Consider the following 70734-nt stretch of genomic DNA (forward strand, 5'->3'; position numbering starts at 1 on the left):
GGGCTGCTTTTTACACAAACCTGAGGCTCTTTCAGCTCTAAAGAGGCCAAGAGCGTGGGCGATTGTTAAGAGAGAAAAAAGATTTCTTGAAACAACCCCAGTCACTCATCTTGAGTGTCTGGGGGAACAGCAAAGCTATCGCTCTCTTTCTAGTGAAATCTACCGCGCTGTCAGTGGAAGTCACTCACAGCTTTTTCATGCAGCAGACGTGTGATCAGTGCTCTGAGCCCAGCCCTGTGTTAGACACAGCAAGCAGCTGGAGCTGTCCCCTGGGAAATTACAAATTAGTTGTAGATAGTAGTAGGTTGTAGAGGAAGAGTGAAATTACTTTAAAAAGGGAGTCACAAATGTCTCCTTCATTGTTTTAAAGAGAATAATGAGTAATCTCTTCAGATACTAGGCTGTTATAATTCTGATGGTATGCTACAACTTAGGCCTGCACTAGATATTAGCATTGCATAACTAGTGAAAACACTCTTACTAGACGTCATTCTGTGGGAAACAAAATTGGAGGGGGACAGAAGAAAAAGCAGTCACTTAGTTATTGTGTGAAGTATGCTACCACGGTGCTTATGTAAGCCAGTAATGTGCTGTGATGGTAGGTGCTGGACCTTCTCTGGGGGCAGCTCTTCTAATCCAAACGCTACTTGCCCCAATGTGGGTGTTCATTATATATTAATTATAGATTAATCATTAATATTAATCATGTTAGTGAGTGCATGTTCTACTTGAGTTTGAATGCCAACTCTGCCACTTTTCTGGGTAAGCCGGGCACGTTCCTTAAGCTCTCTGTGCTTTGATGCTTTCATTTCCAGCGCTGGTTATTCCTACCTCCAGGCACTGGGCTGGGCAGTGGGGCCAGAGTGATAAGACATCGCCTTTGCCTTCGTAGGTTTTCTAATCTAGTAGGGGAAGAAAGACGTGTAAATAAGGAATGAGGTGTTAATATACATAAGAACTGGAAAAACACACACCAAACTAAAAACTAGAATTGTGGATGGTGCTCACTCTTAATTTATCCATAATGGTTGAGTCTCCCCTTTAAAAAAATTTTTTTAATGTTTTTTTTTTTTTTTTGAGAGAGAGAGAGAGAGAGAGAGAGAGAGTAGGAGAGGGACAGAGAGAGAGGGAGACACAGAATCTGAAACAGGGTCCAGGCTCTGAGCTGTCAGCACAGAGCCCGATGTGCCGCTTGAACACATGAACTGTGAGATCATGACCTGAGCCAAAGTTGGTGCTCAACCGACAGACTGACCTGACTGAGCCACCCAGGCGCCCCGAGTCTCCCCTTTTTACAATGGAAAAGCATTCACGTATTTGTTACATAAATGTAAACATTCTAACTGCATAAAGAAGTAAAAAGATATGTAGTTCATTCTGATTGTGAAGGGAAGTCTTTGTGGAGGGAGAGATGCTTAAGCTATACTGTGAAAGAGTAGATGTTCATCGAGTCAACTGAGCTAGGGGTAAGAAGGGGATGTATGTGGAAAAAAGAAGGCGGAAGCAGAAAGACAAAAGCCACAGAGAGTGGAGACAACTGGGCATGGTCTGGAGGATTGCAAGCAGGCATACTGCATGAGCATAAGGGGTGATGTGGCTCTAGAAGCAAGAGAAGTTCAGAGAGATGGAGGGAACCATGGAAGCCCAGAGGAGTAGCGCTTCATCCTGGTGACAAAGGACATCCTGGTGACAAGGAAAGGTTTTAAAAGCAAGAGTCACGCGGCAAACTTGCACTTTTAGATGGTCTGGAGGCCCACAAGAGCAGAAGAAGGAAGGCCTTTTATAGGGCACCTGGGTGGTTCAGTGGGTTAAGCGTCCAACTCCGTATTTTGGCTCAGGTCATGGTCTCATGGTTTGTGAGTTTGAGCCCCGAATTGGCTGCTGCTGCACTGACAGTGTGAAGCCTGCTTGGGGTTCTCTCTCTCCCTCTTTCTCTGCCCCTCCCCTGCTCGCATGCCAGCATTCTCTCTCCCTCTCTCTCTCTCTCTCTCTCTCTCTCTCTAAGTAAATAAATAAACACTTAGGAAAAAAAGAAAAACGAGGCAGAGATGGATTTACTTTGAAGCCAGTGAAGTGTGAGCCCATCACGTAGACCTGTCCAAGGCCCGGGAAGGGGTCATGGCACTATGTTCACTTGGTTACATATTTTCATAAAATCGGCAAAAGAAAGAGATTTTAGCTGCGATTAATCAAGACTGTGGTTTCTTTCCACTCCAGCTTTCTCTCTGACATATTTCCTCTCCGGTCGGGCGGCACCGGGATGACGGTGTGCATTTTTGAGAGACAGCAAAGGGGGGTTGGGGTGGTATACATTTACGTTGGGAGTAGAGTTTTTACTGATAGGAGACTGGTATAGGAATGGTTTCCAGGATACTCTTAACGCCCACTGTGCCAACTCGCGTGATGTGGCCTGCGAAAGCGCAGGGCAGGTGTTATTGCGATGTGAGCGTATCCTATGGTGTTGGCACCAGAAGTAAGCAGGCAGTGGAAGTTTGAAATATACTCAGCCCAACCTAGTGGGGGGCTGAGTCTTCCAGTTACCAGCCGTGTAACAGTGGAAGATTCGGTTCTCATGGATGCCTAGTCAAAGAGGAAGTCCTCACTGTCCCGGGTTTTACCTGATGATGCAGCTGACACAATTATATACACATAAACTTTTTGGTGAGAATCATAGGAAACAGAATTGACCAGAGCTCCTGTATTTTGAGGATGTGAGCCGCAAGCACACCACGCTATAGAATCACGTGATTGGTGTAGCTCAGCTGTCAATAACATAGTGCCCATCAAAGAAAAGACGCAGTGATCTTTCTATTCTCTTCTGGACAAGTGACTTCCAAAAGCATCGTTATATATTGTGATAAGAAGGGGTGGTCGAGGAGTACACGGCCGAAAAACCTATGTCATAAAAGCATAAGGAGCGGGTTAGCTATTCGTGAGAAAGACCCCGAACGAGAGAAGTAGGGCCGAGGACGGAGGACGGAGCTCAGGGCAGCACTGGCTAGGAGGCGGGCAGAACTGCCGAGATGAGAGAGACAGAGGGACAGAACAAGGATGATGAGCCAGTCATTTAAATTTCCCAGCCTCTTTTCCAGAATCTTCTAGGGTCACTCACTGGCATCCCACATAAGTATTATCCTCCTTTTCCTGTCTCCTTTTTCCTCCTTTTTCGCCTTTGGCCTTTTTCTTTTTCCCTCCCTCCGTTTTCAGGGCCAATTCTACACAAAGGAGTAAGACGGTAATAACCTAACACAGTGTGATTAAATCACTGTCTCCCAGTCTCTTTCCACTCGTAAAGCCAGGGAGCCTAAAATTCCACTATTTGAAATCCGTCCTTTGCGTGAATGCATTATCAATGCTTTTTTCCTTTTAAAATGTAAACACCTTCAGTAGAGGTAACTCGAACGCCCAGGTTTGGCTGGCTGTCTTTGTCTTTTTCCTCTCTGAGAGCTGCAGGGGAGAAAAGCCTGCCGGGTGGGAAGTTTGGCTGGAGGAAATGTCGTGAAACATCGTGCTGTGTTTTGGATTCTACAGAGTCCAGAACTTCACCTTGGGTTGCACACCTTTTGGGCAATCCCAGGCACCTGAGAGACAGCTTCAGGGAGTGGATGTTTCTAGAAGGGGCTATGAAAGGGAAGTTGCTAAAAACAACCCTTGACCTGTTGTTTGGGGCATGTCTTCATCTTATATTTATCTGTTCCTGTTTTTTTGTTTTCTTCTTTACCAGGAATCCAACAAGTGACCCGAGAAACAAGCAGTCAACTGTAGTCCACCTAAAAGAGTTCCCTAATTAGCTAGTAGGATTTTCAGACACAGCTGGCAGGACTATTGATTGTAAGGTCATTTTGCAATATATGTCAAATACCTTGAAAATACGTATATTCCTTTTGATTAGCAATTCCATTCCTACAAATTAAACCTAAGGCCATAATCAGAGAGGTGCAAAAATATGTGAGTGTAAGGATTGATATGGACTGTGTTGTGTCCCTCCCTAAATTCATAGGTCAAAGCCCTGGCCCCAAATGTGACTGGAGCTGGAGATTGGGTCTTTAAGAGGGCGTTAAGGTTAAATGAAGTCATAAGGGTGGGGCCCCCATCTAATAAGCCTGTGGCCTTAATAAGAAGAGGAAGAGATGGGCGCCTGGGTGGCTCAGTCGGCTAAGCGTCAGACTTCAGTTTGGGTCGTGATCTCACAGTTTGTGGGTTTGAGCCCCACGTTGGACTCTGTGCTGACAACGTGGAGCCTGGAGCCTGCTTCAGATTCTGTGTGTGTCTCTCTCTCCCTCTCCCCCACTCACGCTCTGTCTCTCTCTGTCTTTCAAAAATAAATAAATATTAAAAAAAATTAAAAAAAGAAAAAGAAGAGAAAGAGAGAGACATCTCTCTTTTCTCTCCCTGCCATGGGAGGACACAGTGAGAAAACAGCCATCTACAAGCTGGGAAGAGGGTCTTTACCAGAAACCCAACTGACCAGCACCTGTTCTTGGATTTTCTAGGCTCTAGAACCGTGGAGAAATACATTGTTTACATCACCCAGTCTGTGGTATTTTGTTATGGCAGGCAGGCTAAGACAATGATTTTTATAACAATGTTGTTTGCACATATGGAAAAATTGGAAACAACAGAGTAATAGATATCTAGAGCAGCTATGGTATATCTCTACAATGGAGTTTTATGCACGTTTAAAATGATGATGTAGACGCATATTTCTTGTCACGGAAAGAGGTATAATAAGACGGGATTTATTATAGGAATTGGCTCAGATGGTTATGGAGGCCGAGAAGTCCCATAACCTGCCATCTACAAGCCGGCAAGATCAGGAAGGCTGGTGGTATAATTCAGTCAGAGTTCAGAGGCCTGAGAACCGGGGGTAGGGGGTGGTGTGAAAAGCTGCTAGTATAAGTGGTCCCAGAGTCAGAAGGACCAAAAACACAGAGCTCAGGAGCTCTGATGTCCAATGGCAGGAGAAGAGGGATGGACGCCTCAGCTCAAAAAAAGAAAGGGAATTCACCTTTTTGTTCCGTTTGGGCCCTCAGTGGTTTAGACAGTCCCCATATTGGTGAAGGAGGATCTTGTTTCCTCAGTCTACTGAGTCAAAGGCCAATCTCTTCTAGAAACACCCAGAAATAATGTTTTACCAGCTATCTGGGTGTCCCTTTGCCCAGTAAAGTTGCCACATAAAACCATCACAATAATGCCAAAATACTAACAGAATGATCTCTGTATGGGTGCTTGGATAACACGAAGTATGTTTCTTCTGTATGTTTTTTAATCAATTCTAGATTTTACTGTCATATAGGGCCTATAATCATAAAAATATCAAAGGTTAGGGTTAGGGTTAGGGTTAGGGTTAGCTGGCATTAAGAAAGCAATTTTGTCATTCTAAAAAAATGTACAACAAACTACAAATTTTAAAAATCTGACAAATACCAAAAACAGCAGAGAAATACCATATTTTTATTAATTACCTCCCTGACATACCTCTCTAATACTCCTTTCTTACAATTTGAAGCTGTGTAATCTTTGTTCTCCTCTTCATGAGACAATGATCCTGTAATGTAGTTTTTCTATAACTAGAGTAGAAAGATAATCCAGTGTTTCCAGGGGAGCGGGGGGGGGAGATGAAAATTTGACTTAAAAAATATTCAGATAACTTCTTTCACGACACATTGTCATTTTTTTAAAAAGAATTTTCATATTTGGAAAAACCTCTAAGTTTTTAAATGTGTGAGTTGTAATATTTCAGGGCAGTTCCTTTTCTTTTCCACTGATTCATTCTAAATATTCCTAGAACTGATGTCACTTGTTAACCAATCATCACCCCTGTAATGGCACATCATCCTCATCAATGTGAGTAGTTCAGATGAGAACAGCAAGAATTATAAATGTTAATTCCATCGTGTGTTTGGTCCGCTCTACTCCATCACTGCATAATCAGACCCTGCAAAGAGTCTGTTCTTGCTTCCATCTGACGCTGTTCTTCTGATGTCTTTGCTTCTAGTATTCTCTGAAATCCGTGTTTACGGTTTGCTTCCTGATGTCAGAAAGTTTTCTATTGATCTTAATTGCTTACCTTTTCCCCTTTAGTTTACATTTCATGAATTTTATATATTTTTTTCTCTCAGTTCTTTAATACATAAATACATTTAGAAATGATAAACGACGGTGCCCTTCATACATGAACAGCTCAGGAGTCTGGACTTTTCTCACTTTTATTGAAAATATTATAGAACATATTTCCAAACAGCAATTAAAATTATAACCAAGCTTTTTTTTAAAAAAAATTTTTTTTTCAACGTTTATTTATTTTTTTTTTTTGGGGGGACAGAGAGAGACAGAGCATGAACGGGTGAGGGGCAGAGAGAGAGGGAGACACAGAATCGGAAGCAGGCTCCGAGCCATCAGCTCAGAGCCCGACGCGGGGCTCGAACTCACGGACCGCGAGATCGTGACCTGGTTGAAGTCGGACGCTTAACCGACTGCACCACCCAGGCGCCCCTAACCAAGCTTTATCAAGTATACTACCTAGCAAAGAAAAAGACCCTAAGGTATATTTTATAATCCTCTAAGCTGTACGGTTGATTTCGTTCCCAACAGGAGAGGATGCTGGTTTGACAAGACATGCAAGAACTCAGTCCCCTGCTTACAATTTTGCATGTGTGCTGATCTGAAGAATTTTCCTAGATTCACTTCTGAGGCCATACATTTCAAACCTTTCTCCACCATCCACATTGGTCTGGTGCCGGGCAGTGTGAAAATGTTCATTTCTCAGTACAAAGAACCTTCTCAGGTGAGTTAGCATGGTGGGCAGTAGGGATATTCCTGGAAGCCTATAGCTAGTGAGAGTATGACTCTAGACAGAAATGACTGCAGAACACATACATATATCCCAATATAGAAATACAGCTCTGGTGAACCTTTCTTGGCAACCCCCCCACCCCCCAGATGCCCACACAGCTAGTTCAACATCACCAGACATGAAGGGAGCGAGGGGAAGTTGGGGCGAAAAGAGATAGTGGTCTTAACCATTTGTACTTAAAATATCCCACTTTTACAAATTTTATTGCAGCCTATTACCGTATGAACACATTGCTAGGGCCCCTTCTGGGTCTTGAAAGAGGCCTGTCCAAGTGAGGAACCTTAAAGCCTAAGTACAATGACTTCCTGGCAAATGTACCTTGGCCTCCATTGCTCTCAGCATCTTCCTAGCCCTCATCCCCTCTCTCCTGGATTATTGCCATCACCTCCTGTTTCTTCCCTACCCCTTTTGGACTGTTCTTAATGCCACGCTCAAGGAAAACCTTAAGTCAGATCATATCACACCTCTGTTAATAGTCCCATGTTTTCTCGTCTCACTTCAAGAAAAAGGCAATAGTCCAGAGAGCCCTGTATCACCAGGCCCTTTGCCTTTCTGACCTCATCTCCTGGTATGCAGTCCTTCCTCACTGCACTCCAGTCTCCTACAGTTTCTGGAATGGTCAGGCATGCTCCCAAGAGGCTCTTGAATTTGCTGTTCATGCAGCCTGAACCATCCCACCCACATACTCACATGCCCCCCTCTCTCACCTCCTTCAGGAAAACCTCGCTTGGCCTTTCTTCACAACTCTCTATTTCTCATCCCTCCTTTGTATTTCTCTGTAGGACATACCACCATCTAAATACCCCACTTGGCTTTTTCTTTGTCTCCCTCCTCTACAACGTGCACTCCCTGAGTTTACTTTGTCCAGTGCCATATCCCAGTGCCTAGAACGCAGCCTGACACAATGACTGATTTCTGGTAAACACAGGGGGCTCTGCCTTAAACTTTCCTTTGTCTAGCCCCACAGGAAGCCCACAAGACCACCTTCTGAGAAAGAGCAGGGAAAATACAGTTACTGGAAAGCCAGTTTCCCTAAAAGAGAAGAACAGAGGTGAAGTAGTGACAGGGTTTTCTAGCATGCGAGCAACTTGTTTCTACAAAGAACTGTCATCTTGTGAAGTGAATCACCAGAGGATTTGATCAATGAGCTAGAAATCTCCTGCACCTCCTCCCCCTGCCGCTAAAGATGTGATCCAGGGTCACTGGGGCAGTAACGGGAAAATACCAAACCATATCATTTCTCTTCATGGTTCAAAGGAAAAACTACATAGGAAAAGGAAAGGCAGAAGAAGAAAAGGAGACACTTGAAATGTCTATTCTTGCTTATCTTTCCTTCATTTTCATTGTTCTTTCTCCTTCTGACCTAGAATAAAATGAACCAGAAAATATTACAGAAAATAGGCTGTTCCTAGAGCATCGCATTTGGCCAAACAGGTGTTGGCATTCTGATGTGACAAATGAGCTTAGTGTCAAGGAAGGCAGTAGTTAGTGCTTGTAAATATAAAATGTTTTAAGATGTTAACATAATAAAGTGTTCTCCAAAAGGTAAATAAAGGAAAAGGAAAAGGAAAATTACTTATAATCCCACCACCACAGCAGAAAAGCTAGTAGTCTTGTATATTGTCTTTCAATGTTTTCTCATAGGCGTATACTTTGTCATTGTGGTATAAAAACCCCACAGCATGAAATTTACCATCTGAACCTCTTTTTAATATATTTTAAAAAATCTTTATTGCTTATTATTTTCGGGAGAGAGAGAGAGGGAGGCTGAGAGCAAGCAGGGAAGGGGCAGAGAGAGAGACACAGAATTGGAAGCAGGCTCCAGGCTCTGAGCACTCAGGACAGGCCCTATATGGGGCTCGAACTCACAGACCGCGAGATCATGACCTGAGCTATAGTCGGCTGCCCAACCGACTGAGCCACCCAGGTGTTCCTCATCTGAACCATTTTTAACAATAGTGTTATACTCACATTTTTGTATACATGATATACTTGCACTTTTTGTTATCTGACTTTTTTTTCTTACGCTACCTATGTCCAATAAATCTTCCATGTGGCAAACTGGTCCACGTGCTTGTAATTTTTTTTTCACATGCTTGTAATTTTTAAAATTTTTTTTCAACGTTTATTTATTTTTGGGGGGACAGAGAGAGACAGAGCATGAACAGGGGAGGGGCAGAGAGAGAGGGAGACACAGAATCGGAAGCAGGCTCCGAGCCATCAGCTCAGAGCCCGACGCGGGGCTCGAACTCACAGACCGCGAGATCGTGACCTGGCTGAAGTCGGATGCTTAACCGACTGCGCCACCCAGGCGCCCCCATGCTTGTAATTTTAAAGATGCATCCTGTTCTGTCCCATGACTAAAACGTATTTTAGTCGGCCATTCTCCAATAATTGGACATTTATGTTGCTTACAATTTTTTTACTTTAAAAAAATATGATGAGCTTTCAGTGCATATAGTATTTTTCCCTTTAGTCATTTACAATCATCTTCCTATGATGATTTTCTAGAAGTTTTCTGAGGAAAATGAAGTCACAGGTGATGATTATTGCATGGTTTCTTTAAAAATTACAATAAATTTGTTTTGCGAGTGAAATATGAGGGCACCAATTTCAGCACACTCTCACCAACATTTGATACTTCTAATTTTGCTAATTTAATATTTTTAAATGTTTCTTTTTCTAACGTATATTTTTTCCTATATCTGTTTTCCTTGAGCATTTCCTCTGATGGGAAATGCCAGTTCATGCCTCTTGTGTAGGTCGGTTTTGAGAGACTGTCTCAGTATTTTTCTTATTCCTTTTCAAGGGCTGTGTATGTAGTAGAGATTTTAACCCTTTATCATAACTGTAGTGAACATTTCCCCCCATCTGTTTGTAATTTATTGTCATGCTCTCATCTATAGCAATTTAGCATTCTTGTACAGTTCAGATCTTTCCAGTGTGATTTCTCCTGTCGCGTTGTCTCAGAAAATTCTCTCCATGTTGTCTCATCCCAGGGCTTTACTAAAGAATTTAATTCTCTGAAACCGACCTGTTCCTTAAATGCTCACTGGTTAACCAAGATCCCTCCTTTATATTTGAGTAACGTAGGCTAGTAGGCCTATGCCTATAGGAAGAGTTCTGGTGTGCTGGGACCCGGATCCAGGCGCCGTGGGGAGCGAGGTGGAGGGCACAGCCGCCGCTGACCCAGGCTGCGGTGTGACTCCGCGGGAACACAAGAGTGGCAATACCCAGAATGAAGGATGGGACTGCACCTAAATGTCCGTGCTTTCGCCTTACCCTTTCCCTTCCTAAACAGCATTGGGGAATGAAAGCACTTCTGAAAATTAAAGATCACATGGCCGGTAGGTTTTCCTATCTTGTTAGAGTCCTTGTCCTCGGTGTGCGGAGCCCTGTCCTAGGAACATTGTGTGTATCCGTGTGGTTTGCAAGTAATAATAGCTCCGGGGCAGCCACGAGTTATGTGGCACGGTGGAAAGGATAAACGGGAGATGAGAAGATAAATCTAGGCGGATAACCGAATGTAGAGATGGCTCCGTTGTGGATTCTTGATGGTATGAGGGATACGGCACGGTCCCGTTGCACCCACCCTCAGTCCTCCCCGCTGCCTTGCACCTCAGCCCTGTGTCCAGTTGGTCGAAGCCCCTGATCCCACAGACAAGATCGTCCTGCCCCCAGCCAGGCAGTCAAGTTCACTCAAGGTGCGTCTCAAAGCTGTTGCCAGGGTCTTAAATCCTGGCGGAGAGCCACGTGCGCGGGACTGCGAGTCAGAAGTGCCCGCCCCCCATCCCTGCTGCTGCCCACGAGCCTGAAGACTTAGGCGACCGCAGTGGAAGGCACATCTGACCTCTTGGTCCTGGTTCCCACCCGCCCACCTAGGTTCGCAGTTATCTTTCTTTCTCGGTGCAGACCACAAACCCGAAACCGCTTGTTTTGTTCTTTGCTGGGACCAAGAACAGCACTGCTTGACTCTGTATCTTTTCCCTGGCAGGCAGGTGGAGGGGGACGCGCCACACCTCCACCCCGTCCCCAGTTGGGCACTAATCCACTCATGTTAACTTGTAGGCAGAGCATCTGCCACTTTCATCTTGAAAAAGAAAGCATCAGAGGTTCAGATCCCCGAACCTGTCAATAGTGAGGTCCACCGCGGCAGATTCGCTCTCAGTCGCTCTCAGGACAACCTCCTCCCTCCCATCCCACACTGAGGGAATTCACCCTCCGGGCCGCCCGGCCTCGCGCTCTCCCCCAGCCCGGCGGCGCGGGTGAAAAGGGACGCAAATGCCCCCCGCAGACAGGCCCTGGGGTGCCCGCGGCTCTCAGGGCGCGCAGCGGGACCCGGCAAAGCCGGCAGTCCCTCCCCTGGGCTGCGCCTCGCAGGTGGGTGAACGGTGGGTTGAGGAAGGAGTGAGAGTGGCGCCCGCGCGACCGGTCGCCGCGAAGAAAGTCCCGGAGACCGTGACCCCCGCGCGAGGGGGAGGCGGGGCCGGTGCGCAGGAAAATACCGAGATGGGACCGCTTAACAACCCCGCGCAAGGCCACCCCCTTGTGTTTCGCAGCCCGCGAGGTCCCCGAGAGCGGCCGGAGGACCCCAAAGGCTGCGCTGCGTCTCCCCGACCCCTGCGCGCCGCAGCGTCGCCCCTCGTGGGTGGGCTTCGCGTTCCCTCCCGGGTTTCCAAGCTACCACGTGACTTCCACGAAGTGCCGGGGCCCAGCGGAAAGCCGCCGCAGGGGTGGGATTTGGGACCCCGAGGTGCGGCGAGAGGGCGGGGAGAGGAGGAAACGGGGCGGGGGTGGGAGCGGGAGGGGCGGGCAGACTCGGCGACGCGCAGGCCAGCGGCCCGGGCCGGGGGCGGGGAAACCCTGGCGGCGCGCGGCGGCCGCACGCGCCGGGAGAGCGGGAAGCCCGAGGGGGCGGGGCGGAGGGCGGCGGCCGGCAGGTGCGGGGGCGCGCGGATGCGGGCGGCCGGAGAGTGCCGCTAGGCAGCGCCCCGCGTGCAGGGGGCGGCGGGCCGCGCGGCCGCACCTCCGCGAGGCTGCGCGGCGGGGCGGGGCGGGCCGGAGGAGCGCCCGGCATGTCGCAAGTGCTCCCGGCGGCCGGCAGCGTCCTGCAGAGGAGCGTCTCGGCGCCCGGGAACCAGCCGCAGCCGCAGGTAGTTGAAGGAGGCTCAGGGAGGTCCGCGGGCCTGCGGGGATGGGGGCGCCGAGGGGCACGCGGAGGTGGGTGGGTCTGGGGTTCTGGAGTGGTGACCGCTGAGTGTCGGGGTGGAAGGCGCTGCGGGAGCCAGCGACCGGCAGGAGTGGGGGCGTGGGGTGGGTCCAGGGCCCCCCGGCGTGCGCCTCTGTCCGGCGGTCCTCCGCTCACGCACGGTGCCCGCGGCGTCCGGAATGGTGACCCGTCTCTTGTGGCCCGGGAAGCGGAGAGACTGGAGGGCGCGGGGACCCAGGCACGGTCCACGTTTCCCCGCACGTGGGATCCGCGCTGTCCCGGTGTCGCCATCCTTGCGCTGGCGCCCGCTGCCACCCCACCGCCGGCGCGCGTGGCCCTTCCCGGGCGCCAGGGTGCGCAGAGGGGAAATTCAGCCCGAAGGGGCAGCTCGTGTCCAGGCACTTCCAACATCTACGGTCCGAATGGGGAACTCAAGACCCGTGCCTGAGGGTGCGGGGTGGGGGCCCGCGGTGGGCGGACTCCAGCCCCAGCGCTGGTGGAAACCCCTCGGCCCCCATCCAGTCCTCTGTGCTGTCCTGGGCCACATTTACAACTGTGTACTTAGGAATCTGAGACGAGGTTGCCCGCGGGGATGGCCATCAGAGAACTTCCCACTCATTGGTATGCTCCCCTTCCCAATTTGATGCCTGGTACACGGTGTCATCAGGTGGCTCTCAAGAGTCACACATTTCTGAGTTTGGACCTCGGTTTTACCGCACGCACGCTGAGTAGCCTCGGGCATTTTGCTTAACATCTTCGAGCCTCAGTTTCCCCCCCTGTAAAATGAATATAATAATAACCTCTCGTGATTTTTATGAGGATTAATTAAGATATGGTTAATAGTTGATGGCTGTCTCAACACTTTGCTCTCCTTTCTGTTTTGATTAAATGTTACTGCTGGGTTGTCAGGTGTGAGCATATGGATAGGTATAGAGTGTCCCCTCCCAGAGGGCAGGACACAGGCTGCTTCCCTGTGCCCTGTGACTTTTTGATGGCGGACAAAGAGGCGTGATTTGGTGACAAGCACTATGGGGAATTCAAAAATAGCAGCGACCTCTACAGAGGTTGCTGAGGGCATACCATGTGCTGGGAGCTTTAGGATAAAATCTCATTTTGTCCTATGCTCGTTCCAGGCGTTAGGCTGTTAGAATGATTGCTGCAGTGATTACCCATCAGTTGTTCAGGGCATGTCTCTCTAGTGCCTAAAACAGTGCCTGGCACATGGTAGGTACTCATTTAATACTTAGTGAAACAATGAATGACTCACACTTACAATAAATGAGAAAACTGAACATTCAGAGAATGTAAGCCCTTTCCCCCAGGCTATAATGACAGCAAGAGTCAAAACCGGGAGCCACGTATTTCTAAGCTGAAAGTCTGTCCTGTACACCACATTTTGCCCATGTGGTGTTCTGGTTATGTTTACCAAGACTTCTTTGCCTCTAAAAAACTATGCTTTGACCCCTTGTGCCTGTTCCCTTAAGCACTACCTTCAGACCGCGTCCATTTGTTATATTATTTATGTATGCTGTTTGTGTCCTTCTGTAGACTTAGATTCTTCCATATACTGGAAATTCTTTACCCACTGGAACTTGGGGGGAAACATATGTCTCTCATATTGGAATACAAGACCATATAAAATGATAACTGCAGTTACCCATTATTTTATATTAATGTTTGCTTCCCAATAATATTAATAATTGAGTAGCTTTCCTGTGTTTGTATCCTACTAACTAACCTCTTAGCTTTTAAACTGTTTAAAGGTAGCATACTCCCCCCCCCCCGCTCCCCCCGCTTGGTACCTTCTCACAGGGTTCTGGAAGGCAAAGAGTCTCTACTTCTCCATGTTTTTTCTATAACTGAGATGTTTTTACCTTGGTAGGTGCATTTTGTGAGCCTGCCTGTTTCAGGATAACTCTTAAAGGATTTGACTCGGTTTGGTTAAATCTCATACAGAGCGCTAAGAGCTCTCAAGACACATCATCAGTCTGCTTTCTGATTCACTCTGACCCGTGGAACAAAATGGCCATCAAGCATTGTTCAAATGAGCATATTGTCTGTGGTGTTTAAGATCATCTGGTGTGTTGGCAGAGTTGTGTGGTTGCAAGTAGTTACAAGCGTGATGTGATTTGCACGCATCGAAGTACCTGTTTGTGTGGTGGCGTCAGACCTCGCACGTGGCAGTTTCCAGACAGATGCCTTCTGCCTTTCCTGTCCTCAGATGGACAACGTTGACACCACACCTCTTCCAGGCACACACCCTGTGGGGTAGAGGTTTATGAACGTTGGTTTGGAGTCCAACAGACCTGAGTTCCACTTCCCACTTACCCGCTTACTAGCTGTTATACCTGGAGCAAGTTCCTTAACCTCTCTGAGTTTCTTATTCCTCGTCTGTTAAATGGCGGTCACACCACACATTTGTCAGGGTGGTCACGGGGGTTGGCAGCTAAGCTCAGCCACGGCACGCGGTGAGCAGCAGGTCCTCTGCTGTGACTGCAGGTAAAACGGGGAAGCTCCATGAGCCATGCAGAGGAAAGAGGCAAGGCTGAGGAGGGTGAGGCAAGGGGCCTGGACAGCGCACCTGACCAGACATTTCCCCCCAGAGTCCGGAGGACGATGACCGGAAGGTCCGAAGGAGAGAAAAAAACCGAGTTGCTGCTCAGAGAAGTCGGAAGAAGCAGACCCAGAAGGCTGACAAACTCCATGAGGTGAGCCTGTGATTGGGGCAGAGCCACATTAAGGCCACGGAGAGGAGCCACCTTCTGCCCTTGCCCTGTGGTGGCGGCCCCAAGGTCATGTCCTGGTCATCACCGATTTGGACACACAAGTCTAATTCCGCTGCGTCCTTCAGCCCAGTGTTCTGATTCTTCACTCGCCGACATCTTGCTTTCTCCCTCGTCCACTGGTTGTTCCTCACTCTCGATTTCTTTCATTATAAATCAAAACAAAATAAAACAAAACTTCCTCTTGATCCCAATTCCTTTTCAAGCTACCACCCCACTTCATTTCTTTCCTTCCTCACTTCCCTGCTCCTTAAAGAGAGACCTGCTCTCTCCACGTCTTCAGTTCTATTTATTCTCCAGTCCCATGTGATATTGTTTCTACTGCTCCCTCCCCACCCAAGGTACCTGCACGCATACACACACACACACACACACACACACACACACACACACACGCACCCTTCCTATGGAAGCTGCTCCCACTGAGGCGACTAGTGCCCTGGCACTGCCTGATCCAGAGGCCTGTTTCTAGTCTCATCAACCATGACCTTGCTGGAACATTTGACACCATTGACTCTGTCCTTTTTTTAAAATAGATTTTTAAATGTTTATTTTTGAGAGAGAGAAAGAGTGCACGCAAGCGGGGGAGGAACAGAGAGAGAGGGAGACACAGAATCCGAAGCTGGCTCCAGGCTCTGAGCTGACAGCAGACAGCCCGATGTGGGGCTCGAACCCATGAACCATGAGATCGTGACCTAAGCCGAAGTCAGATGCTTAGCCGACTGAGAGCCACCCAGGCTCCCTAACCCTTCCCTCCTTGAGACCTTCCTCAAGGTCTTTAGCTTCCAAAAGACCACACTTCCCACTTGACCCTCTTAACCACCTTTCTTCTCAGTTTCTTCACTACCTTTTCTCCCTCTGCCTGTTTTCTTAAATGTTGGTGTTGACTGGGCTTTCAGACTCTGCCCTTTTTCCTTCCCATCCTGGAAGATTTGATCTATTAATCTGTTCTCTCAGCATCAGCTCCCCACATTGATTGCTCCAGGCAAGACCTCAGTCGCAGGACCTCGACCCCATATCTCGAAAGTCTGCTTAGATGTCTCCAAGTGGGTCTGCTGTAGGCTACTTGGATGCAACATGGCTGTGACAGTGTGTGTTCACCCTGAGACTCTCTTCTCACTGTCTTCAATTGCAGTTAATAGAGCTAACCACCTTTCTCATCACCCACATCAGGAACCTGGGACTTATCCTAAACTCTTCCATTGCTCTCCACTCTCTATCCCACATAATCTCATAGCCAGGATTGGGAACTGCCCCATATCAGGAACTGGCCTCGCAAGCATCCGAGGGCCTGTGCAAAGAATTGGTGACAGTTCTGAACTCTCGTCTATACACAGAGTTGGTGCAAGTAATTGGGGATTTTAGTTTAATGTTTCCCCGCCTGCTCTCTTGCCACAGCTTGTCTCCACAAGGCGAGTCTAGGGGCACTGACGGCATAGCTGACCGAGGTATATTGGGGGGGGGGGGGAGGACAGCAATCTCTGGAAACCCTTTCACAGTGAACCAAGAATAGATTGAGGATGCACGTACTCCAGGGAGAGGTGACCCACTGGCATAAATTCACAGTGGGCATAAATGACACGTTAGACTCTTTCCCGGGAGCAGGAAGGCTGGGCCCTAAAAGAGAGAGGGTCTTCAGATGAGGGTCAGGGAAGGTCCTTCCCAGCCTGTATTAATCCTGGAAACTTCCCCCAGAAGAGTTGGAATGTCCTTTGAGTGCTTTCTTCCTTCCCCTTTGCTGCCGAAGCAGTCTTGGGTCTAGCGTCGTGTTACCAGATAACCCCAGAGGGCACTTTCGGCTCAGTTAGTGCATGGTCCTGTGTTCAGACCGCATGTGCCAGCCAAACAGCGAGGGTTCTTCCCCTCAAGAAGCTTCTCGTCCAAGCCAGGTGCATTCACTTAAGAAAACACTAGGGGACACTCTGTTGTAAGTCCCAAGTAACTATGTGTGTGGTTGTGAGTGAGCGACTTGGACAGGACCTTCCCCAAATATTTGTGAAGCTCTACCATGGCCAAGGCGTTGCTGCTGGGTCACAAGGAGAGGAGTAAGATCTCATTCCTGTTTTGGGAAGTACAGGAGTTTTCAAGGAAAGTAGCTCATTTCCGGTGGCCTCGGTAACAAATTATGACAAATTCGGTTGCCTTACCACAACACAGGTTTATTATCTTACAATTTTGGACGTCATCTGTCTGGAATGGGTCTCACGGGGCTCAAATCAAGGTGTCCAGAGGTGCTGTATTCTTTCCGGAGGCTGCAGGGAAGAATCCATTTCCTTGCCCTTGCTGGCTTCTAGAGGCTTCTGTGTTCTCTTGCTTGTGGTCCCTTCCACCTTCAAAGCCAGCACTGGCTAGTTAAGCTTCTTTCATGCTATATTACTCTGATACTGTTTCCATTGTCATCTGACTCATGACTTCTTCTTTCACTTATAAGGACCCTTATGATTACATTGGGTCCACCTGCATAATCCAGGATCATCTCCTCATGTTCAGATTCTTTTTGTTCTTAATGTTTATTTCTTTTGAGAGAGAGAGAGAGAGAGAGAGAGAGAAAGAGAGAGGGCGTATGTACGCATGAGTTGGGGAGGGGCAGAGAACAAGGGAGACAGAGAATCCCAAGCAGGCTCCATGCTGTCAATGTAGAGCCTGACGCAGGGTTTGAACTCATGAACTGTGAGATCATGACCTGAGCGGAAATCAAGAGTCGAATGCTTAACTGACTGAGCCACCCAGACGCCCCTCCCCAAGTTCAGATTCTTAATCACACCTCCAAAGTCCTTTTTGTCATGTAAGGTAACATATTCACAGGCTCCAGGGGATGGATGTCGACCTCTTTGGGAGGCCCTTATACTGTGGAGGGCCTTTCTGTTCACCTAGCCTCTTCTGCTGTCCCTATACTGTGTCACATGACCAATTGTGCCAGGTGCTCTTTTGGGAAATGGGCATAAATGATATGAAACCCAGCCCTTCCATGGGAGAGCACTCCCTTCTCTGTCTCTGTGGAGCCAAAGAGTAGTTCCGGTTTAAGTACCACTAGCAGATCACCTCATCAAGGACAGTCTTTCTGAGAAACACAGTGTCAAGGAGGCCAGGACAGTGGCTCCACCCATGCACAGATCCCCAAGCTGTAGCCCTTAACTTTACTGTCACTAGCTACACACAAGTGTTATTGGTCACAAGAGGGTGTGTGGGGGAGCAGGTGGCTGGCTCAGGAAAATGGAAATACATCCCAGTCTCACTGTAGAAGAGGAATGTCGTCTTTGGACCGAAGGGTAGCACATGAATTCTGTCTCCGCTGTTAATTCCTCCCATGGAGGGCAGCACAGCTGTGTGCAGGGGTCTATGTTCTGCAGGGCAAACATAGCAAAACAAAATAAAATAAAACAAGACAAAAAAACAAAAGTAAATATAGTAAAAAAAAAAAAGTACTTTTTTAAACTTTGAAAAAAGTCTACATATTGAGGGTGGGATATCTGGTTAAAAACTGCGGTAAAGAATAGCTTTGTTGTGCTCCGGTGAGTGAGCTGAGGGCAGAGCACCTAGCGGGCTGCTCTGGGTTGTGGCAGAAGAGCCCTTCAGGCCCCCTCGGGCTCCAGGCCACGTGAAGGACAGGAAAGTGAGAGCCGGACACGTTTCTCAGAAGCCTCTTCAAACCTGGGACCAGGCCCCTCTCTAGGAGACACTAAGGGGTGCAGAAAGCAGCACTTGGTAGCCGTGGCTGCCTGTCACTCCCTGGGGAGATTAGCCCATGAAAAGGGCTTTACTCGGTCCTTCCTCTGTCCCATACTGTGGGGTAGCATTGCTGCGTATCTCAAAGTCACTCGAGATCTTTATTTGCCTTTCTTGAATACCACGAAGGGGAGTATTTAGAGCTCGTCTAAAATTCCCACCTTTCTCTCCTGCCCACCTTGTTCACTCACTGGAGTCTCTTACCTCCAACACCTGAGAAACCTCCTCCAGTCCCAGCTCCCAGGAGCCTCTGGGCCACCTCCCACCTCTCCCGGCTCTTCGTCTGCAAAGCTGGAGGACAGTCCGTCAAGGCTGGGCCTCCCTGGAGGGCAGGGCTGGGAGAGCTGGAGCAGGCCATGCCAGGGACAGGCTCAAGTCACTCTTCAGTCTGAATTTTCCCCTCAGCGAGGTGGTTGCTGGAAGCCCGACTGTGGTGACGAGAAGCTGTTCCTAACGTGTGTCTGTGTGCCTCAGCGCTCACTGTGGCTTTTCAAATCATCTCGTCAAGGCGCTTACACCTCTCATGGGGATTTCAGCCTCTATTCATCTCTGAACATTAGGCACACGCCTGAGTCCACATTCACAAATAGGGACCCAAGTGAACGGTCCAGCTTTCTACGACGAGCCAAAAGTGTCTCAGAAGTGGGTCAGACTGGTTCGAGCCAGGCATCCGAAGGTGTAAGACTGAGAAAGAACGTTGAGTCAGAAAAGGAAGGCAGACGATGCCATCCTCAGGAACCCCAAATGTCACCAACTGACGGATTTCTTAGGCAATTTGGTTGTGGTCTGTGTTGCCACGGTTTTTTCAGATATTGCATATTCAAAGAGAATGCTTCATGTCAGTCCCTCCTTGGTTTAGAAACTGATGATGACACTAATTTGTACGGCCCTCCCTGATGACACTAACTTTCTTCTGGGAAGGAGATCAACCTAGGGCTTGGGAATAGGCTCATTGTAAAATCCTGAGCCCTCACAGCCCTTTACTGCCAGTAACCACCACGGGGAAATTTGGGGCCAGTCACTGCCAAGTGAAAGCACAATTGCTGTCCTTGCTTGAGGATTGCATTTGACCTTGAAATCAGGTTCCAAGTCTGCATGACCTTGGAAAAGTCACTGCGCCTCTCAGAGTTTCACTTTCCTCGCTTGTGAAATGGGGTCTGTGTGTGGCTGTGCCCTCCTGACGGCCTTTTCCTCCCCCTCATCTACTTCCTGCCTCTGTTTTCCTCTCTGGTTCCTGGTACCCACAGTAGCTTGTCAGTTGTTGTTTTTTTTTAATCCTGGACCCTGGATGCCCCCAGACAGCCCCTCGCTCCCCAGCCAACCTCTCTTAGATGCCCAGACCAGGGTTCCTCAGCCTTGGCACTACTGACATTTGGGGCTGGATACGTCCTTGTCTGGGGGCGTGCTGTCCTGGGCACTGTAGGCTGTCGAGTGGCACCCCTGGCCTCTACCCACTGGATGCAGTAGCGCCCTCTGGTCCAGTTGTGACAACCCAGCTGTCTCCAGACATGCCGCCTGTCCCCCGGGGACCACCGCGATTGCTCTGGTTGAGGATGGCTGCCTCAGACAGTCTCGTTTCTGAGGCAGAACTGGGATTTGCAGAGATTTCGCCGCCGGGAATGTTTAGGTCTCTGCTTTGCGACTGTGTCCTGCGAAACGCCAGGGAAGGCAGCGCAGTGACCTCCAACCCTCCTGCGCAAAAGTCTCGAAAGTCAGCAAGATTTGAGCTAAACTGATCTTTTGGAAATAACAAATGGGCTAATGTTCCTGCTTATTTTCACGTATGTCAAGTCCAAGTACTTTCTTCTCCATGTAAAGTGGGTGTTACTCTTTCCCCTTTGTTCTCTGCATTCTCATACCTCCTCTCCACCTGCTCAATATTTATTTATTGATTTATTAAATATTTATTTATTTATTAATTTATGAGTAACACCCACTTTTATTCTTCTTGAGCTGGCCTCACCTGGAGATCTTGACTTCTTCTCTTTTTATTCTCTCAGCTCCATGAAAGTCCCTCAGCAGGTTTAGAAGTAAAAGTCAAATCCCAGAAGAGAAAGTCCCTGCAGAGAAGGCGGATGAGGGGGCTGCTGGGCTGGGGTTTAGAGGAGGCAGCTGTACCTTGGGAAGACTTTAGGCAGCATGGCCCTTCATGGCTTCTGGAGCTAAAACTCAGAAGCTCACAGCATCCTGCCACAATACAAAAGGACACTTTGGAATGTTCTCCCACAGCAAGTGATCTTCCTATGTTTTGGAATCTAGTTAAAACGTTAGCTCATTAGGGGCGCCTGGGTGGCTCAGTCGGTTGAGCGTCTGACTTCGGCTCAGGTCATGTTCTCACTGTTCATGAGTTCAAGCCCCGCATCCGGCTCTGTGCTGACAGCTCAGAGCTTGGAGCCTGCTTCAGATTCTGTGTCTCCCTCTCTCTCTGCCCCTCCTCCTCTCACACTCTGTCTGTCTCTCTCTCTCTCAAAACTAAACATTAAAAAAATTCTTTTAAATGTTAGCTCATTGGAACCATTCGCATCTATTCTCCATTTTACTTGGAGGTGAAGAGCATTTCCAGTTGCAGGGTGGAGCACGTGAGCGTGTATGTGTGTGTGTGTGTGTGTCTGTGTGTGCGTGCATGTGTATGCATGTGTGCATGCGTGCATCTGTGCTGCATGTGCATGCGTGCGTGTGCGTGCACATGTGTGCCTGTGTGCACGTGTGTACGTGTGCCTCACAGAGCTGCAGCCAGTCACCCTGCTGCTGCAGGCAGGCTTCCCACGATGACTGTCCTGTCTTCCCTCCCCTTGCCCACAGAGGGCTTGTTGCTGCTTTGTAGACTGAATTCAGGCTCCAGGACTAGAGTTTGTCAGAGGCCAGAGGGGAGCTGACAGGCATGGAGGAGGGCTGAGGGCAGAATGGGGCCCGTGCGCTAGTGAAACCAGACTGACCCAGGATAACCTGTGAGAGGAAGGGGTGCAGCTGGTGGCCTTGGAGAGTATTCCAGACTATCCTGAGGGCTTGCCTGGGGAAGGCTCAGATGGCCTCTGTGTGTGCAGCCCCTCTGGCACCTAGAGGGGGGAAGGAAGCAGGTGAGAGAAGGAGGCAGAGGACTGGGGCTGAGTCGTCACTGGGCACTGTGGCCCATCAGGTGGGGCTACTGCAGAGGGTAGCAGAGGCTCTTACATTTCTGATCTTTGGGGAGAGACCTTATTTAGTATAAGTAAGATTGAATATGATACAAAATTGAATAGAACACATAATAATGAGGGATGTGGTTCCATTAGGTGCTGTGCTCAGGGAAGCCTTCCTGGAGGTGTTAGGCTTGAGCTGGGCCCACACAGAAAAGGAGGTAGGTAGTCTAGTCGAGGAGAACAGCATTAGCAAAGGGGCAGAGTTGAGAATTTGTGTGTGCTTTAGGGAACTGTAAGAAGAACAGACATTTTTAGTGACATTTTAAAAAAGTTACTAGTACAAGAAGAGATGTGATGGTTGGGAAGGTTGGGTCCCCACCCCGGGAAATGCATGGTAAACAACATTGCAGCAAGATTTAAATAAGATTGTCAACTTTGAGATGGTCTCTACTGGCGTGCCCTAGGGTTCTACCATTGGTTGAGAATTATACTATAGAACATACTAATGACTTGGATGGAGATAAGGAAGACCTGCTCATCAAGCTAATGGACAGCTTATAGCTGTGTGGCATCGTGATCCCTGAGCTGACACGTTAAGATTCAGAAAGACTTTGCTAACCTGGAAGATGCCAAGTGAACAGGGTGAAAGTCAGGAGAAGTGGATATAGAGCCCACACCTTTCATCTCCAGAACACCAGTCATCATCCAGATGTAGACAGAGGAGCAGTAGATGCAGACAAAGCCTGCACCTCTCCGCAAACTCAGGGAGAATCCCCAGAGTGAGGGGGCTGCAGGCTTGGGCCCAGCCCCAGGGTGGGCCACCTCCAAGCATCTGCCCTCTGCATGCGCAGGCCACCTGCAGAATCATGCACTGTTTTGGGTATGGCGTTTTTCTCCGAGATCCTGGCAAATTGCAGTGTGTGTTGGGATGACCTCCAGGAGGGCAGAAGGACCAGAAGCCCTAAAACCCAAGGAGCTCAGGGGACCTGAGACAGTTGAGCTGAGAGAATACCTAAGGGGAAGTGGTATGGGGCTGTCTCCTAATATTTCAAGAACTGTGATGTTGAAAAAGTATTGAATTTACTCTGTGTGGTTCCATAAGGTGGAACCAAGCCCAATAGGTGGGTCTGAAGGAGAGAGAGAGATTTTGGATCGGCACAAAGACGAGCTTTCTAATAGACCAGCATGGAAATGGCAGGGACTGCCCTTTGAAGAAGAGAAGGCCCAGCACAAGTTGCATGTCCGGTTTCTGCATTGTGTGGGTTGGGCTGAGGGGTCTCTAGACCCCCCTCCAGGTCTAAGCCTCTGCAAACTCTGGTATAATGGAAACTTAACAGTGTTGGGGCGAAACCAAGGCAAGGGGTATTTTTATTCATTTACTCATGCAGCCAGCAAACATCTGTTATGTTCCAGGCACTGTTCCAGGTGCTGGGGCCACAGCAGTGACCACAACAGAGATCTTGAGAAGGCAACTCAGCAGTTGGGGGAGGAGAGGCTGGCTGCAATGGGGACCCTGAGGGAACTTTTAGGAGTGATGGAAACGTTCTCTCGACCAACGTTTAATTTGCCAAAACTCATTGAATTATATACATCCTTACAACAGGTGTGTGTTATTTGATATAAATCATATCTCCATAAAGCTGATTCAAAAAGCAAAGCCCCACCCTCACCAACCTTGCATCCTGGTGGGAGGAGAGAAACGTGAAGCTAACAAGGAACCACTAAGAGCGGTGGAAGGGGGCTCAGTTAGCGAGGAAGCGTTCCTGGGGAAGAGCGAAGCATCAAGCGAAGGGAGTGTGCTCGCAGAAACCATTTTCCCCGTTCTCCTTGTCTGTGCAGGAGTATGAGTGCCTGGAGCAGGAGAACACTGTGCTGCGGAGAGAGATCGGGAAGCTGACCGCGGAGCTGCAGCAGCTGAGCGAGGCCCTGAAGGAGCACGAGAAGATGTGCCCACTGCTGCTGTGCCCCATGAACTTTGTGCCGGTGCCGCGGCCGGACCCCGTGGCTGGCTGCCTGCCCCGATGAAGCCCGAGGATCCTCCTCCTCTGCTGAAGGAGGAGCCTTGGTCATTTCCACACCTGGCAGGAGGGTTCCCTCCGCATCTGTGTACAGGGGGGCCTGTGGCCGGGTCCCCTTCTCGGAGCTCCTGGCCGCGTCCTCAGCAGATGGCTCAGCATGACGCTCCCGCCGGCACCTCTCAAAGCCTTGAGCGGGTCCAGGCAGGGAGGCCACCCTCAGGAGTCACCTCGAATCCACTTTGGCAGCTAATAAGTTCCGTGTTGTGCAGAATCATTGCCTGTAGATTTTGGATAATAAAGATGGTTATGACATCTTTTGCTAACTTCTTGGAATTTAGAAATATAATAGGTTTCCTCGTCCTGGAGAGGTCATCTTCTGTCTCCTCACACAGTTTTGTGGCTCCTGGGTCTTGCTTTCCCCTCCTGGTCATCTTCCCCATGGCCATATCTGTGCTCGCTGCAGGAGACAGCTGTGGAGGCCTGGAACTTGCTGGCCACCCCACCGGGGTGATGTCGAGGTAGTCATGCTGGGTGTGACCCCTGCCTGCTTTGGGTAGCTCTCCATCTTGGTCAGCACCCAACCCCTGCTGGACTGTCAAGGCAGATTTTCTCTTCCAGGCCCTGGAAGCTTTCGTGACTGCTCTGGACACTCCTGGGTCACCTCCCTGTTCCATACGTAGGCGTAGGATCAGAGGACACTTTTACTTTCTGTTAGTCTGAGTCAGCAATGGGATGGGGAAATCTGTCCCCTAGTTTAAAAACACAGATATTTTTGGCAGGTAAGGAGAGCAATTTCCTTCCAAAAGTTCTGTCTAATTATTATTTCAGGAAAAGCAGAACCAAGACAAGTTGAAGGTGGGCCTGGCGAGAAAAGCAAAATGGGAGAGGATTCCCGGTCCTCTTCCAACTCTCTTTTCCCCTGGACCCAGGGAGTTGTGGAGGGCAGAGCCATCCCATCATAAAGGGCACAGGAAATGGGAACGGAAAGGAAGGTGCCTTGTTGTAGATGGTTGAAAAAGAAGAAAGTAAGAAAAGAGAATACCAGCCCCTCCCAAGGGTGACAGGCTTGCTGATTTCATGCAAGTATTCATACTGGCCACTCCTCGAGAGCCTCCTCTCTCCTGGGCAAGGGTCCCCTGTCCCCCAGGCCTTTTGGAGGTCTGCGGGTCTCTTGGAACTCACGCAGGCTGAAGACGGCAAGGTTTCCCTGGTCAGACGCGTTCCAAGTCTGCCGTTAGAGACCAGGGCCGCTGCTGGCTGGCAGGACCAGGCCAAATCTTCCTGGATGCAGCCGTTTTGGGGGGGGGGGAATGGCAGAAGTTTTTAGTATGAGAGATTTTATAAATCATCCAGCCTGATAACATTCACTCTGCAGACAAGGGGCTCAGATGCAGTGAGGGAAAGGCCTTGCTCAAGGTCAGCCACAGGTAGGGAGGAGCAGAACCAGGCTGGAACCCCAGATGGTCTGACTCCTGATCCACCGTAGAGTGATAGCATCAGGCTGAAGCCATGCCGCAGGAGGTGCCTCCGGGCCGGGACTGGGGTCTCTACATGTGGCATGACCTTCTGTCAGCATCTCAAAAGGCTGGCCAGGACTGTGGAGTCCAGGTGAGCCTGTCCATGAGGGGCAGACTCAGAGTCAGGGTCCCAGGCGCCTATGTGGCCGTGAGTACGTACACAAAGTGTGTGCCTTGTACCTGCAGGTGTTTTGTGCTGCTGTCTTTCAGCTCCAGCACTTTCTGTCCCTGCAGGGAGCACTTTACGCTCTGGCTGGCTCTCAGCAGGATCCTGCCACACTTCCACGTTCTCCGGGCTTGCACATCCCTTTAGCGGTTCTGCTGATCTGCTCTGACCCCTACTGGCACTGCCTTTCAGCCAGCTGCTTCCCCCCACCCCCTACGAAACTGCTAACCCCAGGGTATTTGGGCCTGGGGCCTCCCTGGCCTGAGTAACCCTGGCTCCACACGACAAATTAGAGAGGCATCTCCGTCCATGAAGTTGCTCTGTGCCCCCAGGGCCTTAGGGTCTCTTGGCTCCTCGACTTTGGCTGGGAGACTGAGGATGAGGGGCTGAGGGAGGATGGTGGGGAGCAGGTTCTATCTCGGAGGTGATAGTACACCGTCTCTGCCCACAGACCATAGCCAGAACTCAGTCACATGGCCTCACTGAGCCATACGGGACTTTGGGGCTTGAAATTCAGCCAGGTGCTCAGGGAGCGGACAACCCGGATTTGGGGACTGTCAGTCTCTGCTGTACGGTTTAGCAGTTGCTCCCACCTTCTCAATGGAACCCCGCACTCGGAGGTCACCAGTAAGCTGCCAAATCTAATGGCCAGATCTCAGGTCTTATCTCCCTTTAGTCCGCCAAAATGAAGACGCTAGCTTCTGCATTTCTCCCTGTCTACCTGCTGCTTCACTGTAGGAAGGGACTCCTCTTCTTGGAGTCTCCATCTCTATCTATCCCTAAACTGATAACTCTCACACCTGTACCCAGAGCCCAGCTCTCTCTCAGGAGGGCAGGTATATTCAGCTGCCCGTCACATGTCTTCGAGAGAACAGAGAACATCGCACAAGCATATCCCACTCGACGTGTTCACAGCTGGACTCACGATCTCATTTTCTTCCTTTCAAAGATGCTTCTCAATCTGTTTGTACCTGTTTAATAAAGAGCTCTGTCACCTGCTTGACATCATAATTGAAACTTCTGTGGTAGTTCACCAAGTCCTTCCAGTTGTGCCTCCGAAATCCCCCCAGATCAGTCTCTCTGCTCCAATGTGCTCGTTGCTTTGTCTACAAACAGGATCCTGATTCAAACTAGCTGCCAAACCACAGGGGGCTTCCTCCCTGAGCTGTGTATTCGTTGAGGGGGAGCTGCCCAAAAGTCAGAGCAGTAAATTTGGAGTCAAAGAAGCCAAACTAGGGAAGCCCAGGGTCGTGAGTCATGGTGCTGGGGTCCAAGTCCCCTCCAGGATAACTGGCAATGTGCCAAGAGTTCTGAAAACCAAACGTTCACTGAGCTTGGCTGCTAAGAATGCCCCTATCCACCACCTGGTAATGTCAGGGGCTGTCTCAGCTCCCCAGTTCCTACTCTGAAAGAAGCAAATTCTCTATAAACTTGAAAAACTGTAGTATTATTCCAGGAGGGACAAGGGAAGTAGAGAAGCTACTGGAAACTGGATTTACTAGGCTGTATTCACACTTCTGCTGTATGCGCTGCCTGGCTGGCGCCTCACATCTGAATTCGGTCTCCAAGTGGCTGTTTGTTGGGCTGGGGGGAAGGGAGGCAGTCTGAGAAAGGCCCCTTCAGCATAGAAAGTGTCGAAGGGAGGAAACCCTTCCTTCACACCCACGCAGCCACACCACTTCCTGTCCGCAATCCCTCCCTGTATTGCACCAGCCCAGCCTTGAAGCTTGGGGTTTCCATCACTGAATCAGGCCCCAATTTTGGCCCCAAACCTTGGTTGAGAATGATGACTCTAACGGACAGGAAAGCGAGAGACCCAAAAGCCCCTCTCTTCTTTCCCATCAACGCTAGGGTTTCCACAGTCCAAGTATACTGATGAGGGCTGTGGGCTCTGTCCCAGCAGGAACTAGAGGGAAAAGGGCGGCCCTGAATCTCACTGGCACAGCTTCCCTCTCGTGATATCCAGGAAGTTCTGGCAGGGTCATCAGTGCCACTACAAGAGGACTTGCAGATGAGAGCCAGGGAGCAGAAAGAAGGGAGAACGGAGAGAGGGAAGGAGAAAAAGAGGGAAAAAAGGAAGGTGGATGGGAAGAGGGGGATGGGGATCCTTGAGCTCTGAACCTAAAGCATCCCTGCTCCTGGGGATGGTATGCTGAATCCCCAGGGGGATGGGCTGCTGGAAGCCCCCTAATAATGACAGGTAACTCGAGGGGTGAGAGTGGAACTAGCCACGGCCAGAGTGTCTGCAAACCCTGCTTGGAGTCAAGGGAACTTTCCTGGATTGCCCATTTGGAAACTGACCACCTTGATGAGATTGCCCCCACTTACCTATTTGGGAACAGAGGAGATTAACATATTCACTTCTGCCGCCTCGGGCATCACCACCGTTAGCATGACCCACACTGAAAGTCTGTGTTTAGCAGGTGCCGATGCACTTGGTGCGGCATGCTTGAAGAACTCGTGTCCTAAATCTGGAGTTGTGTGCAGGGCAGACTCTGGCCCTGGAGGCAGCTCACCTGCTTTTTTGGGTGTTCTAGCGTGACCTTTTCTAGTCCCATATTCTTAGGAAGATCAGAAATGTCATCGCAGATAAGACAAAAGGCCACTAGCCCAGAATTCCGACCACGATGCTGAGGGACATGTGAGGGAGAGTCCAGTGTTTACATTCTAAGACACCATGCTAAAAGTCCAGAGATGTACTTGGAACTTCCCTGGTTTCCCTTAATAACTGGCTATGTATCCATCCATTATCAAGACTCTTCTTGAACTGGTTTAAGTTCTCAGTCACCTCGTGCAGGGTGTAAGCTTCCATTCTGCTCTGAAACCACCCTCTGCTCTGTCCAAATCTAGGGCCACTGGATCATGGACAGAACAGGTGCCTTTGCCCAGGGCCTGGAAAGCAGCACTGTTTCCCGAGCATCCCAGTATTCACAGAACTTCTGCAGTCCTTCCTCTAGACCAGTAGCAAGGCAAAAAAAGTACCTTCCAAATGTCACAAACCCACAGGAGGCTCAATTTGCCAGGCAGTGTTTTCTGAAATTGACATAGTAAGAGAGTTGGAGAAATAACAGTGGGGGCCAGCGTCCTCAGGTAAAAGGGTGGAAAGAACCAGTGAACGTACCTTGCAGTACTTCTCGAACGATTGCAGTAAATTTGCTAATTATTAATGGTTATTGAACTTTATTAGTAATTCATTACTTATTCTAATAATCAATTTATTGTACTAAACCAATACCTTTATTTACAATAGTAGATAATAAAGTGACTTAAAAGTAAAACTATCAATGATTACTTGTTACTAATTTATCAATTAGCTGCTGTTTAAACAATCAGTAGTTAAGTGCCCACTGTGTGTGGGGGTGGGTGGGGGTGGGGGACCAGGACCAGCAAGGGACAGACACCCCCCCCCCAACACACGCACATATCTTAGTGGGCCACCTTATCATATAACTTCTGAAATCTCACCTCTAGAGCTGCCTCAGTTCGAGGAGGGGAGATCTAATGATGTTCTCCATCTGGTCTGAACCGGGAACACTCTTACTTAGGTTGTAAACAACCACAGGACAGGGATCATGTTATTTAGCCACATATCCCTGGTTGCTTAACTCGGTGCCTAGCACATGGGAAACACTAAGTATATCTGCCTGAGTGATTGATGAAATGAATGGCTACTCCTTCTTTAGTCTTCATTCCATTTAAGCCCTCACCCCCATTCCACACCCCCATCACTTAATATTACTTCATTTGTAATGTGAATTTCTTGGTGTTGTTTCCCCATTTAAGGGCATGGACCTAACCTACTTCCTTTGTTCCTATAATTCCTTATCTGTGTCAATTTGCCTGGCTTAAATTAGGGATTCCTGTAAATCAGCAGTGAAGTTGCTTCATAAACATCTCGTAAGCATAATGTCGAAAGCGCAATAGGTTGATGACGATGAAGGTAGAGGTTTGGGCCAGAAAGCACACAGGAAAAAGTCTCCAGGTTTTCTTCCATTTTATGTAAGCGTTGTAAATAGTTAATTATATTTTTATTTGTTCTACAACATTATTATTTAAGTCTTTAATATTTGCTTAGGGGTACTTATCATGTGTACACAGAGGAGTTGGATAAACAAATCCAACTGGCCTGGAGGAGAAAAGGAATGAAATGTACTAGATGGTTCTTGTAGGGAGAAAGTTCACAGGAAAACTATGTATTGTCTAGAGGACACTCCTCAGATTATCTAATTAAGACATTTTCAGTGTCTTTGAGCAATTTTACAACTCTGTAAATTATAGTTAATTGGTAGCAATGCAAAATAATTCTCACCTCTAGACATGCAAATTATGTCTTGTCCATAGAAGTCAATTTACTTTTCTCCCTCCCTCCTCCTTGAGAAACCAGTTTGCCTCCACTGGCACATTCACTTCAATATTCCAGGCCTATAAATATGCCTGTTCTTTGGATTCTCTTTTGAACTGGTGATAACTGCTCAGCTCCCCCATTGGTTAATGACCTTTCATATTTATGATCTTATTTAAACTTTCATGAGTAAAAATTTGTACACCTGTTTTTTCATATCGGAAAAAGAGCCATGACTTTGCCTTTTTTTTTGAACTTTATTTTTAATTACTTTTAATGTTTATTTATTTTTGAAGGAGAGAGAGACAGAGCGTGAGCAGGGGAGGGGCAGAGAGAGAGGGAGACACAGAGTCCGAAGCAGGCTCCAGGTCTGGGCTGTCAGCACAGAGCCCGACGTGGGGCTCGAACCCACAAGCTGTGAGATCATGACCTGAGCTGAAGTCGGATGCCCAACCGACTGAGCCACCCAGGTGCCCCTGAACTTTATTTTTAAGCAGGGCCAAATGACCCTAGTGTTGTTGGGCGGTGTTCACCTCATGTGGACAGAGACTCCGAGAAAAGCCAGGCAGTGTGTTGGTATTGAGTGTCATCTCCAAGGACCTGAGTCTCTGGGATCATTTCTTCTGTTTTGCTGTCCGGGGCTCTATTATCCTGAGTCAGGTCCTCAGATTTCCTGTTCCTCCTCCTTATTTTTTCCTTTCACTCCAAGCATCCTTTACGTCACATGCTAAATGTCATTTTCTCCAACGGTCTTCTGTGATCCGACAAAGCGCTTCCCTTGACTCTGTAGGTCACAGCACACACCCCATTCTATTGTTATTGCTTGTTTAAATAAGTGAATACCCAAATGAATGGATCCTGGCGTGAAAGATTCCACAGCATCTTGTATCTGCCTATTCTGTTGTCTAATTTCAGTGAGAAAACTTCTTGGTCCTAAACCGAATCTTTGTGGAAACATTTTCCTGTCTTCTCTCCCACTGGACTCATCACCTTTTTCCCTTTATTGTGTATTTTCGCATGCTTGGAAACCCTTACTAACACCTGTTCCACCATTTCTTTTTCATATTTCCCTCTTTGTCTTTCTTTTTTTCCCCCTCCTCTATCTTCTTTAATAAACCACAGAGCCCACAAAACTACCACATAACTGAACGTGTATTCTCAAATAAACGCTCAGAAGGCAGCAAGACTCCAATACATCGCACCTCGGGCTGTTCTCCAGCAGCCTGGGATATTTTTGTGGTACATCAAAGGAGCGGGCATCTCCCCGAGGCCACTCTTGGAGTGAACCGGCAGCCAGGGTGCACAGATCTTCCCACCTCCAAAAGAAAACGATGAGTCATCTCCTCCCACCCCCCCCCCCCCCCCCCCCCCCCCCCGCCCACCTCCAGCTCCACCGCAGGAAGCTAGGAAAGTAAAAGCATTAGAAGCACACTGGGCCCCAGGTCAGCCTGAGCAAATCTGTGCACTTACCCAGACCATTTCTTTATAGTAATAAGGAGAAAGGTGATGATACATTTCACCAATAGGCAGACCTCTTTTCAAAGCCTTCCAATTTCACCCCCCGGGGCCCATACACATGTGGTTGGTGGTCACCGAACGTTCTTGGCCTTCCAGCATAGTGGCTGAGAAAATATGGAATCCTGTGTCTTTAAGAACTGAAACTGTGTAGAAACAGGATTTGATACCCTGTAGGAGACAGGAGACTTCCCTTTTGCTGCTCAAGTTTCAACTTCAGTTATCAGGAACTGAGCAGGGGGGGATAGAACCTGGACCTCAGCAGCACAGGTCTGGGAGGCTGTTGCTTTCTGGAGATGAATACACTCTTCTTTCTTTTTGAATGTACCTCATCACAGTGAAAAATACGTTTAAGAAAGTCCCTGGTTGACTCTGCACGTCCCAAGGGTTCTCTGGAAGAGAGAACACCCTGTCTAGTTCCAGATGCTGGCTGGTCCCAGGATTCCCCGGCGCTGCCCTTGGTCAGGCTGGGTGCCCCGTGGGCATGAGGTGCAACCAGACCCGGGAGCAGGCACCACAGCGCCCAGCTCAACGTGCTGGCCAGAGAGCACGCTGGCTGACGGCAGAGTCGAGGGTCCCTACGGTGGAAGGCTTTGAGAGTCACATAGTCCAACCTCCCTTTCTTCACAGCTAAGGCTGTCACAGCCCAGGATGCCAGCAGTGTGGCGCTGAGGACAGTCTGTGCGTGGCATGGTCAGGCCTGTCAGGAATCCAAGTATCTTGACTTCCTGTGGTGTGGCTTTTCGGCCCCTTCCACAGAGTTACCCAAGCCACTGCCTCACACAGGCTGTGTTGGGGAATGTGGTTGTACTGGTGTATCTCGCTTGTCCCCTAAGCCCATACACCTGATCCATTCCCCACTCTTCTCTTCCTCCTTTGTGTCTGCAGGCTGATCCCTCCATCCTTCACCCCGTGCTCCCCTGATGGCTAGTTTCCAACTGGTGTTGACCCATGAGAGGCACCGGGAGGAGACCGGAGAGTGAAAGCAGGGAGAGACTGGCAGGCTATTTCTTCCTTGTCCCTCCTGGTTTGGAGCCTTCATTCTGGCAGTGGCTGCTTCCTCTGTGACTATAGCTTCTCCTGCACTGGCAACCCCTCCTGCACAGCTCATTTGCCCTGGGCCTCAGTGGTACCGTCCTCTCCCTCTGCCCCTTCAGGCGTAGAGGTGGTAACAGCTTCCCACTGATGAAATCCCTCAGCTGCCTCAACATCCCTTGTTGGTTCCCCCAAGTCCTGCCCACATCCCTGTAAATTGTACCTTCATTAAAGTCTCTTCAGAAGAATCATCAGAGTGGGATCCTGGAACCTGACAGACTTGATGATGAAATTCTAAACCAAGGGGCTAATGAAGTCCATGCTAAGTAACACTACCACCACAGGCAGCAAAACCATGGAGAAAATGGCTTTGTACTTGCTCAGAGCCTAAGACTCAGTGTCTGTTCAACTAATCAACGCCCAGAGAGCACGTTTCTCACCAGTAGGGCCCCCCGCCCCGACCCCGGAGCTTAAAGGGTGGCTGGCGTTTGCCCATCTCTGGCACTGCCTCCTGGGCTCTGACTTCCTGGGATCTCTCTGTGGGATGTGCAGAAATTATTCTCTCAACCTCTCTCACCTCCAGTCCCGTGTATACGCCCAATCTGCTCTTTATTTCCCGAAGCCTGGAAAATGAGGCCGTCATCCACACAGCTTCCTCAGCTAAAACCTGCAGTTACCCGGGTTCTGGTTCCATCAAATCCAGTGCTCCCAGAATGCATCCCTGTCTTCCCTCTGTCTTCACTCTGTTCCTATAAAAGCCGCTTTGTCTGGACTAGTAGTTCTCAACCGGGATCAACTGGGGCGTTTTTGCAAATGCAGGTGCTTTAACTCTCCTTCCCTCTGCTTCCTAAGGAGATATAGAAAATTTTGACCAGAATAGGATGTATCTTACGACTACCCAGACCCCCACATTCGGAGTTCCATTGGTTTTGAGCTTCATTTTCTCTTACTCGGAATCCCTTCTTCCCTGGTCTCCTGCCTCTGAAAGCCCGTCCGCACACCAGTGGAATTATCCACCAAAAGGCCAAATCTGAGCAGTTTTTTCCCTTGTTTAAGAAGCTTCAGTAGCTATAACGATAAAAACCAACCTGCCTGGCCAAACAAAGCCTTTTGCCATCTGGTTCTAACCTATCCTTTTAACTTCATATCTGGAGGTACAGAGAGACAAAAGCAGATGACAGAGGAGCCGAGAGGGGATGGACACAGACAGGAGACGATATTAAATATTTAGGGGCTCCAGCTGCTGAGGCCAGGACAGGAGCCTTGGATCCAGGACTGCCCTCCAAGCTGAGAACCCATGAGGTCTTTCTCAGGATTTCCATGAGACTTGATCTTCTGGATAGTTTCACATGCAACTCCTTCATTTAACTAAATGGGATGAATTTTAGTTCCTTATGATCTGGAAAACCTAAGTAAATCAATGCCTTTCATGAATGTCCCCACCTGTTAAGTATTTAGTCACCTTTCAACCCACAGTTCAAATGGTGTCTCCCTTGAGGAGCTCTTCTGAGTTGGAGTGATTCACTGATTGGAGTGATTCTTCCCTTCTCTCTGCTGTCTCCGTTAAAGCATTGGTTTTGTTTTATTCTTTTTTTTTTACTTAAAAAATTTTTTTTAACGTATTTGTTTTTGAGAGACAGAGAGACAGAGCATGAGTGAGGAAGGGGCAGAGAGAGAGGGAGACAAAGAATCCAACACAGGCTCCAGGGTCTGAACTGTCAGGTGTCATGACCTGAGCTGAAGTCGGATGCTTAACTGACTGAGCCACCCAGGCACCCCTCTTCTATTTTAGATTCATTGTATTACTTTTAAAATTCCATGTAAATTTACAATCACCTTGTCAATGTCTAAAATCCATAGTTGTGAAAAAATAAATAAAAACCATAGTGGTGTGCAAATATGATTGCCCTGAATCTATGGATCCATTTGGAGAGACTAACATCTTGATAATATTGAGTCTTTCAATCCATGAATGTGGTATATCTCTTCATTTATTCAAGCATTCTTTAGTTGCTCTCAGCTTACATATGTTTTTTACATATTCAGTATTTTATAATATTCAATGTAGAAGTCTTAGACATCTTTCATTAAATTTACCCCTAAGTATTATATGCTTTCTGATGTTTTTATGAATGGGATTTATAAGATTATAATTTCCCAATTGTTTGTTGCTAGTGTGCTGGTTTTTGTATATTGACCCTGTATCCTTTAACCTTCTTAAGTTCACTTATTAATTCTAGTTGGATTGGGTTATTTTTAAGATTCCTTGGAGTTTTCTATGTAGCCGGTAAATAGAGAAAGTTTTACTTTTTGCTTTCCAAATTTTGTGCCTTTTCATTCTTTTTCTTGTTTTGTACATTGGCTAAGGAATCAGCACAATATTCAATAGGTGTGTTAAAAGCAGTCATGCTTTCATTGTTACGCTAGGGGAAAGAAAGCATTCAGTCTTTCACCACGAAGTATCTTGTTAGCTGTAGGTTTTTTTGTGTTTTTTTGTTTTGTTTTGTTTTTCAGAATTACCCTTTATCAAGTTGAGAAGTTCACTTCCATTTTTAGTTTGCTGAGAGTTTTTAGTCATGAGGGAATATTGAATTTTTTCAAATGTTTTTGCTGCATCTATTGAGATGATTGTTTGATTTTTAAAATCTTGTATTCTATTAATATGGTCAATTGCATTGATTTATTTCTTTTTTCTTTTTTTTAATTTAAATTCAGGTAACTTAACATACACATTGATTTATTTTTGAATGCTGAATCAACCTTTCATTCCTGGGATAAACCCCATTTGGTCATGGTACATTCTTCTTTTCGTATATTGCTGGATTCGATTTGCCAACATTTTGTTAAGAATTTTTGCATCCATCTTCATGAGAAATAGTGGTCTGTGGTGTTTTTGTTGAATTTTTTGTCAGATTTTGTCATAACGGTTTTTTAATTAAAATTAAATTTTTAATGAAACATATGCATAATTTTTTCAAAAATCAACTAGTGCTAAAAGGTTTATGGAACAATTAGAATTAGTTTTAGCTACAAATATAGCAGAAAAGCCCAGGGGCGCCTGGGTGGCTCAGTCGGTTGAGTGTCCGACTTTGGCTCAGGTCATGATCTCACGGTTTGTGGGTTTGAGCCCTGCGTCGGGCTCTGTGTTGACAGCTCGGAGCCTGGAGCCTGGAGCCTGTTTCTGTGTCTCCCTCTCTCTGCCCCTCCTCCACTCATGCTCTGTCTCTCTCTGCCTCTCAAAAATAAAGAAACGTAATTAAAAAAAATTTTTTTTAAAGCCCCAAATACTTGTTCTTAAACAAGAAACATTTTTTTTTTTCCCCATATAAAAGCTGTTTAAGGTGAAAGGAGTCAAGCTGGTATGGCAGCACCATTGTGTCACCAAAGACCCAGGCTCATTTTCTTTTTCTACTTATCCTTAGGGTCACTTCATATTCCAAGATGGCTGCTGGAGCTCCACTCATCAGGTGCAGCTTCCAGGCCAACAGCAAGACAAAGGGGAAGAAAAGAAAAAGGGTATCTGTCTCTCACTTTTACAGAGACTTTCCAAAGACCCTTTTAATTGTGTTTCTTTGATCACAATTTTATCATATGGGCACATCTCGTTGCAAGGAGGGTTGGGAGATATAATCTTTTAGCTGGGTATGTTGTCGAGGATTTGGTTACTAAGGAAGAAGGGGAGGGTGGATACAAGCAATATGCTGAGCAAAAGAAAATCCAGGACACAAAAAGAGTATATACTATATGATTCCACTTAGATGCAACTGTAGAAAAGCCGAGTCTAACTTACAGTGACAGAAAACACATCATTGATTGTGGTATTGATCCCAGGATTGAATAGGGTGGGCACAAGGAAACTTTTTGAGATGATGGAAATGTTCTGTGACTCGATTGTAGTGATGGTTATAAAGGTGTATAAATTGATCAAAATTCATCTAAATGTGCACTTATAAATTGTATTTATTATACCGTATATAAAATATACCTCAACTTTATTGTTGATTTTTTGTAAGTATGGAAAATCCCAGCACTACAATAAAACTGCTCTTAAATTTTGTTTATCTCCTTATCTTTATGTGACTGAAATGAGAATGCGCATAATGACTTTGAATCGTGCCTTTTTCACTTAACATTATGTCATAAAATTTTCCGCGTTGCTACGTCAATCTTCATAATCACCATTTTAAATGACTCTATAATTCTTTGGGAATTGAAGGTGTTATCTATATATTATATATTCGTATATACACTCAGAAAAAAATACATATACACACACGCAAATATTCAGAAATACCAAATAGTGCACAGTAAAAACTAAGTCTTCCCCTCTAGCTCTGACCTTCAAGGCCCCTTACTTAGAAGCAGTGGACAATACAGTTTCTAATACGTACCTCCAGAAATGTTCTATGCACATAAAGACCTATATGTGGACACTTCCCCCTCTCCTTTTAGACACAAATAAGACAATACGAGATACTTGCTGTTTCACGTACTACATCTTGGATACCATCTCGTGTTCACACACTGAGACAGACCTCATGCTTTTGAACCACTGCATAACATTCCAAGGATGGATGTTCTATAATTTACTAAACTAATATTGATAAACACTTAGGGTGTTCCTAGGGGTTTTCTTTTCCTATTACACATGCCACAAGATGTAATGTTGAGGTTTCGACTCGGCTGCCAAGTTAGAGAATACATTCCAAAGGAATTGCTGGACTGCATGAAAAATTTACCACAGAAGTAACTGGAAGCTGGTGACCTGATCACTGAAACTTCTCAGCTACCCCAAGGATATAAAAGGGTGGAGAGAGAGGAGATTGTGAAGGGCTTTGTGAAGGCTGCCTCCATGCCCTGAAGATAAGAAAAAGAAATTTAACAGGGTAACTCAAGGAGCTTGATATACGTCCCTGCAGTCTGGGGGACTCAGCAAGCCAGGGCCACCTTCTGCCTGGAAAGTGCTGAGGGGAAGGAATGCTGCCTTATTAGCAGAGAGAGGGGGTGTGGCTGCAGCCTGGGCTCGTCTCATGGGGTCAGGGTTTGTCCCAAGAAAATTACACACGTTTTCCTGTGCAGCAGTTGGCGTGGGTTGTCTTAAGTCAGTGCCAGCTCTGGTCTGCCCTTGTCTTTCTCTGCTGTCAGCTGCAGGCTCAGAAGCCCAGTCTTAGCTCCTTGCTCACGGAACACAGCCTGTTGCCCTCATATCCTTAGTGCAAGTCAGGAGCAGACACTCCTGGAGCCAGGAAATGGACCTGGACACAGCTCTCAGCCTGGCTCCTTGCCTTTGACCCTTCCTCAGCCCTTAGCGTGGCAGCACACCCTGTGGGCTGGGCCGAAACAGAGACCTCGTGGATCACTGTGCTGATCCTGAAGGGGCTTTTCTCTTCCGTTTCTACCACCCGCACCAAAGACAGGCGCTTCCCTTTCACAGGGTGCATGCAGACCTCCACCCTCCTGCCACCCACTGTCCTCTGGGAGAGCCTGCTTTCTGGGCTCCTTCCCCTCATCGCTCCTCCCCTGCTACAGGCCAGCAGCCAAGGCCAGCAGCGCACACACCCCATCGTGTGATCTGTCCTTCTGTGCCTGGGTTGTTCTCTCCCTGCTGCCCCCATTCTCAGCCAGGCCCAGAGCTGGCTGCCTCCAGAACAGAGTACATGGTTAGTGATGACCAGCCGCTGGTGGCATCATTGGAGCACAGCAAACTCTGCAAGGAAAGTCAGTGCCCATGAAAATAATACCCAACCCAGCACCGCTTTTGTAACTTTAACGTGCGCTGGAAGAAGCTGGGCGTCTTGCTAAACTGCAGCTCCTGACCCGGGAGATTTTGACGGCTGCAGAGTCTGTGTTTCTAACAAGCTCCCAGGTGATGCCATTGCTGCATCTGTGGGCAAAACCGAGTGGCAGGCACGTAATACATTCCAAAGCTACTGTGATTTGTAAAAACGTCATTCTTTAGGATCATGTCATTAATTCAGAATAATTGAGGTAGGGAGCACAGTCTGAGTTTTAGAAAGTAGATTCTTTAAATATTGCAGAGTACCAGGGTTTTTGCTTCTTCCAAAGAGATGTATTTTCACTGGATGGGGTGGCAGAGGGTTAAAAAAAAAAGAGGGTCCCGTGGATCTGCTCCAATGAAGAGGGAAACAAAGTCACAGGTCTGTTTTCCTGCTGAACTACAGGGCCTTGAAACAGCTTGGAAATGCCTGATTCTGTCTCATTGGCTAAGATGCTACAACTGGTTATCTTACCCATTGCTTTCTTGGCACCCAGGGCCCTTTTTAGTTTCTTTCCCCCTCGTCCTCATGGAGTGTGCTCTCATATATTCATTGAATACATGAACAATGAACTGAATTTGTTTGCTTAGAAATCAGTTTTCTCATAGATGGTAGAAAAGTAAACTTTGGGGGCACCTGGATGGCTCAGTTGGTTGGGCAACCTCGGCTCAGGTCATGATCTCACAGTTGCTGGGTTGAAGCCCCGTGTCAGGCTCTGTGTTGACAGCTCAGCGCCTGGGGCCTGCTTAGGATTCTCTGTCTCCTTCTCTCTGCCCCTCCCCTGCTCGCACGCACTCTCTCAAAATAAATAAATAGACATTAAAAAAAAAAAAAGAAAAGAGAAGTAAACTTTGGTGCCATCCCTACATTGTTGCAAGGTCTGTGCACCATCCAGATTAATGACGCTTTCCCAAGACCTTAGCCCAGGGCCTGGCACCCATTTCTTTCCTGTGCCCCTGCATGCCCGGGGATTACTCAGAGGTAGGTGAGTGTGTTTTCCCAAGCAAGGCTGAGCAATCGCCTTCACTGCCCAGCAATGACGGCTTGTAACAGCCCATTTATTATCACCACTCCCTGCCTATGTCAGGTACAGGTGGGGGGGAGGGGGGGAGGCGGTGCAGGAGGATTGACAGGCAAGTCAAGAGGCTGCTTTCAGAGGGTGCTCAGTAAATTGTTGCAAGGTTTCTCCCTGAGTCATCAGGGCATGAAAGAGCTTGGAGGACTGGGATTGTCCTACTAGCGGCTGAGATCTCTCTGGATGTGAGCAGACACAGATGCCTCTGGCCGCCACCCCACCAGCTGCCACCTCATTTGCCTGATGATTTACATGCCTGGGTCTTGGACACTCACCCGGAGGGATGTTTCTGGGCTGTTTGGGTAAAATACATGCTTTATGCCTATCTGTGCAAGTGAGGAGTTTTGGGGAGGGATCAAGGATCAGGAAACTCGATTTCTGGCTGTTTCCTTAATTCTGCATTTCTACCAGAGATGCCTGCTGCTGATGCAGGCATAGCCATGAAGTTGGAGCATCTCACTCGAGTCTGCCTTACAAAGAAATTCATGGGGGGTCCTTGGCGTTGGAGAGGGGTGCACAAAGAGAGCTGGTGAGTATAACCCTGGCTTTTGAGGAACCGACAACCTGAGCAGGATCAGAAACAAAGCAAGATCCTAAGAATGCTCACGGAGGAACCTCTGTACAAATGGGCTCAGGGGGCATAAGGGCACAAGGGTGGTGACCACGTAGGGGTCAGAGGTACTGTGGCCTGGTAGAAGGTGGGGGGTGTGTTAGCTGGGCCCTCTGGGGAGTTAATCTATCCAAGATCTCTGTTTCCCCTGTATAGCAAGAGTAATAACACCTGCCCGCACAGCTGCTTTAAGGATTAAATGAGATCATGGATGTGAAAGACCTAGACCAGCAACTAGCTCTAAATGGCCTTGGTCACAATCATTATTAGTGTTAGTAAGATGAAACTATGGATCGGCCATGGTGCTGCCTTACATATCCCGCCTGCCTGCCGCCTTTCCCACTGTGAGGAAGGGCTGCCCTGAGTTCCTGCGGTCCCCCGAACCGTGAGTGTTCTTTGGGGTCTATAGTGTCAATGCTGGACAGAGCACAGGTGCCACCTGTGGCCACCAAACAGGATGGACCAGAATGAGGCTGACAGGCCCGCTTGAGGGCAACACTTGGGACCTCAGCCTCAGGACCATCCCCAGCCAGCGGGCTGTCACGTGTCAGTGGACCAGGAGGCTGCATGGTGAGTGGGTAAAAGCACAGAGCCAAACGGGATGCAAACCCTGTGCTCTCACCAGTTGTAGGACTTGGCAAGTTCTTGAACCTCTCTGTGCCTCTGTTTCTTGATCTGCCAAATGAGGGTAATAACAGTACCTACCACACAGGGTTGTTGAGAGAATCAAGGAGGCCAATACATAGGAAGTGCTTGGAACAGTGCCCGGCATAGAGTACACACGATGTAAATGGTAGCTATTCCTATTTAGCAGAGGTCCTTGGATGTGCAAACCTGGGTTTTGTCACTCTCTGATCATTTTGAGGGGGTGACTGGCATGTGTAGGGTAGTATTAGGAGGGGGTGTGGCCAGAGGACTGAGGACAGCCAGGTGGGCGGGCAGAGCCCTCCGACAGGTCTGTGGCTCTGCAGGGAAGGAGAGGATAAGGTTGGCAGCCGGGAGAGAGGAGGGCACCAGCCTGTCCAAGGTCAAACACTTCCTCTTGCTCGTATTCTAGGAGCAGGGAGCTCAGGGCCGGGCCCAGGATGACATCTCCTTGTTCCACAGATAGAGAATGGCTGTGTCTACATGACCCTTCGGGGGACCACGTCTGTCAACAGCAGCCTGCACTTCCTAACCCGTGGGGCAGCCCCTCAGTTTCAGGATTGGGGCCTGAACCTTACCGTGGTGACATCTGACTTTTCCTAGAATGATTTTCCTTCTTTCCATTTCCTTCTTTACTTAAAAAAGAAAAAAAAGAAAAAAAAAAAGCCTTGCTGTGTCATATCTATTTTCATAAGTCACCTTGGGGTGTTCTTAGAATAGGCAGAGAATAAACATACTAGTTCCTGGAGTTCTTATTTAGCTTTCTTGAAGTTTTTACAGTATCTATCTATCTATCTATCTATATCTATCTACCTACCTACCTATCTATCTAATATTCAGATTAAAGCCGTGAGAAAGATCCCAAGCCCCCAGTTCCAGGCATATTCACCAAGCTCTAGCTCTGAGGAGCCCTGTTTACAAACCACCAGTCTGCTCCATAGAAACTGTGCAATGCTTAGTATGACAGTTTGATACAAAAAAAAAAAAAAAAAAGGAAGTAAGATGGTTTCTTAGGACCTTTAGGGCAATTTGCTAACTACTGGTGGGCACTAACTGCTAAAGAATGAATATGGGTTAATATCCAATAGGAAAGCACTATGAACAAAAACAAAAGTCCGTTTACCCTTCTATTATATAAGATAATCATCTGTGAGTTTAAGTAACAATTAGGCCTTAAGTGCTACTGATAGAGTTTAATAATTAAACGAGTCCTGGACGTGAAATGTATAAGAAAGCATTTGAAAGTAGTTTCGGAACTGAATTTTAACTGACGATCATTACAACCTATGGGCTGCCTCAGTTTCCCCATACACTGAATTCCCTGTTCCTCCAAATGCTCCCACTTTCCCCTTTCTCTCCTTTCATGTTTAACTCTCGTTCCTCAGAACCCAGCTCCTTCATGAAGCCTCTTCGGATCCATCCCGTGCAAACCCTGTAGCATTTTGTCACTCTTAGGCTTCTGTGTATTCGGATGCGGGCCTGGCTCCCTCCCTCCCCGCCCCCCCCAAAGGAACAAGGCAGTGTCTGAGTCGCTTTGCACACAGTGATCAGCCCACACTAGGGCAGTTCCACCAGTAACACCTACTGTTCTTTCCTAATTCTGCCCGGTACCTAACTCAGTGTCTGCTTCTCAAATAATTACAACCTATATGGTGACGTTGGTATAAAGACAAACATAGTAATATAATGTATTAAAACATTTTCTCTAGGGGTGCCTGGCTGGCTTAGTCAGTAGAGCATGTGACTCTCAATCTCAGGGTTGTAAGTTCAAGCCCCACGTTGGGCATGGAACCCACTTTAAAAAAAAGAAAAATAAAACATTTTCTTTATACCTAAAAATTCATTTTTTAAATCTGATTTAAAAAAATTAAAACATTTTTGTAAGTGCCCCCTGAAGTATTATGGGCCCTTGGCACTATGCGGGTGTATAAGGCCACCATTTCCTGGTTTGGCAGACTTGGGCAATTCACTGAAGTCTTCTGCGTTTAGTTTTCTTATTTGTAGATTGGCAATGATAATAATATGACCCAGTTTACAAGATTAAACGTTAGCTATTACTTATTTAGTATCGCACAGTCAAAAGTAGAGAAACAAAAGGAAAAAAAAATCTAGATTTCTTCTTATGCTCTGAGCCAACCTCAAATCTAGTTTTTCATTTTATTCTTGGCAAAGACGGACTTCCTATTTCAAAGGAAAAGCGCTACAAAAACAAACAAAACCAAACCCAAAGCTCTTTCCGAAACATCCAAGGACTCTCGCCAAACAGCAACTTGATGAGTTCACAGTAATGAATCAGAAACACACGCTTTAGATTTCCTTCTCAAAGTCCCAAGAGGAAAGCAGGAAGGCGAGGACTTCAGAGAGCAGCTGGCCGTGCCAGCCTCGCTCTGCCAGCTGAGCGGGAGGTGGGGTCGTCTGAGAACCCCTCAGACAGCGCCCCCCACTGCCGGGCTCAGCTCACATTTGTCCTGGGTCCTCCCCCAGAGAGCAGGAGGCCCTGACCAGAAACCAGATTGCTATTACCAGAGCACCCCAAACCCAGTATCTGGTTACTGCTTAATCCCTGACCGCTGATCCATTCATTCCTAGCTGCAGGTAGGATTTCTAAGAAAGATTTGGGGGGTAGAGGTGGTACATCTCTGTGGGTGATGTTTTCTAGGAAACTGAGCTAGCTTCCTGAGAGATGTCACACACTGGAACCTTCCCAGTGGCTGGCAGGGGAACTCTGGAATGACTCAAGTGAGGACCTGAACCAGGAAAGGATGGGTTATGGCCTAAAACCACACCCTTTTCTCATTTTGTCAAACAGCATCCGTTTCAATTACAGCTTCAACAGCACCGCCCCCTCCCTGCCAACCAGGAAGCTTTCCTAAATGAACCAGAAGCCCTTTCCACCCCAGGTTACCCCACCCCCCACCTCCCACCTCCAACACTGTCATTTGCATTTGCATATGCAGTTAGCTTTTTTAGTGACAAGCAGTGATCTCTGAACAGCTTCAGCACGGCCCTCTGATGGAATCTAATGAGCCGGTGGCAGCTTGTTTAAAGATCTTGGCTGAGGTCTCAGAGCCTGTTTGCCAGGTAATCAGTCAACACACGTGGACTGCTTGTGCATCGTCAGTAAAGCCTTTTTTTGCAGGCACTGGTTTGTGCAAGACAGAGAGATGGTGAGGGAGCACCCAGCTCTTAGAAATGGAGAAGTCAGGAAGGACAGAAATAGAAGCCCCAAAGAACTCCAGACGTAAACATCTCTGCACTGGCTTCTTCACCTGTGTGACCATGCACAGCAGAGGCAAGAGTTCCACGCTCATCCGGCCGAGGTTCTAGAGCCAGGGTCCTCCCCCTGCCTTAGCAGGCCTTTATATGGAACACATGGTCTCTCCAGTACTGAGTCGAATCAACACGGAGCTTTGCCGCCATCCCCTACCCACCCTAGACATCCCCCCTGCCCTGGGAAGCAGAAGGGGCTCCCTGGCCTAGAGGTGAGTACAAAGCTCTAGCTCTTATCACTCAAAATTGGACACCACTTGCCCCACGGCAGAGAAGGGGGGTGGTCACTCAGCAATTGTAATGGCAGGTCCACGCAAGCACCCACCACCTGGAGAAGACAAGATGGAGGAAGAACCGTAGCCAGAGGCTGTGGTTTGCGGCGATCCGCTATGACCTGCTTTAATTACTGTGTATCAGGCCCGGGGCCAGTGCTGGGCCTTCTGAACACAGAGATATACAAGACAGCCCTCTGGCCATCAGATATCCTAGATGAAGTCAGCCCCAAACCCAAGGCTGCCTGGACGAAATGCCAGATGACTGGTGCACGCCAGCAATAAGAACACACCAGTAAGATCAGTGGAAAAGACATACCAATGGTAACATTTACTGAGCACTTACTACATGTCAAGCGCTACGCTCCCTGGCTTACATATATGTAATTTTTCCAGCAGTCCGTGAGGTGGGTACTAGAATTACTCCCATTTCATCTATGAGAAAAGTGAGGTTCAAGAGATGAAAGAGCTCCGCCTGGCGGCACACAATTTTATATGTCTTTTTTTTTTTTTTAATGTTTATTTATTTTTGAGAGACCGAGAGAGGCAGCATGAGAGGGGGAGGGGCAGAGAGAGAGAGAGAGACCCAGACTATGAAGCAGGCTCCAGGCTCATCACAGAGCCCGAGGGTTGGGGGCGGGGCTCGAACTCACCAGCCACAACCTACAAGCCGCAAGATCATGACCCCAGCCCAAGTCTGATGCTCAACCGGCTGAGCCACCCAGGCGCCCCTACAATTTTAATGGCAGATACAGGATTCGAACTCAGAGTTCCGCCTCATCAAGTGCGCCTGTGCACAAACGTACCCGTGCATGCTTTTCTTAAGTGATGGGAAAAGACTTTGGGAAAGCAGGCGCCGGGACTCTGACTCCTATTTGTAACTGATTTTTGACATAAAGAAAAAAACTTCGATGGCTGAGTTTTAAAGTCGGAGGGTGCCTTAGGGTGAAGAGATCATGTGAATTGTAATTAACAATTTTTCTTAAGATCGAAGTAGAGTTGGCATACAATGTTGTTTGTATTCGTTTCAGGAGTATAGCCTAGTGAGCGGACAATTTCATACATTACTCAGTGCTCACCATGATTAAGTGGAGTCACCATCTGCTACCATGCAACAGTATTGCAACAGTATTGAGTTGCAAAGAGGTAATTTCTGAGGCTTCGTTTTGCAATATTTAAAATCCTCGCCTTGGGAGCGGGCTGAAATGACGTGTAACGTGGGAGGGCAGTGGGCTGGGCCCGGCCGGCGGCGGGGAGGCGCTGGGGGACAGAGGGAGGGAGAAGCCGCTCGGTCCGCCCCGGGGGCCCTGCCTGGGAGTCCCGGCGGAGTCCCTGCCCCGAGGGGTCTAGCTTCCCGAACGCGGCCGGCAGCGGGAGGGAGCGGGGAGTCTCCTCTACGACCGTTTTCCGCGACCTGGGGGTCCCTCTCTTAGGGCCGGCCTGATCCGGTGGGTGCTGGTCTCCGGTCCTCGGAGCTGGTGTCAGGCCAGCCCCGGAGTCGCCTGAACCACAGCGCCATCTTGTGGCCGCGGACGGGCTCCTCTGGCTCGGGTACCCGGAGCTCTCCGCCCCTGCGCTGGTGGGCCCCCCACTGGCTTCCTCCTGGTGCAGGGAGCCCACGGGGGAAGTGGGCCTGGGTGCCAAGATCTGCCTGGCTCGGAGAACTGCCTTCTCATAATGGAAGCATAATGGAAGGAATGATCCTTAGATCCGGGCAGGCCAGACCCCTGCCCCCTTGATTGTGAGCTTTTGTCCCCAAGCCTCTCTTGACCTCCATTTTCTCACCTGGAAGAGGGTGTAGTAACACTGGGCGGAGATTAAATTACAAATCCCTTAGAGCAGTGTCTTCAGCAGGAGCTCAATACGTCATCGATGGTGTCGTTGTCCTCCGTCACTGCAACAGGTCTCAATGCTGCGGACACTCATGATTGGCAGATGGCAGGTGCTCTGGGTGCACTGCAAACTAGCAGTGATGCCTTCTGAATGCCAGCTCGATAGTAGGACAGGCGTAGCACTAAACATTTGCCTCTTTTCATAAAAGGTAACAGTCTGGTTGGTCTTGCACACCATGTAAAAGTATCTGGCTGTCCTATTCTTCAGCCCAGAAGAACGTCCCATCGTCACAGTCACTCCCGCCTCCCACACCTGCCTGTAGGAGGCCCTCTTGGAACAAAACTGTCCCACTCCTCGTAGGCATCGCCGTAGCGAGGAAAAAAGGGAAATAGTGTGGACCTGGGGCAAGGTACTAACTTCACCAAACCTTGTTTCTCGTCTGCAAATCGGAGATATTAATTCCTATCTCCGAAGGCTTTTTTTTTTTTTTTGGAATTAATTGAGGTACTCATGTAAAACATGTAGAACAGTGGATTTAGCATGCATTAGCATCAGCAGAGAACTTACTGAAATACTAGTCATTGGGCCTCACCCAGAGTTTCTGAATCCATTTTTCTGGGGTGAGGCTCAAGAATTTGCATTTCTAATTTGCATCTCTGGAGATGTTGGTACAATCTGTCCAGGAACCGAACTCGGAGAAAGGCTAATCTAGCACATAGTAGACCCTCAATTAACGTTCACTGCCATTCCCCAATCACCCAGGTATGCATTAAAAGGAAGAATGAGGAAATATGGGGGAGTATTAACCCGAATCCAACTAAGTGAAAGTTGCAAACCCTGCACCCGGCTAGTAATAGGAACAGCTTCATGTAACAAAGGTTAATTGAATGTCTTCTTCTGTTCATTTCTTTCACGTGCTTTGCTGGGCGGTGCTTCACTCGCGCTCACCGTCTCATCTGAGGCTCCTCAACGTCATCTGAAGGGCATCTTATAGAGGCGAGGTGACTTGCTCGGGGGTTCAGAGCTCTGGGAGGCGAGGCACAGACTCAGCTGGGGTTGGACTATGCCCGGGGCCCTTCCCAGCTGCCCTCAGACACACAAGCATGCTTGTAGAGGCTGGGTCCGCCGGCCCATGTGCTCACCCGGTTTGGGGTCAAGGGCCAAATGGTCTCCCCTAGCCAGGTTCTTTGACTTTCTCTCTCTCTCTTCTCACCCATGGGATGCTGGGTACTTCCAGAGCATGGGTTGTGTCCTGACCTCTGGCTGCTTGCTCTGGGCCCCCAGGCCCCAGCAAGAGGAGGAGGCCTATGGGGTTTGGGGTAGAGTCAGCAGTTCTCCCCCCCACCCCCACTTGGCATCCAGACCCTACCCAGGCCCTGTGGGTCTCAGAAGGAGTCCCCTTTCCCCATCCCGGCATCCGAGAGGCCACAGAGACCCGGTCTGAGCAACACGTGAGCGAGCCACCTTGAGGTCTAAAAGGAGCTGCTGCCCTCCCCGACTCAGCCTGGAGGGGGGAGGGGTGGAGCACTGATTGCCTGGACTCCAGGACACCAGGGTTCCCAGATTGAGTTCCTATGGTTGGTAGAAAGAACAAGGCCTTTAGAACAAAAGAGCTGGTTTGAACAAACCCCAGGTTTCTGCTGCCAAAATAGCTAGGCAGGCTTTAAAAAATCTCCCAATTTCTTTGCCTGTGCTTATTTCCTTTTCTGCAAAAACGGGCTGAGGAGGACCTGCCTCCCAGAATTGCTGTGTGGCCTGATGCCAGCTGTGTGTTCAAGATGCTGGCACCTAATGAGCCATTCTTCCCCTTTGACATCCATCCCTGTCCCTACGGTCAGCCTGTCCCCGGGGGTACACAGGCGGTGAGCCCAAGTCCCTGCCTGCTGGCTGGGTGCTTCTATCCCACAGCCTCGCCCAAATAGGACTACAGCAGAAGGTCTGAGACTGGGTCTGACTGGGGGTGTTGGGTACCGGAGGCGAGGCCGCTGGTCCAAGGGACGGGCACCCAGCGTGTGAACCCTGCGGCCGGGGCACGAAAGCTGGGCTGGAGTCAGAGCGGGTGGCTTGCTAATGGTTTTCAGGGCTTTGCCTTGGAGGTGTGGAGAGCCGTGTGACTCACCGCTGTGCCAGCCAGGGAGACTGGAGGCTCCTCCATCCGGCAGCCTCTGCCCTTGGCACCTTCCATTTCATGTTTGTTCGTTCGTTCATCTGTCCCACAAATCCTTGTCAGAAACCCCGAGTGTGCTGGGCCCTGGGAACACAGGCCTGGGTGAGGAAGACGGACTCCACTCGGGGAGGACTGAGGTGGGTTACCTCCCATTCGTCCCCGCTTCTCCTCGCCAGACCATGAATGAGGGTGAAGGTAGGCAAGTAGGAGCTTTCCTTCAGGTGCCCGGGATTCACCCCTTTTCTCATGGGGTCACAGGGAAGGCCTGATGGAGAAGTTTCTGAGGCTGACTGGTCTGCTCTGGACTCCTGCAGAGATGTGGATGAGAAAGGAAGAGGCATTGAAGGTTATGCCTGGGGGACGCGGCTATGGGATGGGCTTTAAGGGAAAAGGGGTCAGTTTGGTTCCAGTTCCAGTGTTTTCTTAAGTTTCTTTTCTTTTAGAAGATGAAAAGGGAGTCCAGAAGCCCAGGGTGGGGACGTTGGTGGATAAGAGGGAGGATGGAGAGAGGGCAAACGCTTCTGTGGCCCCAGCTGCCTCGAGTCTTCCTTTCCCGTTTCTCTGTCTCTGTCTCCCCTTCTTCTCTGGCCGTCACCTCTGCTCTCTTGTCTCCTCAAAGCCTCCCCCTCCCAGACTATCTCTGAAGCCCCGGGGAATCACTGAAAACTACAACGACCCTCAAACCTGCTCCCCACCTCTGCATCTGCTATCTAGATTTTGCTTCAAAGTTTTGTCCCTGACTCACAACTAGAAAAGAACTCCTGATGAGAAAAGAGAGAGAGAGAGAGAGAGAGAGAGAGAGAGAGAGAGAGAATCTGGGGATTTCAGTTGGAGAATGGAAGGAGCCTCCTTCGTGCTCAGGTGACGGTGACTTTGCACTGTGGCTAGTGAGCTGTCAGTGGGACATCACCACCGACCCCAGACCCCACACCAATCCTGCTAAGTGGGGAAATTGGCTCTTTGAGGTCTGATTAAAGGCTAAGTGACACAGGGTGATAGTTAAGTGACTTGTCTACGGGTATTAAATAAAGATTAGTTCTCCTGTCCATTTCCTCCTCCAACTTTCCTTGGAGGTGCCAGATATTCCTGAGACCCCTCTTGTCGTTTCTGTGGCCATGGACCACCTTCTGGCCTCTTGCCCAAGTGCCAGAGCTTAGAGGTGGTTAGAAGTTTTGGCGTAAGAAACCTGGGTTCTTATTAGCTGTGGGAACTTGGCCAGGGCTTAACTTCTCAGAGAGTTAGTTTTCTCATCCATAAAATGGGGATAATAATAACATTTCCCATTGGGAGGCTGTGAGGAATAAATGAGATAATGAATGTGAAGGGCTTAACATGTTGCCTGGTAGACAGTACGTTCTCAGTGTATGTTGGCCAATAATAATGGCAATAATATTTCCACTTGGATGGCCTGCAAGCACCTTGTACTCGGTAGTTCTTCCCTACAAACCAGCTCGCTGGCCTCGCTTTTTAGTTTCCTTCCATGGAGTCAGCATCCCTCCATCGTGTCCTTGGGAACTTGGCCACTTGGATTCTACTTTGTTCCTTCCTCATGACCGGTCTACCATCGCCCCCATGCCCAGGCTCAGCCCTTCACGGGTCTTCCCTGGGACTCCCTGACCTGAGTCCCCTCATTCAATCCCTCCCACCGCCATCAGATTTAGCGTTTGGATTATGCGACTCTCCTCCTCAAGAACCTCTAGGGACTCCTTAGTGGCCACTACCATAGGTGACTGTCCACTCCTCACCCTGATGGCTGTGGTCCTCCACTATGGCTTGACATACCTACCACCCTCCTCCCTGCCCTCTCCCTCCCACAACTTTTTCCCTTGGAAGGATGCAACTGTCCCCACTGCCCTCCTGCTCCCCTGTGTGTGCCCTGCGAGCAGGACAGACTCGCAGAGACTATCCTGCATAACAAAAGGAATCTTTTGTTGCTACCCTCAACCCACCAATAAACCTGGTCCATTTATGTTCGTCAAGGTCTCCAGAGGAATGGATTTAATAGAATGTGTATATATAATCTATAATCTATAATCTATACACATGCTCCTGTCCAAAGACTGTCTGTGGTAGAACCAGGAAGAGCCAATACTGCAGATGAAGACTGAAGGCAGCTGGCTGGAGAATTCTCTCTAGCTCAGGAGAGGCTGGTCTTTCTATTCTATTTAGGACTTCAACGATTGGATGAGGTCAGCCAATAGTACTCAGAGCCCACCGATTTAAATGTCCATCTCATCCCAAAACACCTAGAACAATGTTTGACCAACTGTCTGGGCACTGGGAAGTCCCATCAGGTTGACACATGAAATTAACCATCATACCACTTTTATCCCTCTCAATGTCTACCCTCTTGAAAGGGTCATAAAGACACATCCACCTTGATGTGTCTCCCAGGAACATTTACACTGTATCTCTAATGGTGGAACTTTAGCACTGCTTTCCCAGGCAAAGGAAGCATGATTTGGGGTGGCAGCTGCGGGACGGCGGGGGTGGGGGGGGGGTGTTCTTCCTGAAGCCTCTGAAGAAATCACAGCACAATGGCATCTCTGCCAGCTGGTGGCTTTCTATGACCAATGTTCCCACTAGGTCTGGTTCACTCTTTTGCAGATTGGCAGAGTACAAGAGTTAATTTCTAGCCTCTCTTCAAGCTGACTTTGGCCCAAGCACAGCGGCAAGAAAAATTGTGAAGTAGACCAAAATACAGGGTATGAGACCAACCAAAACCACAAAAGAGAACCCTGCTGCCAGGCCAGTGAGGAAACAGGAGATTCCAGAGGCTCAAGAGGCTGGGAAGTGGAACCCAGGGCGAAAGTGTGTACGTGTGTGTGTGTGTGTGCGTGCACACGTGAGCCCTGACAGAAAGAACTGGAAACACATCTCGCCCTTCCTCAGGCTCTGATGTCTCAGGTGTCTCTGGCCACAGACCTGTCCAAGCCCAGCCCGTTCTGCCCTTCTTTTTTGCCCCTTCGCCCACAACTCTCAGATGCCAGGATTCAGGATCTGTCCCCGTGGGTGTTGGCCAGTGCCCCTGACTTAGGTGCTCAGTCTTCAGGGTGTTGGGGAATCGCCATGGGGTAGGACTAAGGAGGCCCACATTCTTCTTCTGGTTCTGCCTCCACATCTGCTTCAGCATCTTCTATTAAAAAGTGACTCAAAGCTAGCTGATCTCCCAGGTCTCTTCTAGCTCACACGATGTGTGATTAATTATTTGGGAAAACAGTGAGATTCAGTGAATCAGTATGTGCAAATGTTTCAGTTGCAAATAACACAATACTTGGAATAAAGAGCTAAATGACAGGGGCTGACTCATTAGCAAATCCACAGAATATAGGAAGGTGGTTCTGGGATTGGTGTGGTGTCTCCAGGAGGTCATGAAGGGCTCAGGCTCTTTCCATCTTCTCTTTCCATGCCTTCTTTGGGGCTTCTGCTATGTCCCCTCATGGTGGCCAGATGGCTACAGGGGCTCCAAGTTTTCCTTCTCAAGCAGGAAGAAATGGGGGAGGGGCACAGCCTTTCCAGCAGGGAACTCTTTCCCAGAAGCTTCCATCTAGCAGCTTCCTCTTGGGTCTCTTTGGCCAGAACTGGGTCATAGGTCTAGACCAATCACTGGACGGGAAGATGGGATTGACTAGTCATGATCCATCCCCTTGGAACAGGTGGATATATGAGCAAATGAAACCTTGGGGTTCTATTAGCAAGAAAGGGGTGGAGCAGCTGTTGGCTGGGCTACTGATAGTGCCTGCCACAACCGGGGGAATGATTTTAGGAGCAAGAAACAGAAACAGCATCTGGTTGTTACAACCAGCAAGGGAATTTATCGGAAAGAGGTACAGGGTGAGTCTGAAGAAAGAAGCAGGAAGCACAATAAATGCTTTTTAGCCGGCCTGCTCTGGACCCCTCATCACTGTGAAAGAATTCTAGTGTCTCTTCACTTTGTGCCACTGGTTCAACATTGAAGTCTTGGGGCACGTTGTACTGAATCGGGCCGATGACACGGACACCTGGGTGCGTAGAGGGGCACCTGGCCTTTTTGGTCTCCAGCGTAGCCACCTACCAAGACCTTATACACTGGGAGATTCTCCTTCAATAGGAAAGAAAGTGTGGGATGGTGTCCAGCCAACGCAAAGCCAGACAGCCCAGCTAATATCTAAGAATTGGAAAAGCCTCTCTTAAGCCTGCAGTTTGGGAGATGCAGTACATGGGAAGGCAGGGTTGGGCTTGTTTATGTCCACCAGGATTAATTACCAGGAGGCAAAGTAATTCCTAGATGTTTCATATCATTTTGCAAGTCTCTTTGACCGTGGGGTAAGTTTAATTTCATTGTAACACTGACACCTGTTTATGTCAGCCAACTTTGCAGTGCGGTTAGCTATTCACACCTTCAGGGAAATAGATACGGTTAAAAACAAACAGCAGACATTGGAAAGGAACAGTATCGGCGGGGAAGCTGGGCTGGGGAGCCGTGTGGTTAGTTAACTGTTGCTGTCGTTCTTGTTGGGTACAGTATACTTTATTGATGGTACATGATAAGGTACGGGAGCTGCTTCTCCGCCAGGGTCTTCTCTGACGGGCCACCAAGAGAGGGTAGTGATGGGAGCAGAGGCTCTGTAGGGGCACCAATTACATCTGGTTGAATTGGCTAGACAGAGAGAAGCAAGTGGTCTTGGTTCTGTTATATTGAGGCACAACTTCTGGTCATCCGAATGACCTCCAGTTGCACCTGGGTGGCTCAGGCCGTTAAGCGTCCTGCTCTTGATCTCAGCTCAGGTCTTGATCTCGGGGTTGTGAGTTCAAGCCCCATGTTGGACTCTGTGCTGGGCATGAAGCTTGCTTAAAAAATAAAAAAATAAAATGAGTCAAACACAAGCTCACACAGCATCAGTCTCAACATCCCTGAACACAAGATTCCAGGTCTGGGATGGATGGAAGGTTGGGGCAAGAGAGCTCCCAGCCAGTGATGTGCATGTGCACACATGCGCGTGTGTGTACACACACACACACACACACACACACACACACACACAGCATAAACGCATGTACGTGCTCAATGCCCCCAGCCAGGGCTGACCTCCTGCAATGTGCATTGCGGTGAAATTGAATCCTGATGCCACACCAGTGAGCACTGAGAGCCCCGGGCAGGCTGCTCCTGGATCTGGAGAGGGCAAAGCCACAGGATCTGTTGAGGTAGGTGATGGACTGGATTTTAATTGGTACTAAGTGACCTCTTTGCTGGAGGCTTCAGGGTAGGATTTATCCTTACACTTAGTAAAGGAGGTCATCGCGTAAGGAATATCAAACGTCTTTTCCTGCATCCACTACAATTTAGACTTTTCAAATACTTCAACCCTTCCCCTCGGTGCACACTCAACATGGGCAAAGAAACTCAACAACGGTCATCATTGCAATTATCTAAAAAGAAACATTCTCTTATCAGTTTAAACTCTCAACTCGAATATTCAAATCCAATCACTATGCAATTTTAATCAACTGTTGCTGTTGTTCTTGTTGGGTACAGTATACTTTATTGATGGTACATGATAAGGTACGGCTCCCCAGTTCCCTCCCCTTCTTCAGGGGAGTCTGGGATGGAAACTGTGTAGAGGTTAGGAGATTCTCATTGTGTTTGGGGATGAACTGGGGCAAAGACTCCCCAGCAGCTGAGCACCTTTCTCATCTATTGCTTTTACTGGGGCTGGTGGTCCAGGGGGCTCTTACTCCTTAGAGGCCATGTAGACCATCAGGTCCACCACTCAGTTTCTAGAGCCAAATTCACTATCATACCAAGAAACAAGCTTGAAAAAGTGGTCATTGAGGGGAATGCCAGCCCCAGTATCAGAGGTGGAAGAGTCAGTGCCACCGTTAAAGTTGCAGGAGACAACCTGGTCCTCGGTGTGCCCCAGGATGCCCTTGAGGGGGTCCTCTGATGCCTGCGTCACCACCTTCTAGATGTGATTGTATTTGGCAGCTTTCTCCAGGTGGCAGGTCAGACCCACAACATTGTGGTTGGGGACACTGAAGGCCATTCCATGATCTTCCCATTCAACCAACTCAGGGATGAGCTTGCCTACAGCATTGGCAGCACCAGTAGAAGCAGAGATGATGTTCTGGGCAGTCCCTCAGCCATCACACGGTTTCCCAGGCCATCTGTGGTCTTTTGGGTAGCAGTGATGGCATGGACTGTGGTCATGAGTCCCTCCACAATGCCAAAGTTGTCATGGATGACCTTGGCCAGACGGGCCAAGCAATTGGTGGTACAGGAGGTGTTGCTGAAAATCTTGAGTGAGTTGTCATACTTCTCTGGTTCACACCCATCACAAACATGGGAGCATCAGCAGAAGGGGCAGAGATGATGACCCTCTTGGCCTCACCCTTCAAGCGAGCCCCAGCCTTCTTCGTGGAGGTAAAGACCCCAGTGGACTACACAACATCTTCAGCACCAGCGTCACCCCATTTGATGTTGGTGGGATTTCATTCTTGGAAGAAGTGTATGGGCTTTCTATTGATGACAAGTTTCCTGTTCTCAGCCTTGACTGTGCTATTGAAATTGCAGCGGCTGGAATCATACTGGAACATGAAGACCATGTAACTGAGGTCTATTAAGAAGTCACTGATGGTGACAATATCCACTTTGCCAGAGTTAAAAGCAGCCCTTGTGACCAGGTGCCCAATATGGCCAAATCCATTTACTCTGACCTTCACCATCGTGTCTTGGGAACATGGCTGGCACTGCACCAGAAGATGCAGCTGTCTGTCGAACAGAGAGGAGCAGAGAGCACAATTTTAATCCTCTTTAAAACAACTTCTTCCCTCAGATTATCAGGTCCATTAAATATAAGCCTCCTGAGGGACCGTCACAAAGTCTCTTCTCAGGAGCTCTGGGGGAGGCGCTCAGATCACCAGGCCTGAGGAAGCTCTGGACCCTGGGCACAGACAAGGAGGATTCAGAGAAGGGGGAGATGGGGAGCCCTCCCTCCTGCCATCTGGATCCCTCTGTGACTCAGTCTCCTTCAGCTGAAACTCCCCCATTGCCCACAAACCTCACGCTCAGCCAATTTGTCTGTGAGCACAGGCTTGCAAGCGACGAGCACTAAATCAAAGCAGTTTTCCTGAATCAGGAAAATGATGAGCACATTCCAAACCTTTACAGGCTTTTCTTTCTCCGTTTCTGGAGAATTTAAAAATAGATCTGGAGATGACTCTTTGCAGCTGAATTCCACAGGCATGATATCCTCTTTCCAGAGTAGAGATGTAAGGGAAACAGCTGACTGGAAAGGCCTTTCCTTGATGTCATTAATTGTCCTCCTGGTCCAATGTTAGGATCTCAACTACTAAGTGGCAGGCACCAGTGTTTGGGCAGGGCCAGCCCTGGGCAACAGCACAGAAGACCCTTCCATTCTCTTCTCCCCTCATTTCCGTGGTGTACCCACTCCGCTTGCCCTCTGTTCTTTCCCACTGCAAGGTACAGTGGAGTGTATCTCCAGTTTGGCTCATCTTCAGCTGCACCTGGGGTGTGTGGAAACACAGATTGCTGAGCCCTGCCCCTGGAGAGTGATTCAGGAATCTGTATTTTGGGACCAAGAATGTGTATTTTTAACTATTCCCTTGGTGATTCCGAAGATCAGCCCAGTTTAAGAAACACTGGCGTAGTGCTATGAGCAAGGACTTTGGAATCAAAGACAAAGTTGAGCTCAAACTTAACTTCTGCCACTGTGGCCAGGGACCATTACAAAGCTTCTCTGAGTCTCAATTTGCCCATCTGTAAAATACGAAGCTTGAGTAAAGTAATGTATTTTAAATTTTTTCAGATTGAAAATCGTTGTTCTTCTTCTTCCCAAATATAAAATCAGATTCTCCCCAAACAACTCATTAAGCCAGGGGAGAATCAAGAATATGAGTCATGTTGCTAAAAAGAAAAGGACCATGCCTGCCTGCCACCCTACCCTCCATCTCCACCCTATCCCATCTGGGAGAGCACAGGGCAGAGGTCATGACTTCAAGCCTCTCAAGCAGCTAGTGGAGGCCTGATGCTGGAGCCCTAAGTGAGTTGGGGCAATCCTGGGTGGATGAAGCCCTGGTGGGCTGAGCAGGCAGCAGGATTCTGAGGTCTGTCAGTGCTTGTTGGTGGGACACAGGTTGTCACGTACTCCAGGTGTCCCAGGAGTGTTGGGCCTTGTGAATGCTGGTGGCTAGCACAGCTGTGCCAGGAATGACTGGTCACAGGCAGGTACCTACTATTCCCTGGTTCACTGCTGCAGGCACCATGACCATGTTATATAGGAGGCACTCATGATTTTTAAGATCCTGGAACTATAATGGGCATATATTAAGGGCTCCATAAATATTGGTTCCCACCAAGTCCTGCATTACAAGGAGATATAGTGGACTAATAAGACAATTGTGAGTTATAATCTCTCTCTAGAGAGGTCATCATTTTATGGGAGAGAGACAGAGTGTGTTAAGACCGAGGACAAATCCTTGAATGTAGAGAATGTAGAGAGGGAAATGTCAGAGGTGGGTAGCAGGGGAGGTCTTCTAGCCCCCACAAATTATACTTGCAGGATTTCCTATCTCAATAGAAAATTTAAAAACCTTTTACCCCTTCCTTGCCAATAATCCTTCTCGTCAATAATCCTTTGTCTCCTTCTCTTTTAAGAATCAGATTGTGCTGATTCTATCATGCCCAAACTACTGGTCAGTCTTAACTTATATTTGATAGACTGACTGCCTGTGGAGGAAAGGTTGACTGATTACATACATTTCTTCTTGCCGTGATCAGAGTGTTGTGCTTGTATGATGTTGACTCAACTCTCTTTGACTTGGCATAGGGATGATGGGATGCAGTGGTGAGTGGCAAATCATGATGGCTTTTGCATGCTTTGATGATGGCCATGGCTGTACTCAATGTCCTCCAAATTCATAGCCCCCACACCCATGGAATGGAGCCTCAGGTGAAGGTGGGGAGGACCCCTCCTGGCATGAACGATAAAGGGTTTCTCCTTGCTCAGCAGGTAGTATGCAGTCAACCAATATTTGTTGATTGCTTCCTTGATTTTGTTCTAAATCTTTAAATTTCTTCTAAAATCTTTAGGATTCTACATTTTGGTTGTAGGAGAAGCATGGATGGGGAAGAAGTGAACTGTGAGATTAGATAATATTTTATAGTTCAACTTTTTTTTTTTTTTTTAATATTTTTTTCAACGTTTATTTATTTTTGGGACAGAGAGAGACAGAGCATGAACGGGGGAGGGGCAGAGAGAGAGGGAGACACAGAATCGGAAACAGGCTCCAGGTTCTGAGCCATTAGCCCAGAGCCCGACGCGGGGCTCGAACTCCCGGACCGCGAGATCGTGACCTGGCTGAAGTCGGACGCTTAACTGACTGCGCCACCCAGGCGCCCCTATAGTTCAACTTTTATATTTCTGCTGTATTGTGTAGCAAGAAGGCTTAACGAGAAAGAATGGTCTTTGGAGTTTGGTGGACTTGGTTTCAGATCTTGCCTTCACCAGGTAGTTAGTCCAGATAGGCTAAAATCTCAGTAGCTTCAAACAGTGAAGATTTATTCATCCAAGTCGGAGTCCAGTGCAGGTGGCAGAGGGCAGGGTGAAGGGTGCTCTGCTCCACTGAGTCATTCAGGGACCAAGCTCCTCCCATCTTAATCATGTGGCTTTGTGGTGCCCGGGCCATCCAGATAGTGACAGGAAAGGGGATGAAGGACCATCTGCCAGATTTTTATGGGCCAGGCCTGGAAGTGGCAAAAAATCATCTCTGTCCCCATTTCATTGGCCAGAACTCAGTCACTTGGCCAGTCTTTAACAACAAGAGGGTCTGGGAAATGTAGGTGAACATGTGCTTAGAAAGAAAAGGAGAATATGGATATTATTCTGCCACAGGTGTGTGACCTTGGGTAAATGACTTCAATTCTCTTAGCCTTAATCTCCTCATCTGTACAGTGGGAATGTTCTGTATCTAGTGGGGCTGTTATAAGACTTGAAGGATATGATATACATAGCATGCTTGACATACAAGTATGCCCTTCTCTTTTAAGTGTACAAATCAGCACTTTTTTCTTCCTCTGGGTAACCCCAAATACTAACTGGTTGGAAGTTGGGCCTCAGTAAGCTTTCTATCTAGTTAGGAGAACATCGATGAATACTCACTGCTCCTTTTCACCTGGGGGTGAAGGGCTTAGTCTGAATGATTTCCTCTCCAGGAATTGGTGACTGATCACTAAATCTTGGGGAAGTTGTCTTCAGGTCTTTTCATGGTGTGTGTTAAGGGTTTGCTGGAGTATTACCTTAATATGTAGGAGCTATTTACTTGGAGGAAAATAACCAGAAAAAAGGTACTTCCATAGTAGCATCAGACATTTATGTTAATATAGGTAAAAACATTCTGATGAGAATGAGTAGACTGTTGGAAGTATTTTGGAAAATTCTTTCCTTCTTTTGAAATCTTTAAGAAAAGGGCAGTGTCTGCCTTTTGAAGTTATTCAGAACATCTCAGTTTAGGGTCAGAAGAATGAACTGTTGCTTCTGGGGCCACTTCCTCTCCCCTGTTCTTTCTCAGAGTGGTCCTTTTCTCTCTCCTCCTGGAAATGAGGTGCCTAAGCCTTTGTGCCTGGGTTGACCTATCCAAGAGATATCCTCTGAGGTCTTCTTTATATGAATATCCAGACTCCCTAACCCTCCAGGTCAGGTTCCAGAACATTCTGTTCAGTTCACCAGTCAGACCCAACGAGGAACAAGCAGAAGAATGTCAATGTAGGAGATGTAAGGGGAGAAGACATTAGTGGGGGGTTGTCATGGGAAGCGGGATATAAACAAAATGCCTGTTTCCAAAGATGCCTTAATGTCCTGTGTTCTCTGCTCTCCAAGACGTACACTGTAGGGTGGTTGCAGCAGGGCGAGGAGCTGAACGCCAAGCTCAGCTCCAAGAGAGGAGAAAGGGGGAAGGTTTGGTGGCCAGATGCTTTTCCTTCCTCTGACTTTTGCTGGGCCACTTAGAAACGACTAGGAAACCCAGACTGTGTTCCTTTCTCTGAATGCCTTCCAGCTATGTCCCTCCCCAACCCCTAACTGGAGGCCACACTATTTTTACATTTCTCTTGGGAAGTAGATTCCAAAATTTCTGTAAGTCTTCCCGTCAGCAGAGCCTCTGATTTCCAGTAAATTCAGGGTCGCCTAGTTTTCTATATTCATTTGCATTCGTTTGCATAAAATTAGCATGCTTCTGAGTCCCGGACTCTGAGTCAAAGCAACTCAGAGAACTAATGCAAATGGGCTCCAGCTTTCGTGCCCCACAGAGGTGGCAGAGAGAGGCAGCCTCGGCCTCAGAGAGAGCAAGAGTGGTGGCCTTGACTTGTAGGCAAGAGGTTTTGTCATCCACTTGACCTGTAGATCCTCACTCTGGGTCCACTGAGAGCTCTCAGGGGACCTCTGTTTTCCAGACCCTGAACCTTCATCCTCAATGTGGTAGAGCCTAGCAGAGGGGATTTGAGTCATGAAGCAAGCGTCGGGGGGTTAGGTTTGGTGGGACAGGAGTGGGTGAAGAGGGATCCTCAGATCCGAGTAAAAGTCAGAAGGAAGCAGTGAAGTCAGAGGCGGGGATGGAAGGAGGGATGACAGAGAGCCTCACTGGACATGGAGACAGACCAGGGAGGGGAGCCTTGGGGTAGGAAAAGGAAAGAGGGGAGAGGGAGCAGGAATGGGTGGGGAAGCTCTGTGTGGCTAGTTAGATTGGAGAGTGATCATCTGTTATCTAGGAAGTTAGTGGTCACAGTTAGTGGGGGAGTGGCGGGGCAGATTTTCTGGAGCCCATTCCTTTCCTTTCTCTTAGACAAGGGTTTCTTGCTGGGCCCGGAAAGTCATCCCTTGGGTCTGTCCAGGGATGGTCTGAGGTGTCACAGCCTGAAAGTGCCTATGACAGATTTTTTAGCGGTCCCAGGTGAGACAGATGTCGGCAGTGTGGAACTAGAAGGAACAAGCCACTCTGCCCACATATGCACCTCATTCCTCCAGTGGCCAAGACACCCTGGGCCTGAGTGAGAGGCAAGGAGTGGAGGGAGATGGAGAGGCCCCCAGAGCCAGGGGGAGAGGGTGGTGCCTGATATGGCGCCCAGTATTCTAAGCCATGGAGTTTGTTGACTGCCTGCTGGCTAAAGGCTGGCCATTCACCACGGTGCAGGGGCAGATACCTTCTAAGGCCACGTACTTCACAGAGTCAGCCCACCCTGGGGCCTGGGGGGTGAGCCCCAGTGTGAGACGTCTTGGGATTTAATCCTGGCTCCACCACCAGAGGCCTTGGGTAAGTTATTTGAACTTGTCTGTGCCTCAATTCCTTCATCTGTAAAATGGGAATAATAATGCTGACTTCATGGAGCTGTGGAAAAAGAACTAAACACAACAGCCCCTGTAGAGTTTTTAGAACAGCGGCTGCCAGAGAGGAAGCACTCAATAGATACTACTATCATTATACGTGGCAGCCCCATAAGATGAAGGAACAGACTGCAGAACTTGGAAGGAAACACAGGGTGGGCTCCCCATTTCTTGGCTTCATGCCCAGTGTGGCAGCTGCTCATCCACTTTCAGCTCAAGTGGATACAGCCACAGCAGCAGGCCGTGTGGACGAGGGCCAGGCGCGGGCTCTGGCCAACCACAGGCTGGGAAATGACACGGGTAGTGATGTGGTTTCCTTTTTTTCCTCTCTTTCCAGGCGGGGAGTAGGAAGGGAAAAGAAATTGCTCTTTCGTTTGGCAGGCGCAGGAGCTGGAAGGAGGGACCCTACCAGGAAGAAAGGCAGGGAACCCTGCACGACTTATCTGGACCACTCCCAACAAAGGGCCTCTGGGGAGGGTCTTTGGGCATGGCCTCTGTGGGCAAGGAAGGACTAAGCGTCATTAGTGATATCTCTCCCTGTCCTGGGCCTCCTGTCAGTCAGAGCTGCAGAAGGCTCCTGGAAGGGAGGGAAGGAAGGGGCGTAGGGAAGGATAGAAGGTCCTGGACACACTGCATCCAGATGCAGGAGTGACCGGTGGATCCTTTCCTGTCAACAGAGTCCTCAACATATGCCATTTCTCCCCTCTGTCTCACACACACAGACACCTCCAGGACTCCCTCTTGGCCCAAGCTGACTTCCCTGACAGCATGCCTCAGTCTCAGTCTCAGCTTATCACCGATTTACACAGCTGCTATCTTGTGGCCTAAAGTACTGAGCTGGTAGATCACAAAAAGTTCTGAGAGGCTTCTCAGCAGGCTGTTCTCCACGTCCTTACTACTGAGATCCCAATGTGCCACCCCCACCCCCATTTCCTCCAGCCCTTGCTTTTCCCTTGAAGTTCAGCCCCGGATGCTGTGCGATGGCTGGTGGCCCAGCCTGGGATTCACCCTCTGGGCCCTCGCCTCCTCCCGAGTGGAGTTATCAGATGAAACAGGTTGTAACGTAACAGAGTCTCTGTCTCTCGGCCTGGACATAGAGTTGTGACTCCTGGCCCTATGTCACTCCAGATTTATCCTTAGCCCGACTTCTGTCGTCATCAGCTTAAGTTAAATTCACCATCCCTGTTGGATACCCAGAAAAGTCCAAAACCGGTTGCTAGTTGATATTCAAGTTTAGAGGATTCTTGGATTTCAGCAACAGAAAGGAGTAATTGTGTCTGGATGCAGTCAGTTGGTTGGAGGGGGACCGGTTGAGCTAATCCCACTTTGCTCTATCCACAAGACCCCCACCCATCTCTGAAGGCCCGGACCCGGGCCAGGACTGGGACAGGCCTCTCTGGGAACAGAGGCCTGCCAGACTGGTTTCTCTCCTTGACCAAGAAGCCAAAAAGAGATTGTAATGTTGAGGCAATGAATGTGAAACAGAAACAAATGGTTCCAGTTCCAGGAAGTCAGAAATGGAAGGAAAAGTCATTGGTATTCTTTGGGACCCACTGTGGGCTAGGTTTTGGGCTGTGCTCACCAGAACTCTGCCACTTACTTGAAGTAGGACCTTGGGAAAACCCCTGTCCTCTCTAGGCCTCAACTTCCTCATATGTAAACTACATCTGGGATTAGTCAAGACCTTTCCGGGCCTGACATGCTATGTATGGTTCCAGGTGTCCCAGGATTCTATCACCAGAGGGTCAAAGAGCTTGGGGATATGTAGGGAGGGGTGGGGAGAAGAGGACTAAGAAATGCCCAGTGGGATTCCTTGTGAGTTTGGTTCATTGAAAGGGAGGGAGGAAAAGAAGGGAGTAAGAAAGTAAAGTGAAAAGAGGTAAGAACATAAGAGAGGGAGTTAAGGAGAGGGAAAGTATGAAAGATGGAGGTGGCTGCAGTGACCTCAGGGCTCCTTAGGTACATCCTGGCCAGGGGGCTTTGTTAGCATGGGGGTGGGGGGGGTGGCAAACTGTATTTTCCAAAGAAGGCCACAACAATATTGCCACCCCCCATGCCCTTTCACAATGTGATCTTGCCATTTCCCTCTGAAGAGGTGGACTTTAATTGCTCTCCCTTTAAATCTGGGTTGCTCTTATGACTTGCTTGTAACCAGCAGAATGTGGTAGCAGTTCTGCCGGGTGACTTCTGAGGCTCAGCCAGAAGCAGCTTCCCCTTGGTTATCTTGGGATATTTGCTCTGAGGGAAGCCAGTCTGACTACCCGTGACCGTCATGCCGGAAGGCCCCATGGAAGCATGCCTCTTGATAATCCCACCTTATGGCCATTTTCTTCAAGGCACCGGACACAGGGATGGAGCTCTCCTTGACTCTCCGGACCAGACTACTGAACCACCTCACTGGATACCATGAGCAGCAGAAGCCAGTGCTCCCAGGTAAGCCTTGTCCAAAGTCCCGGTGTAGAAGAATCTATGAGATACCATCTTTTGGGGTCACAAAGTTTTTGGGGGTAGTTTGTTATAAAGCAAAAGGTCGCTGGAACGGGATGGTAGGAGAGGCGTATAAAAACATAAGCTTCCTTGAAATGAGAAACCCTTGAAAATGTATGAACAACACTTAAGATCTCAGAGATGTGTGAGATTTCAAAACTAACTTGAAAGCCAACCTCTAACTTTCCCTATTCAGGATATTATAACACAATTACCATTTTCCATGGTCGCCATATATGTTTTTGAAAAGTATGTTTTTAGGGGCGCCAGGGTGGCTCAGTCAGTTAACCATCTGACTCTTGGTTTCAACTCAGGTCATGACCTCACGGTTCATGAGTTTGAGCCCTGCTTCAGGCTCTGCACTGTTAGTGGGATTCCCTCTCTCTCCCTCTCTCTCCCTCTCTCTCTCTCTCTCTCTCTCTCTCTCTCTCTCTGCGCCTCTCCCCCGCGTGTGCACACGCACGTGCTCTCCCTCTCAAAAATAAATAAATAAACTTATTTTTAAAAAGTGCATTTTTGTGAGAAAGGGAGAAAAGGCACTTCACCCCACCAGGATGGTTTTCAAAGGAAAGAGATGAGCAACATCAAATGTTGGCAAGGACGTGACACCCAGAAGGCTCACGCGTTCCTGGCAGGCGTGTGCAATGGCACAGTCACTTTGGGATATCATCTAAAACTGAACATATGCATATATTCAATTCCATTTCGAAGTATACGCCTGACAGAATTTTATGTATATTTTTACCCAAAGGTCTGCATATAAATGTTCATAGCAGCACGATTCCTAATAATCAAAAATTGGAAACAACCCAAACACCCTCCAGCAGCTGAATGAATAAATAAATGGGAGAATATTTTTGCGATGAAATACTGTATGGCAATGAGAATGAATGAACTGTTGCCAGAAAAAGAATCCTGGGCAAATCTCACGAATAGGAGGCTGAGGGAAAGAAACCAGAGTCAAAGAATACATACAGTGTGATTCCGTTGGCATAAAGTTGAAAAACAAAGCAAAATTAATCTATGGTGTTAGAAGTTAGGATAATGGTTACCTTTGGCGGTAGTGACTGAAAGAGAACATGAGGGGGGCTTCTAGAGTTGTGGTGAGGTTCTTTTTTTTTTAATGTTTGTTTATTTTTGAAAGAGAGCACACACGCGAGCAAGTGGGGGAGGGGCAGACACACACACACACACACACACACACACACACACACACACACACAGAATCTGAAGCAGGCTCCAGGCTCCGAGCTGTCAGCAACCAGCCCACCGTGGGGCTCGAACCCATGAACCACAGGATCATGCCCTGAGCTAAAGTCGGACGCTCAACCGACTGAGCCACCCAGGCGCCCCTGTGTTGATGTTCTGATTCATCACTGGTGCTAGTTATGTGGGGGTTTTGGGTACATATGTTATACTTCAAACTAAAATGTTAAAAACAGGAGGAAGGACATACTCTCAAAGCAAAGGATAAGTCTTTCAAAAACGAATTTGGCTTCATAAAGCATTTTTTTAATGAAAAACTTTCCAAAACCAGTGTAAATTGCATTATGGCAAGGTGCTGGGCCTGTGGCGATGTCCGTGGGAGAACAAAACCAGGGTGATGTGGCCAGCAGCGACTGGAACTGTGGGGAACAGGCCAGCCCACCAAGGAAGGTGCTTCTCAGTGGCTCTTTGCTGCCAACCGCGCTGTGTGCACGTGACGTGCATATCGAGGAGGGTCTTTCCCAGCCTTTTAAAGGCCATGGCACATGTAGAAAATGGCAACACTGGAAGGGCATTCCGGGGTATCAGATGGGGCTATTGGCAGCCAAAACCAACTGGCTAGGTCGTCCAGGTGCCCCAAAGATGATGGGTCTCATCACCCCAGCACACCTGTGAGAAGACACCCACTTAGAGAGTGTAGGAAGACATGCACCTCTATAACACATTTTTGGGTCTTGTGCTCTTCTCCAGGAAAATCCGGCTCTATATCCCCGTCACCTCTGCATTACAGGTTCCATCTGCAGTAGTGAAGATCAGGGGGTTCAGGGGTTTATGCAGCATTCTGGCCTCGTCTCCCCTTCCAGCCTCATTGCCCACCACGCTCTCACCCCCCACCCCGCACTTCACCCCTCCCCATCCCCTAAGCACATTACATCCTGGGCACACTGCACTCGTCTGTCATCTAGAAACATCTCCCAAGATCCCAAAATGCCCAAGTCTTTTTTTTCTCCATCATCTCTCTGCTCAGACCTTCCCCTCTCTGTGATGCCTCTTTCTATACACTGCCCAAGGCTACTGCCACACTTTGGCTTGTGGTACTGGCGTGTGTGTGTGTGTGTGTGTGTGTGTGTGTGTGTGTGTGTGTACATGAACATCTTCATGGGCCCTGATTTCCTATCTTGCCCACAGTAGGTGTTCAACAGTTGTTTCTCGAATGACTTCTAGGTTGCAGAGGGACCCTGACCATAACTCCACCCTACCTCTATTCGTTTTTTTTTTAATTTTTTAACGTTTATTTATTTTCAAGAGACAGAGACAGAGTACAAGTGGGGGAGGGGCAGAGAGAGAGGGAGACACAGAATCTGAAGCAGGCTCCAGGCTCTGAGCTGTCAGCACATAGCCCGACGCGGGGCTCAAACCCACAGACTGCGAGATCATGACCTGAGCCGAAGTCAGACATTTAACCTACTGAGCCACCCAGGCACCCCAGACCCTACCTCTTTTCTTGATGGTCACTCTGTCCCCTTGAGTCAGAACCCCCAACCTCCCAGAGCACCCGTCTTGTGGTCACTCCACATTCTGCCAGAGGCTTGGAGCTCTGCAGCCTGGATGAGGTGCATCCTCTTGACTCAGACCCCTCCCTCCCAGCTCACACCACTGGGATTGGTGTTATGCTAACTGTGGTGTGACAAAGGGAAGGCGTGACTGCCACTCAGCCTCAGTCCTGGCTCCCCTCTTTCAAGCAGCAGTCTGCATTACCAGGATGTGGCCACAAGGGGCTCTGCCGGGCGACTCTTGGGCACAGTGAGGAGGGTTCTGTGGGAATACCTCCTGTCCCCATGGGCAAGGAACAGTTCAGGCAGTGTCTCCTCTCCTCTCCAGTTCCCTTTGGCTGCCTTGTCCTGATGTTTTACCCCTTAGCCACCTAGAAGCTGTTTTATATCTTAACACATTCCTCCTTGCTTTCCACAGAGTGAGGAGGGCCTTCCACTTTTGTCATTTCCACCTCCTTTAGCTGAGCCTACACCATGATCTCCCGGTCTTTCAGGATGTGGAGTGGAAAATTGTCCTGTTCCATCATTTCACACCTCTGGACCCCACCTCCCTTCTGTTTCCCCCACTGCCACCCAGGATCAGGATTCCCCATCTCTGGGCAGGATTAATGGAATGGCTTCCTGGAGGATCCCCTGTCTCCAGACAGCCCCCTGTCCATCAGCTGTCCACTCTGGAGCCAGAGAGAACTTACTCCCGCCAGACGCTGGCCTTCAATGGCTCCCCAAATCCTGGACATTCACGCAGCACCCCAGGTGCCCGAAGATCCAGCTGCCTGATTCTCCAGCCTCATGTCCCTCTTCTCCCCTTGTGCTCCAACCAGCAATACTGAAATCCTGTAGTTGCTCAACACATCGTAATATTTCAAGGCTTCGTACTTTGCACACATCCTTTTCTGTGACCTGCACCTCCTCCAGCTTTGCCCTTACTCCCCATACCTCCTCCACCTGGCAGAGACCTAGTCATTCTTAAAACTGCCAGTTCCTCTGCGAACCCTTCCCTGACCCAAGACTCCTTCCCATGCCCCAGAACCCCTCCTCTGAATAGATCCTGTTCCCCGAACATGCATCTCTCATTGTATCTGCCACTGGGCATTGTGATGATGACCCAAGCCTGCCCTATTTTCTCCATTGTCCCTGTCCCTCCCTGTGGGATGTGGAGTTGGCACTCAGTAGGTGATACATGAAAGGAGTTGCATCATCCCCTCTCTGCACCATCACCTCCACCTTGAGCAAGTCTTTCAAATGCTCTGAACCCCCATTTGCCCATCTGCAAAGTGGAGACATGTGAGAAGCAGAAGGAGGCACGTACATTAAAGAACCTGCGTGCCATTAAACGACCAAGTTCTATGCAGATGTCTTTATTGCATTTTCTTCTTCCAGACCAGTGTTTACCTGCACTTGCCTGGGTGGAGTCACGGGATGAAAAGAATGTGATGTGGTCTTTTTGTAATTTCCCCATCTTGAATCCAGGGGGAAGCTGGTTAAGAGTAAACCATTAATTCTGTCCCCCTGCAGCTCCCAGTCTTCTCCGAGGCTCTGGGTTAATGATTCTAGGTTGTTTTCCTCACCGGGCGTGTTCCATTCTTTAAGAATGACTTGACTCGCTCCAGTAATTCTCCAGCCTGGGGTTGTGAACCTTGTTTCGCTGGAGGAAACGGTGGATGTGTGTAGGTCTCTGGCTGTCTTCCTTCCTCACCCGTGCCCCAGGCCCCGCCCCATGGCCACCATTCCCTTAACCAACAGAAGAGACCCCTCCCCTCCCCCCAAGGAGGGCTGCAAAAGTCAGAGCATCTGTGTTGCTTGGACCTAACAAATAACCTCCCTCACGTGAGGTTTAAGGATTTGTGTTCTGAACCCCAGAAGGAGAGATTTGGCAAGGAGAAACGCTTTTAAACTTTTGAAAACCGAGCTCAGGGTGGTTTCTCCATACCAACATTTAATTAGTGGCTGCCAGAGGACTGGGTCGTAGGGAGAGGCAGCCCCAGCAGGGACTGGTCCCCGGAATCCCAGGCAGGAGGTCATGCAGAGGCTGGGGACACAGCTCGAAGGTGGTCTGGACACTCTGGAGATAAGGCCAGCTGAGGACTGTGAGCTCACGGAAATCCCAAAACTGGGTCACAGTCAGGAGTCTCCCCAGCTCTCATCCCTCCCTCCCCTTAATCCAGTCCGTTTGGTGCAGAGTGTTTTGGAACATAGCGTTGAGAATGCTTTGCATACAGAAGTGGGGTGGGGGGTGGGCTGATCACTGTTCTACAAAAGTTCCAACTTTTCTGAGCCTCAGTGCTTCTATCTGTAAAATAGATTATTCCTTTTTAATAGCGATATTCCTTTTTAATAACCAAACGAGGATTAAGTTGTCTCCTTAAACTGGATCTTGTAATATGGTCATAGCACTACCTAAGAGTGAACACATAAGGGATAAGGCATTGGTTAGGGACGTCCAAGGCAAGAACTTCATCACTATTGCCATGGTGATTCTAGGACCATTCTGACTGCAGAGAGAGTAATGTGAAAAATACAGCTGTGTGCCCATGTACCCACCCCACCGCCTTGCTTAGGAGATCGATCAACACCACTGGAAGCCCTGTGTTCACCTCGTGATCCCGTCTTGGCTTCCCCCATGAATTTTGTATCTACGGTTTCAAACATGTACTTTTGATCTTAGTTTTTGATCTTGGTTTTGAACTGTTCTGTAAGTGGTATAGGCTATAGTCACAGAATAGGTTTTTCCCTCTGCCAACGCGTGGAGCCAATGTGTGTAGCTGCCCTTCATTTTCACTGCTGTATGTCTATCTCTGTACATATCCTACTGTACTCTCAATTGTGTTGATGGGAATTTGGGCTGTGGGCACAGTGTCTTGCTAACATTCTCACCGTCTTAGAACCAATTCCTCCCTTGGAATTGGAATAGACCCTGGAGACTGTTTGCGGCTCTACCCTGTTCCCTCCACTGACTGGCCTGAGGGTAGGGGAGTCCTGTTCTTGCTGGGTCTATGGACCTGCAAGGGGGAAGGGCTGTTTATTTTTTATTTTTTTCAACGTTTTTTTATTTATTTTTGGGACAGAGAGAGACAGAGCATGAACGGGGGAGGGGCAGAGAGAGAGGGAGACACAGAATCGGAAACAGGCTCCAGGCTCTGAGCCATCAGCCCAGAGCCTGACGCGGGGCTCGAACTCACGGACCGCGAGATCGTGACCTGGCTGAAGTCGGACGCTTAACCGACTGCGCCACCCAGGCGCCCCGGGGGAAGGGCTGTTTATAGAGAAAGGGTGGAAGAAAAGGAAGAGCTTTCCAGGCCATAGTTTGACTTTCAGCCGTGGCCCTCAGGAACAAGCCAGATGGGCCTTGAGGCAAGATGAAGCACTCCTTTGGCTCTGAGCAGCAGTGTGAGGTGGGGGCTGCCCTTGACCCCACCCCAGGGTCTCAGACCCGACCCCTGCTGACCTCACAGTAGTGTGAGGTCACTACTGGGCTGCAGGACCTAGAAATTCAGACAGAACACAGCATGCCATTCTCAGATTATATGGTTCTTTATTTAAACTGCTGTGAGGAAAGCCCTACTAAGGGGCTTCGAAGGTCACTGTCTCCATAATGTCAGATGTCCCTGTCCCCGCGCTCTCCAGGCCCTGGCAGTTCTCCGAGGCCTCGATGGCCTCCAGCCCACTCCTGTCCACCGCCTTAGGCAGCACGTCCACGTCTCTGCCGCGTAGGGAGCCCGTGGTCCTGGTAGTAAGGTTGGCTTTGACGTTCCTCAGGAACAACCCGATCCTGCCCAGCCTCTTGGTGGCTAACCCCGAGCTGGAGGTAGATAAGCTCCGCCCCGATTTGTGGGAGGCCCTGGACTCCTTGGGGATGGGCGCGTGGCCGATGCCTTTGTGGGGGGCTCGCCTCCCGCCCCCCGGGCTGCCGCGGGCCTTGTCCTTGTCCTCCCTCGCGGCTCTGTGGCCGGCTAAGGACCGCCCGGAGGCTTTCCGGTTGGTCTTGTCCCCCCCGGCCTTGTGGCGCGTGTCGGCTGCCCCGCGGCGACGGGAGTCCCGAAAGGTTCGCTCCTTGTCCCTGCGCTCCCTCCGGCCCTGGCGCGGCTGCCTTCCCGCCTGCTCACCCTCCGCGCCTCCGCTCTGCGCGTCGGAGAGGAGCGCTCTCTCCACGTTTCCCGCCACAGTCTTGCGGGCGCCCTCTGTCCCTGCGAAGGTCGGGGTCCTGAGGGCCCGCTGGGAGAGGCTGGTCGGCGAGCCGGAAGTAAACCCGGGGATCTTCGCGGCACCTGCCAAGGCCAGGTTCCTGCTCTCCGGGGAGAGGTTGGCGGTGCCCGCAATGGCTAGGTTGGTCCTGCTTCCTCCCGGCCCCGCGGTGGCTGCACCTGCTACGGCCGCGCCTAGCCGATCCGGGGCGGCTGACTTGGTCAAGGCCACGCTCAAAGCGCCTGCCGCGGTGTCCGCTGCGATCCCTGCTGCGAACCCCACGGCCGTCCCTCCTGTCACCACCGCTGCCGCCCCCGCCGCCTCCCGCGCTGCCACGGCCGCCGCCAGCTCTACGTGTGGCTCTGCCGCCGACTCCCTGTGGAGCTCTGCAGGTTTTGGGGTGGCGGCGGCTGCGTCGGGTTTGTGGGAGGCCTGACGGGTCCCCTCCCCACCTGCAAAAGCTGCAGAAGTGGCCCCGGCCACCTCGGAGACCACGTGGAGGCTCCTGATGCTGACCTGATCCTGATGGCCCTTTCCTTGGAAATCCGCCCCTGCTGGGCTCCTCTTGTCCTCTTCCTCAAACACAGGCATGCAAAGCATGTCCGCTGGGAGGGCGTAGGTACTGCTGTTGCTGTCCACTGGTGGTCGCAGGAGGTACACGAGCTTTTCCCAGTAGGTGAAGAGGTCTTCCCGTGTGTCCAGAGCGGGGCACAGCTGCAGGTAGCACGAGCGGCCGGTGGCGAACTTGAGGCGCAGCTGTTGTTTCTCGCGGTTGTGAATGGAGATCCTCACGAACTTCAAGGGAAGGAGCCTGGTGAGCTCTAAGGTCTTGGTAGCCTTGCGGCCTTTTCCCTTGGTGGCCTGGCCACGCCCGCCATGCTCTTCACAGCCGGTGGCCGGTCGGGCCAGCAGCATGACGTCCGGTAGCGGGAGGATGGGGCTGGTGGACGCGATGCCCACGGTCACCATTCTGACCCGGTTGTGCACATCGATTACT

General features: G+C 49.1%; 2 protein-coding genes and 1 pseudogene across 2 annotated transcripts in view; 1 reads left to right on the top strand and 2 right to left on the bottom strand.

Annotated features, from left to right (window-relative positions):
* The first annotated feature begins 11828 nt into the window (after positions 1-11828).
* BATF3 (basic leucine zipper ATF-like transcription factor 3) lies at positions 11829-24023 on the top strand. The gene is made up of 3 exons (XM_043567927.1): positions 11829-12009; positions 14669-14773; positions 23533-24023. The coding sequence occupies exons 1-3, from the start codon at positions 11932-11934 to the stop codon at positions 23716-23718; spliced, it is 369 nt and encodes a 122-aa protein (XP_043423862.1). The 5' UTR covers positions 11829-11931; the 3' UTR covers positions 23719-24023.
* A 29417-nt stretch (positions 24024-53440) lies between these two features.
* LOC122476551 lies at positions 53441-54703 on the bottom strand (annotated as a pseudogene).
* Positions 54704-69070: 14367 nt separating this feature from the next.
* The window catches only part of FAM71A (family with sequence similarity 71 member A), a 2388-nt gene continuing 724 nt past the window's right edge, over positions 69071-70734 (bottom strand). The window contains exon 1 of the mRNA XM_043568126.1: positions 69071-70734. This exon is cut by the window's right edge and continues 724 nt beyond it. Within this exon, the coding sequence (XP_043424061.1) occupies positions 69117-70734 (1618 nt within the window). The 3' untranslated portion in view covers positions 69071-69116.

Source organism: Prionailurus bengalensis, chromosome E4 (assembly GCF_016509475.1).
Source record: "Prionailurus bengalensis isolate Pbe53 chromosome E4, Fcat_Pben_1.1_paternal_pri, whole genome shotgun sequence".
Taxonomy (NCBI): Eukaryota; Metazoa; Chordata; class Mammalia; order Carnivora; family Felidae; genus Prionailurus; species Prionailurus bengalensis.

Coding starts and splice junctions, on each gene's coding strand:
- BATF3 (XM_043567927.1), top strand. CDS start 11,932: ATGTCGCAAGTGCTCCCGGCGGCCGGCAGCGTCCTGCAGAGGAGCGTC. Junction 12,010..14,668: donor GGAACCAGCCGCAGCCGCAG/GTAGTTGAAGGA, acceptor ATTTCCCCCCAG/AGTCCGGAGGACGATGACCG. Junction 14,774..23,532: donor AGGCTGACAAACTCCATGAG/GTGAGCCTGTGA, acceptor TTGTCTGTGCAG/GAGTATGAGTGCCTGGAGCA.